At 46.9% G+C, this 72,089-nt stretch overlaps 1 protein-coding gene and 1 pseudogene across 10 annotated transcripts; both read right to left on the bottom strand.

The window, feature by feature from the left end:
• LOC139077983 (olfactory receptor 2L8-like) overlaps positions 1-974 on the bottom strand; it is a 31,631-nt pseudogene extending 30,657 nt beyond the window's left edge.
• Positions 975-30,436: 29,462 nt separating this feature from the next.
• LOC103545773 (cytochrome P450 4F3) lies at positions 30,437-47,017 on the bottom strand. Of its 10 annotated transcripts, none has more exons than XM_070586368.1 (13): positions 46,887-47,017; positions 46,228-46,426; positions 43,934-44,078; positions 41,019-41,072; positions 40,801-40,928; positions 38,850-38,971; positions 37,793-38,063; positions 36,728-36,794; positions 36,430-36,559; positions 31,539-31,672; positions 31,377-31,441; positions 31,115-31,197; positions 30,437-30,693 (listed from the first exon to the last, which is right to left on the bottom strand). In XM_070586368.1, exons 2-13 carry the CDS (start codon positions 46,423-46,425, stop codon positions 30,516-30,518), a joined length of 1,575 nt encoding a protein of 524 aa, XP_070442469.1. In that variant the 5' UTR covers position 46,426; positions 46,887-47,017; the 3' UTR covers positions 30,437-30,515. The 10 variants fall into 10 exon arrangements, with proteins under 10 accessions (XP_070442469.1, XP_070442468.1, XP_070442467.1 ...); XM_070586367.1 differs by having other exon boundaries at positions 46,228-46,457; positions 46,887-46,990; XM_070586366.1 differs by lacking the exon at positions 43,934-44,078 and adding an exon at positions 42,188-42,332 and having other exon boundaries at positions 31,539-31,684; positions 46,887-46,981.
• Between the last annotated feature and the right edge of the window lie 25,072 nt (positions 47,018-72,089).

Here is a 72,089-nt window from a genome sequence, read left to right as displayed (position 1 = left end):
ACCACGCGTAAAGGCATCGCCTCCAAAGCCACTGACCTGAGTGTCTGGATCTTCCTACCATGGCCTCCTCTTCTTTCCAGCTTCTTTTTCCTTCTTTTTTTACCCTTTGGATCTTGCCGGGGTGTCCAGTCTGCTCTACACCCCAGTCCGACAGTTTCCTTCCAACCCCACTCCCTTGGACACATCCAGCTCTAGCGCTCAGCCTTTGCACATGGACTGAAGTCTCTTGCCCGTTGGGCTTTCCTTCACAGCCTCTTGGAAAACCTTTGCCCTGTCTGAGCTCAACCACCCAAGCTCCAGCCTTTTCCTAGATGATGCTAGAAGGTCACAAAAACAGGACACAGGGGTGACATGTAAACTACCCCCTCCCACCTCCAAGGCACCCTCCTTGCACCCAGACCTCCAGTCCACTCCACTCTGCTGTCTCCTTGTGGACAAACACTAGTCTTCACTTGTTGCCTCCATTTCCCCGTTTGCTCCTCACCTGCTCCAGCCTGGTCCCCCACCTCTTCATGCTCCCCCAGATCATCCTTACACCCAAGGTCCCAAAATCCCATATCCTCATCCACTTCATGGCAGCTCTCTGACCTTGCTGATCACCCTGTCTCTTGGAACCTCCTTTTCCTCTGGGTCCCAGATGCCACCCTCGCCTGGTCTCCCTGTGGCCCCTCTGTCTCCCGTCTTGGCTCCTCCACCCCACCTTTCTATGTAGGGACCCCCTGGATCCTAAGCCCTCGTCTGTCTCCTCTCTCCTGAGGTCCACCTCGTTACCCAGGGCTCCAGCTCCTGAGTGGGACCACCAGTTCCCTCTGTGAGTGAACTCACATTCACATCTCTCCTGAGCCAAAGGCTGCATGTCCAGCCTAATCTCTGTCTTCTCAGGAACCCCACACACCTCATTTCAGCAAATCAGAGTCAGAACTCACGCTCCTCCCTGATCCTGCCCCGTCCTCCGTGTCTCCCGTGCTTCCCATCGCCACTTCCCGCACTTTGGGGTCCCGTCACTTCTCCTTCCTTCACTTGCACATCTGGTCCTTCAGCATGTCCGGCTGTGCTGCCTGCAGGATCTCTCCCTGAGCCGCCCCTCTCTCTCTGCACGCTGCTGCCACCTCGGCTCCGTCCCTTGTCATCTTTCTCCTAGCTTCTCCCAGCCTCCTTCTGGCCTCCTTATCGCCACGCTTGTCCTCTGTTGCCCACTTCTCTTTTACCTGCTGCATTTCCTGAAAATTCAGTTGACACCACACCACCTGTCAGAATGGAGAACCATTCAATGACTGCCTGTTCCTTTCTCAACAAAAGGAGACGAGTCACCTCTGCGGGCCCTGCTGCCCCCGCCACCCACAGCCTGGGCACTCCGAGCCCCTGCTCTCCCCATGAGCCAAGCCCCCCGCCAGAGCCTTTGCTGCTGCTTCTCTGTCTGGAAGTGCTCTCCCTTGGCGGTCACCCGCTCATCTCCCTCAACCTCCCATTTCAGCTCACGTGTAACTGCCTTCTACAACCCTTTCTGGGCCCCTCAAAACTTAACCTCTGACTGGGCCCTGTTCATGCCTAACAGCGACTGTTCATGCTGCTTGATTATTTGTCTCTCCCACTAGACAGTAGCTCTGTGAGCAGACATGACATCTACAGTGCCCAGCCCAGGCAAGCCCTGACATACAGTAGCACGAAAGGCAACGTTGGCTGATGTTGTGGTTGAGGCCATGCCCCAGGCCTGGAAACCTGCCATCACCTCCATTGGTTATCCAGGCCAAAGGGATGAGCGTCCAGCTCCTTCCCACCCCTTCCCCCAGACCAGCTTACTGCAGACAGGATGACCCCTCAGGTTTATCGCGAGGCGTTCCTGAGTTCCCGGGGCTTGGTGTGTCCCCCACCATGCCCCGGGACAGCAGGGATGTTAGACAGTTACTGCAGCCCTCCCTCCCCCTCCAATGGCTCGGCTGTGGAGGCCAGTCTTAGGATCTCCTGCAGTCCCCCTTGCTGTGTGACCTTGGCAGAGGCCTCCCTCTCTTGTCAATTTCTTCACATGCCTTGAATCTTCACCCCAGGTCCTCGGAGAGCAGGGAGAGGGTGACAAGGTGGAATGAACTCAGGGTTTATTTCTGCGTCTAAGCACCTGGGGGTAATGGTGAGGCTTGGATGAAACATCCTGAGGGACTGAGGAAACACCACTGGGAGGTGACCCACCCTCTTCCAGATCCAAGGACAGAGCTGAGTTTGTTCATCTGGAAATGGAACAATTGGTGGGTAGGCTGATAGGTTCAGGAGAGAGAGAGAGATGGGACACACTGGGAGAGAGAGAGAGACAGGACGCATTGTGCAGGCAGACAGAGAGGATGCACTGTGAGAGACAGAGAGACAGACACAGGAGGCACTGTGAAGAGATAGACAAAGAGGACACACTGTGAGAGAGACAGACAGGACGCACTGTGAGAGAGAGAGACAGACAGGACACGGTGTCAGAGATAGATAGATATATGAGATGCACTGTGAGCACAGACAGCAGCGTGCATAGCGGCCAGCCCTCAGAAGGGGCTCACAGGTGGAGCTGCCCTCCTGTTTATGGCTGACAGTTCAGGCCCCTTCTCTGGCATCAGCCTGGGCTGGAGGGTCTTGGGACTGCAGACCCTTCACCATTCAAGTAACCAGAGGCCATGTGGAGTTGAGAATATGTGAGAATGGAGCCCCTGGGCTCAGTCCTGAGTCCACCCTCCTGCCCACAAACCTCCCCCTTGAGCACCTCCCCCTGTGGCCGCCCCGTGGCTGCAATCACTCCCAGGATGAGGGAAATCCAATCCTCTCTGGAGCCAGGTCGGCCTCTGTGTGCAGAGCGGAAACTCTCTCCCTGTGCCCTGGTTGCTCCCTTGGGACTTGGAGAGGCCTCAGGGACCCTCCTGCCCTGAGAGGAAAGGAGCAGCAGGAGCCTGGATTCCCCCATCCCTGCAGAATCTGGACACAGTGTCCACTGCAGAGGCTGCAGGGGGGACATGCCTGGCTGCTTCTGGGGAGTGATGGCCCCTCTCTGCTTCTGCAGTTTCCCCCAGAGGAGGACTTGAGAGTCGGAACCAGCTGGTGGCCAACTACCCCCAGGGATTTGTGACCTCATGGGCCCCTCAGTCTTCTCTGCCATCCAAACATCACCTGTTCTGTCACCATCACCACAGATCCCCCCAGACATGATGGTGGGTACCGTAACACCACTTCAGGCTGCAAGCCCTCCCTGCCAAGCTTCTGTGACCCCTACAGGTTCAAAGGCCCCTCTTGTTCTAGGGTGCCCTTGGCCATCTTTTTCTTTCTTTCTCTTTGATTGGCCACCCCCATTTTGGTGTTCAGACACTGCTTGGTATCTGTGGGGAAATTCAGACCTGGCTCTTCCCTGGAGGAACCCTCAATCTTGAACACACAGAGCTAGACAGAGTCGCCTCCAATCTTGTTGTCAGGATGGGCCTGAGGAAGAGACAGATGCTGGGATGCTCACAGAGGGGAAGACAGACTTCTGCCATTTGAGCAGTCTGGAGGGCTTCTTGGAATAAAGTTGTTGGAAGTGGGTCTCAATGATGATGAATTTTTTAAGAAAAGAAAGAGAATGTGTATTCTATGAGAGGCAAGAGCCCACTCTGTAAGGCCTGGAGGCAACAGCAGCCAGCACCTGCAGTGCAGGTGGGGTGATCTGAGTGAGAGGCAAAGAAAAGTGGAGAGGGGAGCAGAGTGAGCAGGATTTCAAGACCACCCAGGGAGAGGTGATGGGTTCTGAGGGCGAGCCATGGAAGGTAGCGAAGAGGAGAAACAGATGAGGAGCTGGAGAGATGGACAGAGAAACAGGGTCAGGGAAAGAGAGAGATACAGAGAACGAGGGAGGGAAAGAGAGAGAGAGAAGGATGCAGAGACAGATAAACAGTAAAAAGAAGCATGTATGTACAGAGATACAAACACATCTATCTATCAATTTATCCATCCATCCATCATCTAATCATCTCTCCATCTATCATCTAGTTATCTATCTACCCCTTCATCTATCTATCTATCTATCTATCTATCTACCCATCCATCCATCTATCATTCATCCGTCTATCATCAAGTCATCATCTATCCATTATCTGTTTATCTATCCAACAAATAAATCATTCGTCTATTCATCCATCATCTAATCATCTATCCATCCATCCATCATCTATCTTTCTTTCTATATATATCCAGCCATCTATCATTTATCCATCCACAATCTAGTCATCCATCCATCCATACATACATCTATCTTTACATCCATCCATCTGTCCACCATCTATCCATCTAATCTGTATCTATCTATCTGTCTGTCTATCTATCCATCCATCATCCATCCGTCCATAAATCCATACACATGGTCTGTCTATCTATCTATTTATCTGCCTAAAGAAACAGAAAGATGTAGTGAGGGGACAGGAGAGGCATATAGATATATAGACACACAGACAAAAAAAAAACAGAGACGGACAAGATACAGAAGCTGCCTTAGTGAGATGGAGAGAGGTGTAGATCAATAATCCAGGCAGAGAGAGGAGAGGCAGGTGCGTGGGTGTGGTGGGGTAGGGTGGGTGGAGGGCAGTTGTCGTTTCTGAGGCCAGGTCTGCTTCACCCCTATCCCCAGGCGAAGAGCGAGGAGGGCTTGCGGCTGGTGGAGGACCTGGTCATCATTTCTGGATGTCCACCTCTGGTGGATGGGACCCCTGACCACTATTGCGGCTCGTCCACCCAGGCTTCCCTGGCCCCTGCCCCCCTGCTCCAGGCCCCAGGTATCTCTTCCAGGAGCCTCCGACCCAGCCCTTCTCCCTCCCTTTGCTTCAGCCCTCTGACCCCTGGACAGACCAGGCTGAGCAAGGGGAATGGACAGCGTCAACAGAGACCCAGCTATGCCACTAACCTGCTGGGTGATTCTGGGCAGTGTCTCTGCTCTCTCTGGTTGCCAAAATCTCTTTCATTTTTGAAGTGGAGGAAACTCATACTGTTGACTGAAGTAAAAAAGAGACTGAATTGATTGAAAAGCTCAGGGAGTGTTACTTTTAGGACAGCCTGGATCTCAGGTTCAAACAATGCCATTGGGAATCTGTCTTCATCTTTGTAGTTCTGTGTTCCTCTGTGATGGCTTCACTCTCCTGCTGGGTAAGAGATGAGTCCCAAGAGCTCAGCCCCCGTGGCAGCCAGTCATTTCTCTCTCACAGACCCAGGGAAAGTTGCAGGATTCAGCTAAATTGGCCTGGCTTGGGAGACAGTACCAACTCCCATCCAATCACTGTGACTTGGTTGACAAGGCTTAGGGCCATATGTCCAGCTCTGGAGCAGAGGACGGGGTGGCATGGCCACCCTCTAACTACATGGAATGAAGTGGAGAGACTGTGGAGTGCTAGTTCCAGGACATGGACTGGATGCTGGGAGGGCAGATACCACAGATGACCATCCACCGAGCACTCCTTGCTAGGTGGGTATTTCCTGGGTGAGGAAGCTGAGGGTCAGGCACGCATAACTGCCTGCCCTCCAAAGGTCACATAGCATGCTGAAATGTTCCCTCAGTCTATGTGTTCTCAGCTGCCCTGTCTGCCTCTGATGGCAGAGGAGCCTAAGCTGAAAGGTGATTTGGGGCTGGGAAATGGCCAGACTATTGTGAGAGAAGATCACTCAGACCCAGGGTGGTCAGCTGTGTCTCATTGGCCCCTGGGGGCTGGTTAGAGGCTGGAGGGAGCAGTGGCAGCTCTTCATGGTGGTGGGTGGATCTCAGCATTCTATGGGCAGCATGCTCTGGTCTTTTGAAGGACAGAAGGGGAGCCCTCCAACAAGAGCAGTTAACAGCAAATATGGTGTGGAGGAAACAAACGCTGAGGAAGTCTGTGTCATACCTGGGCCATGTCTGCATCAATGGGACTGTAAATCCTGTCTAGGGCCCATCTGTGGCTCACACCTAGGTCATGTCAGATTGTTCAGTCCCATGTTAGAGCATGCTGTGTCATGTCAGGGTGTGTCATACATGTTGTTTCATGTCAGTACGTGTTAGACATGGTGGGGTCATGTCAGATGTCTCAGGAGATATCAGATGGTGCTGACCAGACACGGTGTCCCAGGTCCCTATGAAGGCGTTTTGTAGAGTGCTGGGCTGTGCTCAGGTGTTTAGAACATGTTGGATCATGTAGGAGCCATGTCGAGCCATGCTGCGATGTGTTGTGCCATGTTGGGGTGCCTCTAAGCACTAGGGGGTGCGTCTGTGGGAAGGCCCTGCCTTTGCTCTACTCTGTGCTGCTGCCGTCTGGTCCCCCTTCACCTCACCCCCTCCCAGCTTCCTCTGCCCTTGGCCCCACTCCTTCTATGCTGGGCGTGGGGAGGGGGAGGCAGACCCCTGCCCAGGCTCCACCCCACACTGCTAAAAGTCCCTCCCCTCCCCCTCTCCATGGCCCCTGATGAAGTGACAACCTCTCATGTCAGCTGCCATCGCACCTAAGGATATGTATTTCTACAGTCTCCTGAAGCCCTGCTGTGAGAACTATGGGCAAAGGAGTTGGGGATACCCTTGGGGGTGAGAGGAAGACACTATCCTTCACTACTCCTTGGCTGCTCCTACTAGGGGATGGGTCTGCTGAGTGCTGGTGACAAGTGGAGCCACCACCGCCGCCTGCTGACACCTGCCTTCCACTTCTAAATCTTAACTCCATATAAAGATTTTCTCCAAGAGTGCAGACATCATGCACCTCATAGTTCCTTGAACCCAGGGTCCCAGCTGGAGCCTTGGAAATGGGGAGAGGCCTCAGACACACATCTGCAGTCTGCTCTGCTGGATGGCTTTGGGGTCATTGCTTTTTCTCTTCAAGCCTCATTTCCTATCCTGGAAATGGACAATATCTTCTTAAAGGGTGGCTGAGATGATGTAATGGATTCAATGTCCTGGGCATAGTAATTGATAGGAAGGCTTTAGTTTCTAGCCTGCTCCACCAGTCTTGTATTTTGAGATAGTAACTATGTAGAATCTGATAAGACTTTTTCCCACTACACACCACGGGCTTGAAAGAACTAGTGTCTGTTATTGCTCACAAGATGATGGGTCCATCGAGTCGTCTCATCTCAGCTGGAATCCACTCATCTGTCTGTGGTCATGGATGGGTTTGGTGGGCAGCTCTGCTGATCCAGGCTCAGCTCTAATACGTGTTTGGGGCTTGACTGGCTGTCGTTTGTCGAGGGTGGCTGTGGTAGGACAAATGGATTCCTGGATTGTCTCTCATCTTCCAGACAAGAGGAGTGAGTTAGCTGAGTTGCATGGTGATGGATCTAAGAGAGTGAGCAGAAAAATGCGGGACCTCTTGAAGCCTTGTTTCAGAACTAGCACACCATGATTTCCACCTTTTTCTTATTGGCCGAACACTTATTCTAGGTGGAGAAGAGGTTCTATCTCCTAATGTAAATATGCAAAATAGTAGCAGAGAGAGAAGAAATGTAAAGCAATAGCCAGAGCAGAATGATGTAATATGTTATGATGCTACAGCTAAGACTATTAGTGTTGTCACATACCAGAAATGGTATTCAATGCCATGGCGTATGTTGTTGTAATTTAATTTTCACAAGCGTATGAGGTAGAGATGATTATTATTGCCATATTATAGACGATGAAACTGAAGGTCAGAGAGGTTAGGAAGCTTGCCAGAGTTCACATAGCTAGTAATGAAAATAGCTACTAGTGATGGACCTGGACTTGAACTCTATTTGTCCAACACCAGAGAAGGTTATAATTAACATATTACTGAAGATTTCTAATGGGAGCCCTGAGGAGGAGGTTATTAACTGACCCAATGAACTGAACTTTCTCTGCTTGCACACAGAGCTGGACCTTGAACCCAGGCCACCTGACCCCCAGCTGTGGGGTCTTCATGTCCTCATGGTAGAATCCACCTCCCACCTGCCTGCTTCTCCAGGGGAGGGGTGCGGGGCGTCAGAGAATGGGGGTTTGGGAGCCTGTCCTGGTGTTGGGTTGGGGCGTGGCTCAGGGGTAGGGCCCCATCCCATCCCCGGCTCTGCCCCTTCTCTGTCCAGGCCAAGTGGAAGCGGCCTGGCCTCGGGAGGGCAGTGCCCATCTGAGATGTTGAGCACATCAGCCTCATGACCCTCGACAGCTTGCAGAAATGTGTCTTCAGTTTCACAGCAGCAACTGCCAGGAGCTAAAGTCCTGGCCCAGGGCCTTGGAACATGGGCCATAGATGCAAGGGAACAGACAGAGGGAGGACTGACCAGGGCAATCAGAAGGGCCTTCCTGGAGGAGGAGAAAGGTCCAGCTCGGACACCTAAGCAGGGAAGGGGAAAGAGAGAGAGCAATCCTTTTGGGTAGGTAGAAATGTTTGATACAGGCCAGGAGGCTAGGACGAGCAGAGTGTGTACAACAATGTAGAGCAGACGTGGGAAATAGGATTGGAGGTGTAGGCAGGGGTAGATCTTAGGACATTCAAAAGCCAGGCAAAGGAGATGAACTTGATCCTAAAGGTTTCCAAGGAGCCATGGAAGGTGTTTGAGCAGACTGCTAGGATCATGGTCAAAGCTGAGCTTGCAACATCTGACGATAGAAGACTTGTGTAGACAGGATGAAGGAGAATGATGGAGAGGAGTAGGCCTGAACTTGGTGGAGAAAATGCAGCAGATTTGGAGAAACTGAGGAAGAATGGGCAGGATCAGATATTGTGTAGGGGAGAAGAGGAGAGGCAGTTGCCAGACCCCAGCTTTGCCCTGGTGTCTAGGACATGAGACAGCTCACAGATGGAGGCAGAGAGAAGCATGATGAGGGCCTTCATGGATGGCATGTGGTCCTGGGTTTCTGGCTGGAGGTGCTCCTGAGGGTTTCCATGAGTCCAAGCTGCTCTGATAATGCTTCCTGGCCTGGGCCTCATCCTAGTGAGATTGCTGCCATCTTGGAGCTCAGTGCTCTTGTACGGCACCACCAGATCTTCATGCACATGGACTTCCTGATACCTCACTCCCGACGGGCGGCGCTTCCGTAGGGCCTGTGACCTGGTGCACGACTTCACAGATGCTGTCATCCAGGAGCGGCGCCGCACTCTTTTTAGCCAGGATTCGCATGACCTCCACAAGGTGAAGGTCAGACCAAGACTTTGGACTTCATCGATGTGCTCCTGCTGGCCAAGGTGGGCTTTGGATCTGAATTCAAGAGGTAGGATGGACCTTGATTTCAAATGTCAGAGGAGACTGGAGATTTGATGCAGAGGGGTGCTAGTGAAGGTGTATGAGGAAGGAAGGGACAGTGAACAGAGGTTGAGGCATGACTCCGTAGAAGGCTGCCTGGAAGGAGTAGAGGAGGCAGGAGACCAGGGAGGAGGCTTGTGGGGTGGGCTCTGGAGATGATAAGAGGATTCCATCTTGGATGATGGAGCTTCCAGTATGTTCAGGTTAGACTCAGGCACACTCAGAGCTGGTGTGATTCAGGGTCTTCTTGTCCTTTCTCCAGGATGAAGATGGAAGGAACTGTGAGATGAGGACATCCAACCAAGCTGACACCTTTATGTTTGGGGGGTGAGAGACAGAAAGGGCAGGGGCTTGATTCAGCAGGGACTTGGCTGGTGGTCCCTGGTACAACCTCTTCCCCCCAGCCCCCCATCCTCCCCATTCTCACTGAGGGCCTTAATGTAAGGACGCTGTCCACCTTCTGGTGCTGAAGCCTCCAGAAACCCAAACTTGTCTGGCTGCCTCTCAGGACACTACACCACAGCCAGCTGGCCTTCCTGGGTCCTGCATACCTTCTCAGGCACCCAGAGCACCAGGAGCGCTGCCGGAGGAGGGTGTGATAGTTCTCAGGGTTCCTGAGCCTAAAGAGATTAATGAGTGCAGGTGCATGGTCTGTCCCTGAACCCCGCTGCTACTTCCACTTAGTGGGAATAGAAGCAGAACCCACAAAGGTTTCTTACCCAGCCTGGAGAGCAGGAGAAAGTTTGCAGACTTTTGAGACAGAAAAAATCTCAGTGTCCACACTTATTGCCCCATGAACTTGCTATGTGACTAATAAAATCAGTTCTCTTTCTTCATGTCAGTTCCCTCCTCTGTAAATTGGCAGGGAGGGGTGGGGGAGTCTCTCCCCCACAGAGTCAGCAATGTGTGTAAGACAGATGCCACTCAGAATGGATTCAGTAAATGCACCTCTCCCTTCCTGCTGATGTCTGGATGATTTTTTCCCAAAGAGCCAAGCTGCCCTTAATTTTTATTCTCTTCCCCATCTGCCTAGTAGTCTATTCCAGGGGTTTGCAAGAGGTCTTTGGGAGTAAAACTATCCATCTCCTCATTCAGTAAACATATCCTTTCCCAACTGCCCTTTCCCAACCAGTGTCCAGTTCTGTTCTAGTCCTCCCTGGGCAGGGCTGGGCAGAGGAGGAGTGAGGCTGGGTAGTGGAGGAATGAATAGAAAATCCACCACTAGATGTGGAGTGGGACAGTGCTCCAGGCCTGAAGGGGATGCCTCTGCAAAGACCAGGGACAGAAGCGTGCAGGAGTGAGCCTGGCAGTTTGAGGCAACAGTGGTTGTATCCTTGAACCAATTTTACAGTATGAGGAACAAGAAGGGTCTCTGAAGGCTGGAGCTGGAAACAGAAACCCCTCTTGCAATGCTTTGGAAACCATGTTACGAGTTTCCAGCTGTCAGTTCAAGTCCTTTGAAAAGCCAATACCAGATAAAAATAAGTTGGCAGAGATGCTGCCTTTAGGGAACTTGACATTGGGGAAGGAAGTGGAAGGCAATAGTGGCCACTGGGCTCAGTCTTCGGCTGCTGCCCAGGTAGCTGTGGTGTTGGCGGCAATGCTGCAGCAGGGCCTGGAGAACCTCATAGCTGGAGCTAAAAGCTAAAAGCACTCCTTGTAGCTGTACACACATTCTTTGGAAGGGAGGTCCATGACTAATGCAAGAGGGCAATGGGAGCCATGGGAGATCTTTGAGTATAGGAGGGACTGGGTCCCATATGGGATTTAGAAACATCTTTCTGCAGCTACAGGGGCAAACTGGGGTGGAGGTCGGGGAGAGCCTGGGGTCAGCGGGCCAGGGGAAGATTCTATCCAGGGGCTGAAGGACATGGAGGGTGTTGGACTGGACAAACACTTTGGAGGTAGTGCCCTCAACTTCAAGGCTTTGCTTAGCACAGCAGTCCTGTGAGTTGGAGTAAATGTTTTTGTGCTTCTCCAACTTCAAAAAATTATGCATTTGATAAAAATGTACATAGAAACAAAATGGTTTAGATAGTGACATAAGCCTCCTTCCTTTATTTATTAAGATATAATTGACATATAACATTGTATAAGTTTAAGGTGTGCAACATGATGATTTGGTACACGGATATATTGAAACTGAGTACAGTAGGGGTAGGTCAATGCACCTAATCTCCCTCTTTCTCTTTTTTTTTAGATTTTAAAATTTTTTTCTTCCCAAGCCCCCCGGTACATAGTTGTGTATTTTGTGGGTCCTTCTAGTTGTGGCATGCTGCTGTCAGCGTGGTTTGATCAGCAGTGCCATGTCCCCGCCAGGATTCGAACCAATGAAACACTGGGCCGCCTGCAGCGGAGCGTGCGCATGGGAATGGACCCACCAGCCACGGGGCCAGCCCCCTACACCTCTCTCTTATGCCAGCACCCCAATCCCATGGTCGCCTTTGTCATGTTTTCTTTCTCTGTACTCTTTTAACTGATAACCACGTTTATCTGTTCCACAGCTTTCTTACTCACTCATTCATCTGTCTTGTCGCTCTACAAATGAGAGTATACACAGAGCATTCAGGCATGCTCATCGAAAATATAACTTCAAGATCCTTTTATTTAAATAAAATATAAGTTTCAGAAAATTAATTTTGAGTTGCAAGATCAATATTGAGAAGAAGGGGCCGGCCCCGTGGGTGAATGGTTTTCGCACGCTCCACTTCAGCGGCCCAGGGTTTCCCTGGTTTGGATCCTGGGCACGGACATGGCACCACTCACAGGCCACGCTGAGGAGGCGTCCCATGCCACGACTAGGATCATGAAATATACAACTATGTACTGGGGGGATTTGGGAGAAAAAAGCAGGGAAAAGTAAAAGATCTGGCAACAGTTAGCTCAGGTGCCAATCTTAAGAAAAAAAAAATAATAGGAAGAAGTTCATTTTGTGCACAAATGAAACATCATGGAGAAAAATCATCGATTGTTGCCCCTCCCAAGCCTAGTTCCTTCTCTGTCTCCTAGGGGTCTCTAGAGACATCAGTCTGTCATATGCTGGTTTCATACTTTTCTTTCTCTTGGAATGTCTATGTATGTATATACTGTTGCAGTTTAAGAGAGTTATCCCAGTGCCCATACTTGCCTACTTGTTCTTTCTCACTGAACAGCGGGTCTTAGGGCTCCTTTTTTGAGTGCTCACAGCATTGCAGTTTACTCAGCTCATCCCTCTATGATGGAGGATGTATATGAAAACATTTGGATTATAACATTTGCAAATTGCCTTTCGGCATCTCTGTACTGATTTACCCTGTAGTGTGATAGTACCAGTGATCCCTATTCCCTTTTTGATAGCTGTATCCACCATATGGATGTACCATAATTTATTTAGACATTTCCTTATCAATGGACATTAGTATAGTTTTGTAGTATACTATAGTCTTTTGTGAGGAACATGATGTAGTGAACATCCATGAATGCTGACCTTTGCTTACATATGTGGGTGTCTCTCCAGTAACAGAAAACTCAGTAGTAGTATTGCCACTCAAATACCATTTGAGTTTTGCACATGCTTAATAGCTCCACACAGCAAATCCACTCCTCCAAACAGATTTTGAGAGTGCCAATTATCTTGCATCCTCACCAACAGTGCCCATTATAAAACTTTAATTACTACAGTGTGCATTATGAAACTTTAAAACTGTAGCCAATCTGATAGGTGAAATATATACTTTGTTAATTTTAATGAGCATCACTTTAAGTATGGGTAAAGTTGAGCACTGTTTTCACATGTTGATCAGCAATGCATTTCTTTTTTGTGAAGTTTCAGTTTGCATAATTTGTCCTTTTTACATTGAGCTTTTTTCTAGTTTTTTTCATATTGGTTTATAAGTGTTCTTTAAATAAAAAGAAAATTACTTCTTTGTTGGTTATGCAAAAAATTATCCCCGAGAGTGTCTTTTGACTTTATTTTTGGTTTTGGTTCAGTTTGAGTCACATTTATTAACTTTTTTCTTTTCTTTTCTTTTTTTTTTTTTTGGTGAGGAAGATTGGCCCTGAACTAAGATCTGTTGCCCATCTTTCTCTTTTTGCTCGAGGAAGATTTGCCCTGAGCTAACATCTGTGCCAGTCTTCCTCTACTTTATATGTGGGACACTGCCACACTGTGGCTTGATGAGCGGTGTGTAGGTCTTGCCTGGAATCCGAACCCTGATTCAAATCTGGGCCACCAAGCAGAGTGTGCATACTTAACTACTATGCTACTGGTGCTGGCCCTAACTTTTTTCTTTTATAGCTTCTTGGTTTCTAATAAAAAATCATGCTTGGAAAACACTTTTACACTCTCTTAATACTAAACTGTAAAACTCTTGTTTATTTTCTTCTAATGGGTTTATTTATTTAAAAAAATATTTATTAAAAATTTGATTTGTTTATATAATACTTTTGTTTTTATCTTTTATATTTAATGCTTGTTTCATATGAAATCCATTGAGTATAATGATCAGGAGGCAATCTTTTTTCTCCAAATGGCTAATTGTCTCAAAATAATTTAATGAATATTTTGTATTTGTCTTAAAGTTCAAAACAGAAGCAGCTTCATGAGGAACCTATTAATTATATTTGGGTTTATTTCTGTACTCTACTCTTGTTCCTTATTTATTTATATTCATACATAAGCACCAAGAAATGTTTATTATCATACTTTAAAAACATTCAGATCTATAAGAGTAGTTCCTACGGAGTATGAAGCAACCTCATAAAGTTTGCCCCATCTTATTATTTTTGTTCTTCAGTTTTCTCTTGCATTCTTATTTTTCCATTGAACTCTATAATGCTATTGGGTTGTAGTTCAAATCTTGAGATTATTTTTTAATTAATTAGCTTTTTGGACCTCAGGTGCGAAGGATGGAGTTGACCATGTCCCCCAATTTATGACTAATTGTCATCATTTTTTCATGATATTTTATTCATTCCCATTTATGCCTGAACTCTCCACTTTCAGTTCTCCACCAATATGATTCAGTAGAAAATGTATCCTTTTCATTTGCATAATTTCTTGTTTTGGGTGGATGTATTTTAAAATTCACAAATACTACAGATCTCATGCTGGTTCTCACCTTTTCCAGAAGCATAGCACTACGATTTCATTAGAGTTTCCATTATTCATGGTCTATGTACAGTTTCACATGATTGCTTGGAGCCATCATATAGTACTTCCCTCTCCAATCCCTTACAGCTGAATACTCAGGCTGCTTCCATCTCATCACTGCAGTGAACACTTTGTAAATGTCCATCCACCTGTCTGAGAATCTCTGGAATCTACTGCAGCTGAATCTGCCTGTTCAGCAGACCACACGCTGCCTTTCCCTGACGATACTGAAGCCCTCGAGCATGCAACAGCCCTGGTCCACACCTCCACTATCAGTGCTTGAAGTCCCTCTACCACCTCCCTCATTGCCCACCTTGTTAGCTCTTGCCTTGAATAGGTGTGAAGACAACATCTCATTGCTATACAATTTCCATTTCTCTGAGAACCAATGACTCAGCATCTCTTCAACGTTTTAAATCTCTTGTGTTCTAGTTTGTGAAATCCCAGATCATGTCCTCTGCCTACTTTTCTCTTGAGTCACATCTGTCATCTCTCTTGTTGATTTGCAGGAATTCCTTGTATATTCAAAGATATTGTTCTGAAATTTCTTATAATATTGATTGCAGATTTACAGTGAACTCCCTCATTTGATTTTTTTTTGGTCCGTGGTGTCTTTTATTAAACAGAAATCCTTAATTTCAATGCATATTTATTCATTTTTTTGTCTTCCAGTTTGAGCTTTTGGGGTTTTATTTAGAAATTCCTTCCTACTCCTACGTCACAAAGATGTCGCCTAGGTCATCTTCTTTTAACCTAATTGTCTTACCTTTCACATGTGAATAGGATAGTATCCCTGTACTAAGTAGATGAGGATTGAGTCTTTTTCTGTTTCCCATCACCAAGTTGTCGAATCTTTGACCAGCCATCCATCCGTCCAGTGGTTTGTATGCTCCTACCACATGTGAAAGTTTCCATCAACCACGTGCAGTATCTGAGCTCTGATTTGTTTTGATGAGTTTGTTTTCCTGTTCTTGCAAATACTACACCGTTTTTTTTTTTTTAAATTACTTCACTTTGGTAGATCTTTATAATATCTGGTAGGTTGAGTTTCCTTTCTTTTGACCTTTTATTTTTAAATGTACATAGCTCTTGAGCTTGAGTCCTTTCAAACTGAATAAGATTACCAAGTTCCAAAAAAAAAAAAAAAGAAAAAAAGCCAGCTAGGATTTTATTGGGCACATCCATTTGATGTATTGATTGTTTACAAATAATTGATACCTTTATAATATTAGGTCATCCCAACTTAGAGTGTGGAGGGGATCCTATTCATTCAAATAACTTCAAGCCCATTATAGAGATTACTTTTTTTTTGCTTTTTAATTATATAATTCAAAAAACTTTTTTAAATGCAGAATACATGAACACTTTTGAGGATAACCATGAGTATTGTGTTTTCCTAAAATGTTTCTCTTTTTTTCTAAAGTTTTCTTCTACTAAGTTTCCTGTATTAATTTTCTCATGCTTCAATCCTTGGTCCATGTGGAAAGTCATCCTGTTAATAGGAGTGAGGGTCAGAGGAAGGTGGGAGAGAGGGTCTAACGGGGCAGGAGGAGGGCTGAGGGGTCTCTGTCTTGGCTCTCTGGATAATTGTTCGGGGGTTCCTCAGGCAATGAGCCTGGCCCAGTTGCCCTTCCTGACCATGTGCATCTAGGAGAGTCTGCGGTTGCATCCCCCAGTCGCGGCCATTTCCCGCCTTGCCACCCAGGACGTTGTGCTCCCGGATTGTCCGGGCCACTCCCAAAGGTGCCCTCAACGTCAAGGGGAGGAGGGTATTGGTCCCATGAGGGGAGACCAGGTCCCGACGACCCTCTCTTCCCCCATAGGGAACATGTGTGTCATCAGCATCTTCGGGATACATCACAACCCGCTCAGTTTGGCAGGACCCTGAGGTGCTGCCGCTTCTCCATGCCCAGGGACCTGGTGAGGGGGCGGGGTCCTGACCGGGAAACCACAGGCTTCGCCTTCTCTGCATGCACACCTGTCTTTTGGCCTGCCGGGTGTTGGAGAACCCACCCCAGCAGCCCCTGCTGTGGCCCAGGCTCACTGACCCATTTCCTTCACCCGTAAACCCCCAGAAGAGATCACCCCGCTGGCTTTTATTCCCTTCTCTGCGGGGGCCCAGGTGAAGGGCAGGGGGTGTCTGAGGCGAGGATGGGATGAGGCGGGCAGGGGGCATTCAAAGGATGTGCAAGCCCTCTGGGGCTCAGGCCTCCACCCTCCCTGCGGTGTGGGGATGGGGGGTCCCAGGACAGGTTCCCACGCGACGGTGAGGATGGGGGTCCCGGGACAGGTTCCGGCGCGATGGTCAGATGGGGGTCCCGGGAGGTCGCGCGATGGTGCGGGGATGAGGGTCCCGGGCGGCGCCGAGCCCCCACTCCCGCCGGAGGAACTGCATCGGGCAGACGTCTGCCATGAGACCGGAGATGAAGGTGGTCCTGGCCGGCCACGCTGCTGTGCGCTTCCGCGTCCTGCCGGCCGGGGAGGAGCCGCGCCGGAGAAGCCGGAGCTGATCCTGCGCGCCGAGGCGCAGCGCGCTGCTGCGGGTGAAGCCCAGCGCGGGCCCCCAGTGGCCGCCGCGCCTCTCCTTTACCTGGAAAGGACCCCGACCCCACACCTCACTGTGCAGATTCCCAGGAAGTACTGGTGCTGTCACCTCTGCCCCAGCCTATCGGGAGCCAGCAGGGGGCGGTGTTGGCTGCGGGGGATGGGAGGGGACGGGCGCGTGGGTGGAGGCGGGCGGGGGGGTCTGAGGCCGATGCCCTGCCTGCCTCTCCCTGACCACAGGGACCCACGCCGCTCAAGGGTTCTTCTAGAAACCAACGAGGGACTTCATCCTGTGGGCAGTAGGGAGCTGTGGGAGGTGTCTGAGCAGGAGGGGGCCAGGGTGGAGGACGGACGTAAGGGGCACTTTTGAGGCTCTGAGTTACGGAGGTAGAGCTGTGCTCTGAGCACTCTGACCCCGGCTCCATCTCCAACATACCCAACCTTCTCCCTTGACCTCAGAACCCTTCGCTGTGTATCTGTGGTTACTGTGTTACTGTCTTGACTTGAACATGACAAGCCGGATGCTTGACAGCGTGTTGTGTTGTCTGTCCCTGTTGCAGTGTCTGCTGTTTTTGCTGGTTTTCACTCTGAGGGTCAGTGTTCTTGTGTGCCTGGTTACCACTGCCGGGGTAGTGGCTGCCATATTTGAGATATTGTTGAATTTGAAGGAGGCAGCTTTCTGTAAGAGGAATCCTAGGAGCCGTGCTGGGTGAGGATGAAGTTAAATGAAATTCAAGGCTCATGGTGCCCAAGGCCACCAGGAAGATTAAAGTCAAGCCGCAGTGACACTGCAGGCTCCTCCTCTTCCATTTGCTGTCATGCTGAGGGTGGAGCTTTGTGAGGTCTCCACCAACATGAGGACTCTCCCCGCCTGTCCCTGGGCTCTGCCTTTTCTCTCCCCACCACGAGGACATCCAAACAGGGATTCACATTTTCTTGGCTGGGACAAATGCCTCCAGGGAGGTATCCAGCTTTGAGAGTTGTTTTTAGAAACCTGAAAGTTTAATCCAAGAGCCTGGGTTTTCCATTCATGGGAAAACAGAAGTCTCAATTGGGATTTTAGTGGTCCCGTCCAGTTATGACTCCACTCTTGCATGTAGTAGGAATGGTGGTTGCCTTTAAGCGTATAGATTTCCAGGCTATAAGAGCCCGCAGCAGGTTAAGGGGAGGCCTGCACATCACCCAGACTCTGGACTCTGGGCTGAACGGAGGCAGCAGGTGGACTTTGGGTTTGACTCCCTTGGGGATGTTGCTAGTGTGTTCCTTGTATAGGAACACAGGGTACACACGGATGTTTTGGTAGTCAACAGGACGGCCTGTTCGGGGACTGCTAATTGTGTATCAGGATACGCATTTTGCTCTCTTAGAATCCTTAGTTTTTTAGGTATGTGCATGGCTGGCTGTATACTCATACCTGAAGGCTTTTCTTGAAGGTAGACGGGTTAAAGAACTGTACCTGTTTGATATGGAGAAGTCAAAGACTACATGGTAATTCCGGAACCTTCTTGAAGAGACAGCTGAGATGCTCTCCCTGTCCAGTCTTCCCCTCTCCTCCTTCCTGTTGCGTGGACCATTGAGGTGGTGACTGGAGCTCCATCTTGGGTCACAAGGACAAGACTACTCTTTGAAGCAGGTGGAAGCAGAACACCCTCCGATGTCATCAGGGTCAAATGACCCTGGATCAACCACACCCTGGAGTTGTACTACCAACGTCACAATCTCAGTCTGCTCTTTAGCAGCTGTGTGGCTTGTGGAGAATTGTTTCTCTCTCTGAGCCTCAGTTCTTTTCCTGTGAAGTGTAGGCACTTTACCACACTGCTGTGGAGACTGAATAAGCAGGCATACACAGCATGACTGGGTTAATATCTGGTGGGCATCAGCACTCAGTGAGGGTTACTTTCCTCCCTTTCGACCCTCTTTTTGAATCCCATCTAAAATTTAAAATGTTTTAAAAAACGTGAAGTCTACATTTAAGTTTTGAGGAATGTGGCACCCAGATGTTGAAGAGACGTATGATTGGAAGATTCAGTGAGTCCAAAATATCCATAGTTATGTCTGAGAAATTACAAGTGCGTTCGATGTGAAAGTGGCCTGAAGCTAGGAAGTGAAAATGGTTTTTTCGCTGAGAAGCATGACCCGGACTTCATTTACTTGGACATTCCAGGAAGCGGGGTTCACGCTGGTTGCAGAGGAGAAGGAATGTGGAGGGGATGGAAATGAGGCTGTTTCCTTCAGCACCTGGCACAGCGGCCTTCTCCTCAGACCTTGGCCTCCTGTCATGCTGTAGCGGGTCCTGGGGTACAGGTAGAAATCAGAGCCTGTCAGGAGCCCACCATAGTTGATACCACTTCACAACCACTATGGCAAGAAAATAAAAAGGAAAAATAAGAAGTGTGGATGAAGGATGTGGTAGTGATTGGTACTCCCTCTCAGACACTGCTGGTGTGAATGTAAAATGGTGCAGCCATGAGGGAAAACCGTTTGTTGGTTCTCTATAAATTATGGAATTACCATATGACCACTGCCCTGTACATTCCCCAAAGAATTGAAACAGGTGTTCAAACCAAAATTGCACACTGACAAGTTCACAGTGACACTATTCACAACTGCCAAAAGTTTGATTTTTGGGTATAATTCAAATATTCATTACAGATGAATGGGTAAGCAAATGTGTCATTCCACGGAGGTATACTGTTTTTGGTTATAAGAGGAGTCTATATTACATTTACTGCATCACATTTGAAAGGCATGTGACCCAAGTGAAAGGGAGCCATACACAAGGTTATATTTTACATTTCATTGACTGTGAAATGTCCAGAATAGGCAAATCCATGGAGCAAGCAGATTAAGTTTTAGGGGCTTGGGGTGGGGATGCGGGATGGTTGCCAGAGGGACTGAGGCTGGAATTGGTGATGACAGGTCCCTCAGTTGAATAGAGAGGTGGTTGCACAACATTGTGATGTCTGAATGATGGACTTGCTTCACAGGGTGAAAAAATGTGGATTCTACTATGTGAATTTTACCTCAAACCATGTGATTTTATATCTATTTTGTTAATCTGGTTGATTAGTATATATTGTGTAAATTCTTTCATGTATTATGATCTTTGAACATATATCATCTTGGGGGATTTAGACTCTTGGATCTGTGAAGTGTTCAAGCTACTTTTATTTGATGGAATTTATGTTAGAAAATAACTTAAAAAATTGTTTGCGAAGTAATTAAGTATTACTTGAGAGTTGATACCCTTGTGAATTTCAGCGTGCAGGCAGGTATTCTAGTGAGTTAGAGACTGGTAGATATCACCTCACCCTCTTTGCTTCCCACCACCTCCCTTCCCTGGGTACCAAAATTCTACTAATTTGTCTAGACTAACTTTCACTTATGAGTGAAGTTATAAGAGAGTTCCTTTTCTCCGTGTTTGCTTGATTCACTTAACATAATACCTTCAGGTCCATCCATGTTGTTGTAAATGGGACGATTTTGTCTTTTTTATGGCTGAAGTACATTCTATTGTGTATATATATATATATATATATATATATACACACCATCTTGATCCAATCATCAGTTGCTGGGCACTTAGTTTGGTTCCACGTCTTGGCTATTGTAAATAACGATGTGATGAACATAGGGGTGCATGGGACCTTTGGAATTGCTGATTTCAAGTTACTTTGTTTATTTGAGTCTTCTCTCTTTTTTCTCCCCTTAGGTGTGAGTTGGCTGAGGGTTGTTCAATTTTGTTTATCTTCTCAAAGAACCAGACTCTTAGTTTGTCTTCCTTCACGTCTTTTACTGTTTTGTTGGCCTCTAGTTCATTTATTTCTGTCTTCAATTTCATTATTTCTCTCCTCCACTCAGTTCACATTGTTTTTTCTTCTTTTTCTAGTCCTTTTAGGTAGAGCTAGGATTACTTATTTGATATTTCTTGTTTGTGTGAGGTGCTGGGTATTGTGATGATTTTACCTCTTATGACCACTTTTGCTATTCCTATGAGAGTTGGTATGTTGTTTGCATTTTCATTTGTCTCCAGCTATTTTTTATTTCTCCTTTGATTTCTTCACTTATCAATGGTTGTTTGTAGTATGCTGTTCAGTTTCACATCTGTGACTTTCCCAGCTTTTTTCTTGTAGTTTATTTCTAGTTTCATAGCATTGTTGCCAGAAGAGATGCTTCATATACCAGCTTGGCATTCTTCTTAAATTTATTGAGACTTGCTTTGTTTCCCAACATATGGTCTATCTGTGAGAATGTTCCATGTGCATATGAGAAGCAATGTATATTCTGCTGGTTTTGGATAGAATGTTAATACCGTATATAACAATATGTGTCAGGCTCCCTATCTTACTATTCTGTGAATGACTGTCAATTTCCTCCTTTATGTCTGTTAATAGCTGCTTTATATACTTTGGTGCTCCTGTGTTAGGTGCATATACATTAATAAGTGCTATGTCTCTTTGGTTCGATGTCCCTTTTATCATTAATACTGCACCTCTTTTATTTCTCTTTTTATTTTTCTCCCCAAATCCCCACAAGCCCAGCTCCAGATTCTCTTTAGTTGTGGGTCCTCTCAGTTGTGGCATGTGGGTGACATGACTTCAACGTGGCCCTGGGCCAGTGGTGCCATGCCCACACCCAGGACCCAAACCTGCAAAACCCCTGCTGCCAAAGCGGAGCATGCAACCTAGCACCACTTAGTCATGGGGCCAGACCCCCCATTATCTTTTTACCTGGAAGTCTGCTTTTGTTCATATAGGTATAGCTACATCTGCTTTCTTTTTCTTGCTCATTGTCTCAGAGTACCATCTTCCATCCCTTCACTCTGAGTGTATGTTTGTCTTTAGAGCTGAGAGTGTCTTTCCTGGAGGAACACATTGTTTCTTGGGTTCTGTTTTTTATTATTCTCAGCCACTCTGTGTCTTTTGATTAGAGATCTTAGTCCATTTTACATTTAGAGTGTTATTTATATATGAGGGCTTAATACTGCCTTTTTATCTTTTATTTTGCAGTCGTTCTATATTTCCATTGTTGCTTTTCCCAAGTATTTCTGACTGCCATTTCAGTTTGGTGGTTTCCTGTGATGGTTTTCTCAGTTTTCTCTTTATTCATGATTTGTGACTCTACTCCGATTTTTCGTATTGCTTGGCCACCATGTAGGTTTGTTGTGATCTCATAAGGGCTGGCCCAGTGGTGTAGCGGTTAAGTGCACACATTCTGCTTTGGGTGGCCCGGAGTTCACCGGTTCAGATCCAGGTGCAGACATGGCACCACTTGGCAAGCCATGCTATGGTAGGCTTCCCACATATAAACTAGAGGAAGATGCGCATGGATGTTAGCTCAGGGCCAGTCTTCCTCAGCAAAAAGAGGGGGATTGGCAGATAGATGTTAGCTCAGGACTAATCTTCCTCAAGAAAAAATTTTTAAAGATCTTGTAGATGAGATAGTCCATTTTCTGATAGTCTCTTATCTCCTCATCAGTCTCTGGCAGGTTCCATTCATTTCCTCTTCTCCTTCTATGTTTTTGTTGTGACAAATTATTCTTTTTTGTGTTGGGAGTTTTTTACTAAATTGGAGTGTTTATAATCATTTTTTATGTTTTTCTTCCCTTTATCTTTTATGTTATAATTAAATGTTTGCTAACCTATTCTGATAGAGAGCTGCAATTTTCTGACTTTGTCTGTCTCCTTATCTCCTTCCTCAAAGCTTTGTAAACCTTTGCCTTTTTGTTTCAGGTAGGAGGGTTCCCTTCACCATTTCTTGTAGGGGAGGTCTAGTGGTGATGAACTCACTTAGCTTTTGTTTATCTGGGAAAGACTTTATTTCTCCATTGTATCTGAAGGATAGTTTTGCTGGATAGAGTATTCTTGGCTGACAGTTTCTGTCTTTCAGTACTTTGAATATATCATTCCATTCTCTCCTACTTCTTAAGGTTTCTGCTGAGAAATCCACTGAAAGCCTGATGGGGGTTCCTTTGTAGGTTATTTTCTTCTCTCTTGCTGCCCTTAATATTTTTTCTTTGTCATTCATTTTTGATAGTTTTAATATTATATGCCTTGGAGAAGGTGCTTTTGCATTGATGTAATTAGGAATTCTATTGCCTTCATGTACTTGTAAGTTGAGTTTCTTTCACAGGTTTGGGAAGTTCTCAGTATTATTTCTTTGAACAAGCTCTCTGCTCCTTTTCACTTTCTTCTCCCTGTGGGATACCTATAATCCTTATGTTGCTTTTCCTAATTGAGTTAGATATTTCTCCAAAGAATTTCTTCATTTCTTTGGAAAACTTGGTTTTTCTCTCCTCCTCCACCTGAACCATTTCCAGGTTTCTATCTTCAAGGTCACTAACTCTCTCTTCCATAAGGTCTGCTGTATTTTTTATGTTTTCTATATTATTTTTTATCTCACTATTTGTATTCCTCATATCCAGAATTTCTGTTTGGCTTTTTTTAGAACTTCAATCTCTTTGGTAAAGTACTCCTGTTTGTTAATTTTATTCCTGTGCTTATTGAATTGTCTTTCTGAGCTTTCTTGTAACTCATTGAGGTTCTTTAGGACAAGCCTGTTTTGAATTCTCTGTCAGTCAGATTGTAACCTTTTGTGACTTCAGGTTTGGTTTCTGGAGAGTTGTCATTTTCCTTCTGTTTTGCATGTTACTGAAGTTCTTCATGGTGCTTGATGAATTGATCCTCTGCTGGCATGTTTCTGGTAGTAACCATATTTCTTTATTTGGTACAGCTTTGGTTACTCGGTTCTGATCACCTGGGTCTCAGGTTCCTCCGCTGGCTCTCCACAGGCTCGGATGCTGCAGTCCCAGGCACCACCTGTGCTGCTGTTCCAGGGATGTCTTGGGGTGCTGGTTGCACCCTTGCCAGGGGTGCTGGGTTCACAGAAGCCATTGTCACTGGGGCCAGGGGACCTGGGGACTTGTTTACAGCCTCTGCTGATGGTGGAGCTGGAGTCGGGGTTGCCAGCACTGGGGGGCTGTGTCACTGGTTCTGCTGTGATTCATGTTGCTTCTGGTCACAGATACCCGCTGCCACAACTGGGGAGGAGGGCAGGTGCTGTTTTTTATTATCTTGCTCTGTCTGCTTGTGGTTATGCCAGCAAGCAGCTCTGCACTTACAGAGTTGAGGTCATGACCACTCAGCAGGATGTCTTCACTCAGGCCAGGCCACCACACTCGGCAGGTGGGCCACACTCACACAGGTGGGGCACCTTCACATGGGCTGAGCTGCCACCACTCAACAGAGAGCATTTTCAGGCCAGGCTGCCCCAGCAGGGTGGGCACTTCTGTGAGCCAGGCTACCCCGCCTCCACTCACAGTCGCACTGGCCATTGTGTGAGGATCCACAACATGGATTGCTGCCACCAGGGAATGGGGACTGCTCCCCTAATTCCACAGCTGCCCAGGGTCCAGTCCACACACCTTCAGAGGTGCAGCTGCATGGATCTCTCAGGCATCCTGCTGTGCTGTGTAGGGAGTCCTCTGTTGGTTAACAGATGCCCATTTAGTTGTAAGTTAGAGGGGAGAGACAAAGGGGACAACTCACTCCACTGCTGACATCACTCCAAGACTGTCCTTTCAATAAATGATACTGAAACAATTGAGCGTCCACATGCAAAACAAAAAATTCAACTCATACCTCGCACCTTATTCAAAATTTAACTTAGTATGCAACATAAGACTAAATGATGTAAAGTCTGAAACTTTTAGAGGAAAAAGTAGGAGAGAATCTTTGTGACCTTGGTTTAGACAAAGAGTTCTTATATATAACACCATAACCTTATCCATAGAAAGAAAAAGTTCATAAATTGTACTTTAAAACAACTTGAAATTTTTGCTCTGCGAAAGAAACTTAAGATAATATAAAGACCAGCCTCAGACTAGGAATAAAGACTTGCAAATCACACATCTGACAAGAGACTTGTATGCAAAATACATAAAGAACTCTCCAAACCCAAAGATAAGAAGGCAAACAACACAAGGAAAATAAATGGGCAAAAGATTTGAACAGGCAGTTCACCAAATAAGATATATGGATGGCAAATAAGCCATGAACAGATGTTCAACATCGTTTGTCATAAGGAAATGCAAACTAAAATGACAGTGAAACATCATTGCACACTCATAAGGATAAGATGGCTGGGGGAAAAATGACACCACCAAGTGACAACGAGTATATGGACCAACTAGAACTCTCATACGTCACTGACAGGAATAGAAAATGATACAGACACCTATGGGAAAAAGTATGGATGTTCGTTAAAAAATTAAAAACAGAACTGCCATGTGATCCACTTTTGGGTATATATCCAAAGGAAGTGAAATCAGGATCTTGTAGAGATATCTTCATTCCCATGTACATGGTAGCATTATTCACAGTAGACAAGATATAGAAACAAGCCAAGTGTGCATCAATGGATAAAGAAGATGTGGGATATATATATATATATATATATATACACTGGATATTATTCAGCCACGAGAAAGAAGAAAAACCCACCATTTGCAACAATTTGGATGGAGCTTGAGGGCATTATGCTAAGTGAGATAAGTCAGATAGAGCAAAACAAATACGCTATCATCTCAATTATATGTGGGCTCTAAGAAAGACAAATCAGAGAAACAGTAGAGTGGTGATTACTAAGGGTTGAGGGGTGGGGGAAATGGGGAGATATTGGTCAAAGGGAGCAAACTTCCAGTTATACAATTAACAAGTTTGCAGATCTAATGGACAGAATGGTGATTATAGCTAATAATACTGTATCATATACTTGAATGCTGGTAAGAAAGTAGATCTTAAATGTTCTGACCATAAAAAAGAAATGATATTTATGTAACTGAATGGAGGTGGTAGCCAATACTATGGTGAAAATCATTTTGCAATTTATAAATGCATCAAATTAACACATTGTGCACCTTAAACTTACACAATGGTATGTGTCAATTATATATCAATGAAGCTGGAAAAATTGACTACATTTCATTTTTTAAAATGACACAGACACTTTGGACACAGTTTGGCCATTTCTTCTAACGTTAAACATACACATACAATATGACCCAGCCATCCCATTCCATGAGCAATGAACACTTATACACAATATTCACAGTAGTTTTATTCATAATAGCCACAAACGGAAAACAATCCACATGTCCACCAACTCATGATAAAAAGAGTAGCCCGTCCATACAATGGAATATTACTTAGCAATAAAAAGAAACAAAGTATTGGCATATGCAACAGGGGTGAATCGCAAATGCATTACATTAAGTGAAAGAAGCCAGAATATAGGGATGCAGAATTGAGCAGTAGTTGCGGGGGACTGGGGATGAGAGGAGGCTTTTGACTCTCAAGGGTGACTGCAGGAGAGATGGTGATATGACTCTAGGCGTTTCTCTAAGCTCAGAACTGCACACCAAGTAGAGCAAATTTTACATTTGCAAATTTACATACCATGTTGAGATGAGGCCGGGTGTAACTAAGCACATATGTTATTTGCAGAAATATACTATGAAATGATATACAGAAAGAAAAGTGTTTACCAAAAGAAGAAGAAACTTGGCAAACAAAGGACATACGGACAACCAATATTTTTCACTGTGCATTTTATTTTTTTATGTGAGTGAATGTATTGCATGTCAAAACTATTATATTCAAGAATTTAGACACCATTGTCAGAGTCTCATCTAGGAATCCTGGAGTGGTTCCCAGGTGATCTGATGCACCTAGGGCTGACACACACCTTAAAGATCACTTGCTTTGCAGGTTAGGGCATACCTCTGATGCCAAGCTGATCAAATTCACCCCTACTCCACCACTCACTGGGTGACCTTGAGCAAGTGAGTTAATCTCTGATTCATAAGATGGCTGTGAGGATGAAATCAGCATTTAGGTGGGGGAGCTGAGTATCATCACTTTTTCCCTTCTCAGTGGTCTACCTCTGTTGATAGGACCAAAAATGTCGCTGTCTGCAAAGTCACCAGGCCATATATGTTCTATGAAAGGTGTTTAAGCACACCCACCTCTTACATGAATATATGTATATCTATTGCTATAACAATGAAATTTCTCCACCAAAAGTTATTTGACTAAGAGTAACTCAGTTTATGATCAATATAATCAATAGCAATATCTCAAGCCATCAATGTGAATAACGAGAATTCTTGCAAAGCGAGACAAACTTTTAAGTTATTTTCTAACATAATTCCATTAAAAAAAATAAAGAGTGGCTTGAACACTTCACAATTAACGATCTTCAAGTCCCCAAGATGAGGATTGTATGTGTTGGAAAGATAAGGTAAAGTCATGGAAAGAGGTTCACAATATATTATTAAGTTAAAAAACCAGATTAACAAATAGATATATGATAAAATAGCAGGGTGTTGGTTGAGGTAAAATTCGCATAACATGAAATTCACCATTTTAGCCCCTGTAAAGCACACAATTCCGTGCATTTAGGACATTCACAATGTTGTGCAACCACCTCTTCTATCGAGCTCCAAGACATGTTCATCACCAAAACCCAGGCCTCATCCCTATTAGCAGTCAGTCCGCATTCCCCCACCCCCAAGCCCCTGACGAACACCAATCTGCTTGCTCTCTCCATGGATTTGCCTATTCTGGACATTTCACATAAATGGAATTGTACAATATGTGACCTTTTGTGTCTGGCTCCTTTCACTTAACATCATGCTTTCCATGTTCATCCCAGTTGTAGGATGTGTCGGTGCTTCATTCCTTTTTATGACCAAACAATATTCCTTCGTGTGGATGAACCACATTTTGCTTACCATTCATCTGTTAATGAATATTTGGATTATTTCCCAAAAATCAAACTTTTGGCAGTTGTGAATAGTGTCACTGTGGACTTTCATGTACAAATTTTGGTTTGAACACCTGTTTTCAATTCTTTGGGGAATATACCTGGGCGTGGGTCATATGGTAATTCTAGGTTAAATTTATAGAGGAACCAACAAACGGTTTTCCCTCATGGCTGCACCATTTTACATTCACACCAGCAGTGTCTGAGGGTCCCAATCACTCCACATCCTCATCCACACTTGTTATTTTCCCTTTTTTATTTTCTTGCCATCCTAGTGGTTGTGAAGTGGTATCAATTGTGGCATTGATTGGCATTTCCCTAGTGGCTGTGATGCTGAGTAACTTTTCATGTGCTTCTTACCCAACCAGTCCAGGCCCTCGATCTGTGGGCTCCTGACAGGCTCTGAGACTTGTACCCTGTACCCCCGGACCCGCTACAGCCTGACAGGAGCCAGTCCAGGGACGGCCACTGTGCCAGGTGCTGAAGGAAACAGCCTCATTCCCATCCCCTCCACATTCCTCTCCCTATTGCAGACCAGCGTGAACCCCGCTTCCTGGAATGTCCAGACTAAAATGAAGTCCGGGTCATGCTTCTCTGAGCGAAAAAACCATTTTCACTTCCTAGCTTCAGGCCAGCTTCACATCGAACGCCCTTGTAATTTCTCAGACATAACTATGGATATTTTGGACTCACTGAATCTTCCAATCATACGTCTCTTCAACATCTGGGTGCCACATTCCTCAAAACTTAAATGTAAGCTTCACGACTTTAAAACATTTTAAATTTTAGGATTGGATACAAAAAGAGGGTCGAAAGGGAGGAAAGTAACCCTCACTGAGTGCTGATGCCCACCAGATATTGACCCAGTCATGCTGTGTATGCCTGCTTATTCAGTCTCCACAGCAGTGCGGTAAAGTGCCTACACTTCACAGGAAAGGAACTGAGGCTCAGAGAGAGAAACAATTCTCCACAAGCCACACAGCTGGTAAAGAGCAGACTGAGATTGTGACATTGGTAGTACAACTCCAGGGTGTGGTTGATCCAGGGTCATTTGACCCTGATGGCATCGAGGTGTCTGCTCCACCTGCTCCAAAGAGTAGTCTTGTCCTTGTGACCCAAGATGGAGCTCCAGTCACCACCTCAATGGTCCACGCAACAGGAAGGAGGAGAGGGGAAGACTGGACAGGGAGAGCATCTCAGCTGTCTCTTCAAGAAGGTTCCCGGAATTACCATGTAGTCTTTGACTTCTCCATATGGGACACGGTACAGTTCTTTAACCAGTCTACCTTCAAGAAAAGCCTTCAGGTATGATTTGTGTTACAGCCAGCCATGCACATACCTAAAAACTAAGGATTCTAAGAGAGCAAAATGCGTATCCTGATACACAATTAGCAGTCCCCGAACAGGCCGTCCTGTTGACTACCAAAACATCCCGTGTGTACCCTGCTTCCTATACAAGGAACACACTCACAACATCCCAAGGGAGTCAAACCCAAAGTCCACCTGCTGCCTCCGTTCAGCCCAGAGTCCAGAGTCTGGGTGATGTGCAGGACTCCCCCTAACCTGCTGTGGGCTCATATGGCCTGGAAATCTATACGCTTAAAGGCAACCACCATTCCTACTACATGCAAGAGTGGAGTCATAACTGGACCACGACCACTTAAAATCCCAATTGAGACTTCTGTTTTCCATGAATGGAAAGCCAGGCTACTCGGATTAAACTTTCAGGTTTCTAAAAACAACTCTCAAAGCTGGATACCTTCCCAGTTTCTTAAATGAATAACGACCTGAAAAGACAGTAAAGAATTAGGAAGACACTACTCAAATGAAAACAGAAACCCAGAGATAAAATGAACATCATGTTCATTTTATTACCCTGGAGGCATTTCTCCAGCCAAGAAAATGTGAATCCCTGTTTGGATGTCCTCGTGGTGGGGAGAGAAAAGGCAGAGCCCAGGGAGAGGCCAGGAGGGGAGCGCTCCTCACGTTGGTGGAGACCTCACAAAGCTCCACCCTCAGCATGACAGCAAATGGAAGAGGAGGAGCCTGCAAGTGTCACTGCGGCTTGACTTTAATCTTCCTGGTGGCCTTGGGCACCATGAGCCTTGAACTTCATTTAACTTCATCCTCACCCAGCACGGCTCCTAGGATTCCTCTTACAGAAAGCTGCCTCCTTCAAATTCGACGGATATTATTTCAAATATGGCAGCCACTACCCCGGCAGTGGTAACCAGGCACACAAGAACACTGACCCTAGGAGTGAAAACCAGCAAAAACAGCAGACACTGCAACAGGGACAGACAACACAACACACTATAAAGCATCCGGCTTGTCATGTTCAAGTCAAGACAGTAACACAGTAACCACAGATACACAGCGAAGGGTTCTGAGGTGAGGAAAGATTGGGTATATTAGGAGATGGAACCGAGGTCAGAGTGCTCAGAGCACAGGTTCTCCTACCCGGCTCAGAGCCTCAAAAGTGCCCCTTACGTCCGTCCTCCACCCTGGCCCCCTCCTGCTCAGACACCTCCCACAGCTCCCTACTGCCCACAGGATGAAGTCCCTCGTTGGTTTCTAGAAGAACCCTTGAGCGGCGTGGGGCCAAGTGGTCAGCGGGAGAAGCAGGCAGGGTGTCTGACTCAGAGACACCGGCCCTGCCTCCACCCACCACGTCCCCTCCCCGTCCTCCACAGCCAACACCGCCCCCTGCTGGCTCCCGATAGGCTGGGGCAGAGGTGACAGCACAGATTTATTCCTGGGAATCTGCACAGTGAGGTGTGGGGTCGGGGTGGATCCCGGGTCGGGAGGCCGCGGGTCACTGGGGGCCCGCGCTCAGCGGCTCCACCCGCAGCCACAGTCCGCCCTCGGCGCGCAGGATCAGCTCCGGCTTCCGGCGCGGCTCCTCCCCGGCCGGCAGGACGCGGAAGCGCAGCAGCGTGAGCGCCAGGACCACCTTCATCTCCGTCATGGCGAACGTCTGCCCGATGCAGTTCCTGCGGCGGGAGTGGGGGCTCGACGGCGCCCGGGACCCTCATCCCCGCGCCATCGCGCCGGAACCTGTCCCGGGACCCCCATGCCCGAACCATCGCGCCTGGAACCTGTCCAGAGACCTCCATCCCTGCCCGCAGGCAGAGAGAAGCCTGGGCCTCCGCCAGGGCTTGCACATCCCCTGAGCCTGGCCCAGCCTGCAGCCCGAGCTCAGACCAGCAGACAGGGGGCAGGGGCTCTGAGCACACCGAGGACCCCAGGCCCCAGACCATTACCCATAACCTCCGGGGCAGGGGGGAAGGAGAGCTGGAACTCTGCCCATCTTCACTTTTCCCCTTTTCCCGCCCTCACGGTCATGTTGGGATCTCAATCCCAGACCCCCGCCCCCATCACCACATCCCCACCTCAGATGCCTGCCGTCCTCACCTGGGCCCCGCTGAGAAGGGAATAAAGGCCAGAGGTGACCTCTCCTTGGTGTTTTCTGGGTCGAAGCGAAAGGGATCATAAACCTGGGGGCGAGGCCAAGACAGGGCTGCTGGGTGGGTTCTCCCAGGACCTCCAGCCTTGGAGAGTCAGACGTGTGTATGATGGGGGGAGGTGATGTCTCATTTGTCAGGTCAGAACCCTGCGCCCTCCCCTGGGTCCCCTTAGGGGAGCAGACAAGGATGAGAGTGGGGGGAGGCAGCACCTCAGGGTCTGGCCACACGGATGGGTTGTGGTGGGTCCCGAAAATGCTGATGAGGCAGATAACACCTGTGGGAGACGAGGGGCCGGTCAGGAAGAGGTCCCCCGCTGGCAGACGGGCCCCTTTTCCTGCCCAGGATGCTCTTCCCCTTGACGTTGAGGGCACCTTTGGGGATGACCCGGCCATCCGGGAGCACAATGTCCTGGGTGCAGCAGCGGGAGACCATTGTCACTGGGGGATGCAACCGCAGACTCTCCTTGATGCACATGGTCAGGAAGGGCAACTGGGTCAGGTCGTCCCTAAGGAAACCCCTGAACAATTATCCAGGGAGCCAAAACAGAGACCCCTCAGCCCTCCTCCTGCCCCGTTAGAGCCTCTCTCCACCTTCCTCTGACCCTCACTCCTATAACAGGATAAATTCCAGATGGATCACACATCTCCAAACTCACTAAGTTGTGTACATTAAATGTGAACAGCTTTTTGTATGTCAGTCACATCTCAATACTGTGGTTTGAAAGAAGAGCAATATTACACAAGTGCCAGACTGAGAACATCAGCTAGATATTTTTTAAAGCTTTTCTGAGCAAAACACAACACCCAAAAGCCAACCATAAAATGGTTTTCAAATTTGCATAAAATAAAATAATTTTTATGGCAAGAAAGTAAAATCAAAAGGCAAAGGAATTATTAAGAAATGAAAGAAACAGCTCCAATGTTTTGCTCTTATTTATCACCGTGCTAGAGATACGAGCTAATGCAATTAGACAAGGGAAAAAAGGAGCGTAGCACAATTCGAAATGTGGGGATAAACATGTCACTTTTGGTAGAGAGTGATTTTACACTTAGAAAACATGAGAGTCCCCCAGAAAAAAAATTATAAGCATCAAAGATCTGGTAACGGGGCTGAATTCTTTTTCTTTCACTCCCTTCTTGTTGTGTGGTGATTTGAATTTTTAATAGCTGATACAGTTAACTGGTTCAAATTAGAAATCTATAAAACACTGTCCCTGTGGCCCAACACCACTCATTTCCCCTCTTTATAGTTTGATTAGATTGTTATTTTTGATGTATCCTTCCAGAGTTATGTTTTTGCATCTTAAAAAAAGTTATAAAATGGCATATTATATACTACAAATACTGCTCTGTATCTTTTTCATTTAATAGCATATCAATCTCTTCTTGTCTATCTCCTGGGACTTGTGACAAAAGTTGGGCCTTCCCCAAGGGAAAACAGGATTGAAACAAAAACACAACCCACCAAATGGGAAAAAAAATACTTGCAAACCAAATATCCAACAAAGGATTAATCTCCATAATATGTAAAGAACTCACACAACTCAACAACAAAAAATCAAACAACCTGATCAAAAAATGGGCAGGAGACATGAACAGACATTTCTCCAAAGAAGATATATGGATGGCCAATAGGCACATGAAAAGACGTTCATCATCGCTGATCATCAGGGAAATGCAAATCAAAACTACACTAAGATATCACCTTACACACGTTAGAATGGCTAAAATAACCAAAACAAAAATAACAAATGTTGGAGAGGTTGTGCGGAAAAAGGAACCCTCATACACTGCTGGTGGGAATGCAAACTGGTGCAGCCACTGTGGAAAACACTATGGAGACTTCCCAAAAAATTAAAAATAGAGATCCCATATGACCCCGCCATCCCACTACTAGGTATCTATCCAAAGAACTTGAAATCAGCAATTCAAAGAGACCCATGCAACCCTATGTTCATTGCAGCATTATTCATAATAGCCAAGACGTGGAAGCAACCGAAGTGCCCATTGACTGATGAGTGGATAAAGAAGATATGGTATATATATACAATGGAATACTATTCAGTCATAAAATAGGATAAAATTGTCCCATTCATGACAACATGGATGGACCTTGAGGTATTATGTTAAATGAAATAAGCCAGATAGAGAAAGACAATCTCTGTATGACTCCACTCACATGCGGAAGTTAAACATGTGGACAAGGAGAACAGATTAGTGGTTACCAGGGGAAAGGGGGACTGGGAGGGTGGGCACAAAGGGTGAAGGGGTGCACCTACAATATGGCTGGCAAATAATAATGTACAACTGAAATTTCACAATGTTGTAAACTATCATAATCTTGATAAAAAGTAAAATAGAATACAGTTTAAAAAATAGGGCCTTCCCTACCCTGGAACTATAAAACAATTTTTCCAGGGTTTTTAGACTAGAACTAGAGTTTTAAGACTCCTTTATTTTTTATTTTAAATCTTTGATTCATCTAGATGTTGTATTCTTATAATACATAAACACAGTTTGAATTAACTGTTTTCCAGGTAGCTTCCCAGTTGTTCCAAGATCTTTAATTAAACGATCTTCATTTTTCCTATTTACATGAGACTCCCTCTTTGGTATTTACTATATTCATTAGGCACAAAATTTATAGGCACAAATTATTGGTTTTTCTATGTATAAGCAACAACCAATTAGAAAAGACAACAAGAGAGAAGATTATAATAATATTTATATAGAATACCTGGATTAAAATTGGCAAAAATCTGAAATCTGCATGTTCCTACTGAATTTATAAACTTCTCTCAATCCAAATAGAAGATATGATTCACCATAGCAACAAATATATCTAAGGATTAATTTAACAAAATGTGCATAAAATGTCTATGCAAAAATTTTAGACTCTATTAACAAACTAAAGATTTTTTGAATATCCAGAAACGGATATCCATTCCACACTCTGGGATAGTGTGTGTTAATATTGTGCAATAATCCATTTTCCACAGGCCAATCATACATTCAAGTCAACCAGTAGAATATATGCAATTCAAATGAAAATGTACCTGACATTTTAAAGAACTTGATAAACCTACTCCAAAATTGTTTCTGGGAAAATAAAAGGCGATGAAGAGCTAAGTCAATTTAAAATTGAAAGATTAAAAAGAAGAGGAACTCTACTGTATGTTAAGATTTATCACAAATATGCAGGAGTTAAAAAAACAGTGTAGCACCTCTGCAAGGAGAGGAAAATAGACCCATGGAACAGAATAGAAAGCTGAGAGACAGACACATGAATACGTGAAAACTTAACATCTAGTTAAGGAAACCCACAGAACCCTAGGGTATGGATGGAGGGAATGTCTGCAAAAGAAAATTCTGACAGATCTGACTTCATAAAAATTAGCCCAAAGTAGCCCAAAGAGATGTAAGGTACAACACAGTGAGTTTAATTAACAATACTGTATTATATATTTGAAAGCTGCTAAAAGAGTAGATCTTGAAAGTTCTCATCACAAGAAAGAAAAGTTTGTAACTGTGTGTGGTGATGGACGTTAACCAAACTTACTGTGTCAAGGATAACCCTAGTCTTCTCTGTAATGTCTCATTTAGTGCAATAAGAACTTGTTCTCACCGTGGTTTATGTCATTCAAAACCACTTTTCCAAAACTCATTCTTCAAGAAAAAGTAAAGAGTTCAAAGTTATACTTTTAATGTGCACACCTGAACTCCCACCTGGACAGAGACAGAAAGAGAGGAGTCATATAAATGTGGGTCTAAGGATAGATGTCTTCTAAAAGGAGGCACAGGAATTCATTGACAAGAGTTACCCACAGGGTGCAGATTAAGAAGGAAGTCCATTTTTATTGCAAATTCTTTTGCACTCTTCTTTTTTACTAAGTGCATAATTTTGGTTAAGTCTTGGATTAAAAACAATAAAAGTGTTTCTCCACCTCACAGGACCGCTGTGCTGAGCAAGACTTGGAGTGAACACTTCCTCCAAAACGCCTGTCCAGTCCAACATCTCCTCACCATCCCCCAGCCCCTGGCCTGGCTCAGGCCTCGAATCTCCTCCCTGGGCCCGATCCTACAGCTTGTCCTCTCCAGCAGGCCCCCCAGCCCTAGAAATCTCTCTCTGCTACCCAGATCTCACCTGTCCTCCTGCTGCTCAAACACTTTCCTTGGTTCTCCATTGCCTTTGAGTTAAAGATGGAGCCCTTAACATTTCACTAAAGTCTTCCACAACCGGCCTCTCCTGCCATCTCCCAGCCTCATCATCTCACCATGAGTCACTCTCTCTCTCTCTCATTCTCCCTCCCTTCCTCTCTCCTTCCCTTCCTTTGTCTCTCCATCCCCCACTCTCTTTCTCCCTCTCTTGCTCCCTCCTTCCCTCTCCTTTCTCTCTCTCTCCTTCCCCCTCCTCCATTCCCTCCCTCTCTCCCGCTCTTTGTCTCTCCCTCTCTGCTACCTTCCCTCCCCCTCTCCCTCTTCCTGTGCCCTTCCCCTCCCCATCACTTTTGCCCACACTATCTTCTTGACAGAACCGCACACAACTACACCCAAATGTCTACTGATCAGCATTCAAGGTCTCAGCTGAGAACTCTCTCCACCCTCAGTCTTGCCTATCTGCTCTGAACACAGGTCCTGCCCATGTGGACTGGGAGTGTCCTGACCTGGGACGATCCCCCTCCAGGCTGGGAGCTCCTGGAAGGCACAGGCCAGGTCTGGGTGCTTCCCGGGTCTCCAGGACACAGGATAGGGCTGGGAAGAGTTGGGGACGGCACAGAGTTGGGGATGGGCAGGCAGTATGGCAGTGTTCACTGAATGGGGACTGGGTGGATGAAGGAGCAGGTGTTCATGGACAAGAGTTGAGTGACTTCAATCCTCAGGTGTCCCCTGTGAACACTGGACTGAACAATATGATAGGAGTTAGGAGCCCAGCAAACATCCAGGCGGTGAAGATGTTTGAAAGAATGTGATTTCAGAGAGAAAAGTAAGGGAGCAGAAGGGAGGTTCACTCTCTGAACAGGTTCTAAGGGGCATGATCTGCCCTCACACATTGCACTAATTCTCTTGCCGTCCAGATCTTCTACCCAGAAGGCTGTAACCTGTCCTTAGAGACCCGGGCTGGGTACCTGACCCCACCTCTGGGCTCTGCTCCTATTCCCACTAAGCAAAAATCACAGAATGGACGAAAAGACCTTCCCACTCCCAGCTGGGGCGCAGAGCCAGCAGAGGGTGTCAGGAATAGACCATGTGCACCTGCACTCACCACTCAATCTCTTTAGGCTCGCGGTCCCTCAGGAGCTCTCGCACCTCCTGCCGGCACCGCTCCTGGTGCTCCGGGTGCCTCGCGAGGTTGTACAGGACCCAGGCGAGGCCGCTGGCTGTGGTGTCATGTCCTGAGAGGCAGCCAGACAAGTTTGCGTTTCTGGGAGGCTTCAGCACCAGAAGGTGGACAGCGTCCTTACATTGAGGCCCTCAGGGAGGATGGGGGACTATGGGCTGGTCCAGGGGCCACCAGCCAAGTCCCTGGGATAGAGAAACCCCTGCCCCTTCTGTAATCTCACCCGCAAACATAAAGGTGTCAGCTTCAGCTCGGATGTCCTCATCTGACAGTTCCTTCCCATCTTCATCCTGGAGAGAAAGCAAGACCCCCCACATCACCGGCTCCTAGGGGCCCTGAGACAATCTCTGAAGCTCCATCATCCACCCAGGAACCCAAGCCAACCCTGCACTCCTGGACCTTCCTTGGTCCCTATCCCCAGAGGCCCCACCCCACAGGCCTCCTCCTTGGCATCCTTGCCTCCTCTCTTGTCCCTGGTGGGAGGAATCAATGATCCATGAACATTTCCATGGTTCTACGTGATGAAGGCTTTCTGAGAAAAATATATTGGCAACCCAAGCTGCAGGATGATTGACTGGCAACTTGCCTTGGAAGTTAGACATTGAGCATCGCTCCAGAGCCATTTGCTCACGTTGTTGGATGGTAGATCCAGAGATTCCTTATCTCCCCTGGAGATAACCCTACAGAACCTACAGACTTTGCCTTCTCACTGAAGATCTGCTTATATTCCAGAAGATTCTCCTTCTCCTCCTCTCCTTGTCTCTCTCACCATAAGGAAGAAGGGACAGATGAGTCAGCTGTCCTAAGTTCCAAGGTTCATACTGTGGGTGCACCTCTCTCGTGATGCAAGCATGGCTGCATGCACAGGTAAAAACATCACGCCACCCTCACAGGAACTTGGAAATTGGGAACCAGAGCCACACTTCTGCTCTGGCTACTGTTACTGCTGTGAGCAATAAGTGGGCTGCTCTGAGCCAGGGTTCTGACATAGATATAATATATATATATTAGACTTCATAAGTTAGTCATATGTATATCTGTATATGACTAACTTATTAAGTAGAGTAAAGTCTCAGGCCCTGCCCAGCATCAGTTTCACACTTAACAGCTCCCCAGAGCCTGCATTCCACACAGTCATCTCTAAAACATACCCCTGACCCATCCCTCCCGTCCTCAAGCACCTTCCATGGCTCCCCACTTCCCTCTGGGTCAGGTCCAAGTTCTTCTATCTCGCATTTGAAATCAAGGTGCATTCTACTTCTTGAATTCAGGTCCCAGAGAAGCCCACCTTAGCCAGCAGGAGCACATCGATGAAGTCCAAAGTCTTGACCTTAGCCTTGGCCTTGAGGAGGTCATCAAGACCCTGATCAGGGAGGGTGCGGCGCCGCTCCTGGATGACAGAATCTGTGAAGTCATGCACCAGGCGGCAGGCCCTACGGAAGCGCCGTCCGTCACTGGTGAGGTGGTACAGGAAGTCCATGTGCAGGATGATTTGCTGGTGCCGCTTTGTCACAAGGGCACTGAGCTCCAAGATGGCAGCAATATATTCACTAGGCTTCCTGCAGGATGTGGGCATGAAGGGAGGCAACAACTTAGCTCACCTGAAGCCCAGGAAGCACCTCCCACCAGAAGCCAGGTCCGACAGCCCATGGGGAAACTGAGTCTCCAGGAACAGATGGCCCCACAGATGGATGGTGGGGAGGATCCAGGAGACATGACTCTCCAGTCTTTCTTCTCTCCCTGCTTCCTAGTCTCTGTGAGCTGCCTCCATGTGCCAGGTGCCCAGGGCACAGCTGAGACATCACGCTTCTCTCCTCTCTCTCCTACCAATATCTGCCCCTTCTCCTTCCAAAACCGTCCACACAGCTCAGACCTTGTCCTCTCCCAACTGACAATGGACCTAGCCTCCTCCTGAGTCTCCATGCATCCAGTGTCAACACCACCTGTGTCTACACAAGTCTTCTCTAGAGTCAGACGTCCAAGCTCAGCTTGACCCTCATCTGCTCAAACACCTTCCATGGTTCCCTGGACACCTCAAGCAAGTTGATAGCGCTTTGCCTAGCTTTTCAATGTCATTAAGATCTACCCCCACCTATACCTCCAACCCCATTTCCCAGGTGTCTCCTTACTGTTGCACACACTCTGCTCATCCTAGCCTCCTGTCCTGTATTAAACATTTCTAACTACCTGAAAATATTGCTCTTTCCCTTTTCCATTCCCCCATTCAGTGTCCAGCTTGGACCCTTGTCACCCAGGAAGGCCCTTCTGATTGCCATGGTCAGTCTTCCCCCATCTATTCCCTTGCATCTATAGAGCGTGTTCCCTGGCCCTGGGCAAGGACTCACTCCTGGCAGTTACTGTCGAAACTGAAGACACATTTCTGCAGACTGTCGAGGGTCATGAGGCTGATGTGCTCAAACATGTCCAGATGGGCACTGCCCTCCGAGGCCAGGCGCTTCCACTTGGCCTGGACAGAGAAGCGGCAGAGCCAGGGCTGGGACTGGCCTCCCCTCAGCCCCGCCCCAACCCAACACCAGGATGGGCTCCCCAGACCCGGCCTCTTGAACCCAAGCACCTGTCCTGTGGAGGACCAGGCATGAGTGGGAGTGGACGCTGTTACTGTGAGGACATGAAGACCCCACGGCTGGGAGTCAGGAGACCTGCATTCCAGTCCTGGCTCTGCCTGTTACACTCTGTGCACCCTTGGCCAGCTCATTGCCTTCCTCTGGGCTCCACTTGTCAAATCCTCAGTGACAGGTCAGATGACCTGCTTTTGTGTCAGACAAACCAGGTTGGAATCCCAGCTCCGCTTGTTAGCTCACTTGCCGTCTGTGTGAACTCAAGCAACTCCCTAACCTCTCTCAGCTTCAGTTTCACCATCTGCAATGGGGAAAAAGAATCTCCACCTCACAGGGACATGAAAATTAAATTAGACAGCACACGTCATGGAATTGCCATGTAACTTCTAGCATATAGAATGTGCTCAATAAATGCTAGCTTTCATCATCCTATTGTTATAAATTGGCTAGGATACTGTCCCCTATGTTGGTAGCGGTAGTCTTCCATGGGCCCTGAGCACCCTGCACATTCTTGCTGGGTATGCCAAAAACATGTTTTTTACCTGGGCCATTTCTCAGAGTTGTGTTTGCAGCAAACAACATTGAGGGAAGAGGAAATGTCTCCCCCCGGGCACATATCAGGCTTGCTTCCTATTGCTATGAAACTCACACAGTCCCTAAACCTAGTGCTCCTCCTGTGCATTGCAACATACTGCATGAGCAGGCATCCGTGGAAGCCCACCTGTGTTGTCCTCATGGGATTTGGGGACATGGAGAAAGAATGCAAACCAACAATAGGCACGTGCCGTTTGCTGAGCCATGAGTAATAAATTGTCCTTTGTCTCTGGTTCAGGAGTCTCATGTCTTCTGGCAGGATCCACAAAACAGTAATGAGCTTACTTGTTAGCTCGCAAGTGTGGAAAAGTCCCAGGCGCTTCACAAAACCCCCACGTCCAAGGCTTCACCTCCCTACATCCACCCTTTGCAATGTGCCTGTGAACTTCCATGAGGAGAAGGCACCCATTTCACCACCCTTTCATTCTGGGCTGGCCTTTGGACTTGCTTTGGCCAATGTGGTAAAAATGATGAGTGATCATCCTAAACCTTCAGCTCAAGAGGCATTGCAGCTTCCTCTCAGCCTCTCGGAACCCGGCCTCTGCCGTGTGAACAGCCTGAAATGCCTTCTGGAGGGAGGGAACCACACGAGAGGATTGTCCCAGCTGAGAGCATCCTAGACCAGCCTGCAGCCAACCAGGCCCCAAACACATGAGAGGACTGAGCCCAGAACAGCAAAGTACCTGACCCACAAGTGACCACAGATACATGAGTGACCCCATCCACGTCCAGAAGAAGCAGCTCACTGACTCGTAGACTTGTTAGCAATAATGAAACCTTATATATTGAAAAGTGGCTTGTTACTCCATATTCAGGACTCAACATGCAATATTCATCACTATCGTCAACAGTGTCTCAGGATTCCAAGGCTTCTGAGAGGGAAACATAGAAACTAGCACATGAGCACCTACTATGTGCCAGGGACAGGAGTCCATTACGTCATCTTGATCACCCTGCAAAGTGAGGCTCATTATCCCCAGTTTACAGCTGAGGAAACCGAGGCTCAGAAGGGAGAAGCAATGGCCCCAAAGCTACCCAGAAGAGCCAGAATTCCAGACAAGATGTCTCTGAGCCCCCATTGCCCCCGAGGCTCCAGGTAGGAGCTTGGGTTCAAGAGACTCACATGCATGATGTTCACACTGTCATTGAAAATCCTCACGTAGGACTTCAGGATGTTGAAGTGGAAGGCGGGTGTCAGCATGCGGCGGTGCCTGCTCCACTTGTCCCCACCACTCAGCAGGAGCCCATCCCCTGGTAGGGGCAGCCACAGAGAGTGAGCAAGGGAGGGCCTTCCCCTGGCCCCCAAGGTTGTCCCCAATCCCCTCACACGCAGTTACTCACCCAGCCAGGGCTTCAGGAATCTGTAGAAGACCATGTCCTTAGGCGCGATGGCAGCTGACATGAGAGATAAGCCATCAGGGGCCATGGAGCGGGGGAGGGGAGGGCCTTTTGAGGCAAGATGGGGCCCCAGCCAGACGTGTGCACTCCCCCTCCATGCCCAGCCTAGACGGAGTGGGGCAAGAGCAGAGGAAGCTGGGAGGAGGGGCGAGGTGAAGGGGGAGCACACCAGGCTGCACTGTAGAGTAGAGCAAGGGCAGATGCCACAGACGCACCCCTACGTGCTTAGATGCATCCCAACATGGCACAACGTGCCCCAGCATGGCTCAGCATGGCTCCTACAGGTTCCAAGATGTTCTAAACACCCGAGCACAGCCCAGCACTCTACAAAACACCTTCACAGGGACCTGGGACACTGTGTCTGCCCAACTCTCACATCTCCTGGGACAGCTGACATGGCCTCACCATGCACTAACATGTCCTGACATGAAACAACATGCATGACACACCCTGACATCACACAACGTGCTCTGACATGGACCCGAAGACATGACCTCAGCATGTCCTACAGACAGGACTTAAACGCAGTCCCATTAATGTCACAGACGTGGACCAGTTGTGATCCAGAAATATGCTAAGACCTGCCTCAGACAAGACTCATATAAGGTCTCAGGCATTTCTCTCAGGGACCCGGGTCGCAGAGATCAGACAAACCCCAAACGTAACCCAGACACGACCAGCAGGAGAACCAGACACACTCAGGCGGCATCAGACAAGACCCAGACAGACTCCAACATGCCTCGATGTCCCTGACCACAGCTGAGCCCTAGACATGACTGAGACCATCGCCACTTGATCCAAGGAGTAAACATATAGCAGCTGTAACCAAATATAACATATACCACGTGTAACCAAGTGTAACATATACCAGCTGTAACTAGGACCCAGGTGGAAATGCAAATGTGACCAGACGGGCCATACAGCAGACATCACACAGACACAGCCTCGGCATGAGCAGACACAACCAGCGGTCAGGCAAGTGGGGATCTAGGTAAGACAGAGGCAGTGTGATCTCCACCACGGCCCCTCCTGTCTGCACCAGGTCGCCTGCCCAGCTGAAGGCAGCACAGAGACCTCAGCAGCAGGCAAGCTGTGGCCAGTGGGGTGTCTACCTGGAGCAAAGAGCACCGGCTTGATGCAGGTGGGGTGGAAGATGCGGATGACCGCATGCCAGGGCCCCACCCACCAGCAGCACACGTCCCCATAGGTCCTCGCCAGGTCCTGTGTGTACAGGAGACCTTCCTCCGAGCTCCGAATCTGGAGAGGAACAAAGAGGAACTGAACCACCCTTCCAGGTGGCCAGAGGGAAGGACCTGCAGAGCAGAGACCCAGACCTGAGCCCCGTGAATCCCACCCAGCAGCTCATCCTCCTCCTGGGATCCCTCCCCACACCTTCCATACACGACAATTGAGGTGCCTCAGTTACAGGGACAGAAAGGGTCCTTCCCCATTTGAATCCCGAATCCATGTTCACCTGACTTGTCTCCTATCCCCGTTTTCTGGATAAGGAGACTGAGGCTCTGAACGATATGAAGTCACTTGCCCACAGCCTTCCAGGTCGTAAGTGGTGTGCCTGAGACCTGAGCCCAGGTCTGTCTGAATCCAGGGCCTGAGTTCTTACCCATCGAACTGCCTTGAACCCCAGAACAATAGCTCTGAGAACCCTATGCCTGCCGATCCGGGCAATCGGAGTCACAGTGACTGCATGAGGAACTGGTCCTGTGACCTAAGCAGGCAAACTAAAGCGAGTCCTGCAGCTCTTCCTGGAACTGTTGGGAACGAGCTCGTGTTTCCATGGGAGCTGAGCTTCTGGGACTCATCTTGACCAGCGTGAGAGTGAAGCCATCACAGAGGGACACGGAACTAACAGACGAAGACCGACTCCTGATGACACTGTCTGAGACCTGGATCCAGCCGTGCCTGAAGACAAGATCCCTGACCTGAACAGTCAGTCGATTCCCTTTCTTTGCTTAGACCATACAGGGTAGAGATTCCACCACTCACAGCTGAAAGAGACTGGCAGCCAGAGAGAGCCAGGGACCTGCCTAGAGTCGCCCAGCATTTTGGTGTTGGAGCCAAGGTCCCTGTCAGCTGCTGCCTGTTCCCCTGTTCAGCCTGGCCTGTCTGGAAGTGAGAAAGGCAGGGGGCAGCAGAAGGGAACCTGGCTGGGGTGGGGTCTCCTTGGGGCGATTCCTGGGGCCTGGAGCAGGAGGGCCATGAGCTTGAAGAGGACAAGCCACAGGAGGGAGTGGAAGGAATCAACCCATCAAAGGTGGACATCATGAAAATAGCAGCCCAGATCCTGCACCAGCCTCAAGCCCTCAAGCTCTGGCCTGGGGGTGGACGGGGTTGAGGCCAGGCCTGGCATGGGGCCTCGGATGCTATCTTGCCCACTGCACCCCTCTGCCCTCTGCTTTAGAAAATTTCTGCTCATTGTTTCAGACCCAGTTGCAGAAACTCCTGCTCCAGGAAGCCTTCCAGCCTGGCCCCACAGAGACCTTGCTTCTCCTCTGCGCTGCCTCACTCCTCTCCTTCCAGCCCATTCCTCACCACTCGAGGTCGGGGATCTCTCTGTCTAGACCTGTCTTCTAAGAGTGAGGATCCCCCAGGACAAGAACTTGCACTGAGGCCTCTTGGGGCCCCAGGGGTGCCCAGGACAGCAGGGCAGGGGGCAAACAGCAGTGGAGGGAGGATTGGTGAGATGGGGGTTGGTGAAAACAGGAAGGAAAGAGGAAGACAACTGAGAGGAGAGGGGCAGAGGGCCAGGGTCCTGCAGGGGCTGCACAGAAGCTTGCAGGGAGAAGCTAGGAGCCCTCGGATGCACCACGGTGCCACCACCACAAGCTCTGCGTGGGTACCTGAGGCGCAGAGGACAGTCGGGACCATGTCGGGGTGGCAGAGAGTGACAAGGGGCATGACGGGGCCCACCCAGGTCACAGATCCCTGGGGGTAGTTGGCCACCAGCTGAGTAACAACTCTCATGCCTTGCTCAGTGGGGGTGACCTGCAAGCAAGGAGGGGCCATCACTCCCCAGAAGCAGCCACGGCATGTCCCCCCTGCAGCCTCTGCAGTGGACACTGTGTCCAGATTCCGCACGGATGGGGGAATTCTGGCTTCCTGCTGCTCCTTTCCTCTCAGGGTAGGAGGGTCCCTGAGGCCTCTCCAAGTCCCAAGGGAGCAACCAGGGCACAGGGAGAAGACACGCTCTGCACACAGAGGCCGACCTTGGCTCCAGAAGATGGATTTCCCTCATCCTGGGAGTGATTGCATCCCCGGGGCGGCCACATGGGGAGGCGCTCAAGGGGGAGGTTTGTGGGCAGGAGGGTGGACTCAGGACCTGTCCCTGGGCCAAGTGTCTCTCACCTGCTTTAATATCCTGCTTCTCCAAACAGACTCCACTGCCTCGAGTAGTGATGTTTGCAGACCCAGGACATTTCAGTCCTGGCAGCACCAGCAGACACACAGGAGCTCTGTCCATCACTCAAGAGGGCAGCTCCCACCGATGAACCCCTTATGAAGCTGGCCACTGTGCACACTGCATCCTGTCTGTCTCTCTAGCTCTCACACTGCGTCCTGTCTGTCTCTCTGTCTCTCATAATGCATCCTGTCTCTCTATCTCTTCTGAACCTATGTACACACACATATCTTGAAATTTCCCATGAAAATACTCAGACCTCCAAGAGGAGAAACAGTGGTGTATGGCTCCCAGTAATGTGAATTCCCTAGTCCATCCTGCAATCCAAGCCTGAAAAATAGCCCCAGAGTTTTCAGGTAGTTGAACTTTTCACCTGTGACCCCTCCCTGCTCCCAAGGATGCTGAGACAAACACTCAAAGCACTTCAACGAATTGACCCAGAGAGGAATAGTCACTCAGCCAAGGTAACACAGTGAGGGAGCTGGACGTGGGAAGACTGTCCATGACCAGCCCCCACAGCTCAGCCCTCAGAGGAGGAGGCAGACCTGCAGGAACCACGGCATTCCCGCTGCCCCCAGGGCCCAGAGAACATCCCAAGACCCAGAATCCCAGGAATGCCTCACAATGAGCTTCGGAACATCCCCCTTCTGAACTTTGTCACGGGAACAGTGAAATCACAGGAAGTGCTCCCCTGAGCTGCAGCTCTCGCCCCCCGGGAAGGGAAGGAAAGTTGTACTCATCCCTCAGCTGGTCCAGAGGACAGGAGGAGTAGGCAGTCAGCTCTGTGGCCATGACGGAGACGGGTAAAGGCACGTTCTCCACCCAGGTCCTCAACACTTGCTGTGAGTGCCCGCTGTCCACCCGCCCCTGGGCTGGCCCTGCCATGTCTGCTACCAGAGCTGCCATTGAGGTGGAGAGATAGATAATAAGTACTTGGACAATTAACGTTTAATTAAGCATGAGCAGGATCAAGTGAAAGGTGAAGGCCTGGGTGTGGGCAGGCAGCGGAACAGGCCTCTGAAAGGGAAGTGAGTGGCCTAGTTCCTCCAGGTTGGGCAACGGGGCCCATTGAGACATCTTGGGGGGAAGAGGCAGATGAGAGGAAGGGGTCCCAGGAAGGGGTGGGGAGCTGTGCCCAGTGGGTGGGGGTGGGGAGGCCATAGCTAATTCGTGTGTGGCAACTGCAGCCCAGCATGAGCAGACTCAAGGAAACGGGCCAGGCAGAGCCGACTCTGGACAGTGCCCCCAAGGCCATCTCAAGCTCAGCGGTGCAGACTGGGAATGCCAGGGGGTCACACTCTGTGCAGCCCGCCCTGGGAGCCCCTCAGAGCTGCACTGATGGATCCAGAGCAGGCTCAGGGTGGGGGACAAGGACGTGGGAGACTCTCAGAGCTGCACTGATGGATCCAGAGCAGGTTTGGGGTGGGGACAAGGACGTGGGAGCCCCTCAGAGCTGCACTGATGGATCCAGAGCAGGCTTGGGGTGGGGGACAAGGATGTGGGAGACTCTCAGAGCTGCACTGATGGATCCAGAGCAGGCTTGGGGTGGGGACAAGGACGTGGCAAAGGCGTGGGATGGCAGAGCAGAGGAACTAGTGAGTGAGCAAGGAGGGGCCGCCTGGGCCTCCCTCTCACTTCCGCTCTCCTAGACCACAGCCCAACCCTGAGCCCCATTCCTGACCCCTCAGGAAGTCGATCCACCCTGACTCCCCAGACCCCTCCTGCTGCCACACTAACCAGGCCTAGGTGACCCCAAAACCAGTTCCGTTTGGGGGGCTGCGGGAAGCATCGCAGGCGGCAGCAGTTGTCATAGAAGGTGTAGGTCCAGGCCAGGACGCGGGCCAGGAGCCAGGAGGCCCCGACCAGCAACAGGAGCAGCCACGGGGAGGCTGCCACAGGCCCGAGTCCCAGCCAGGACAGGCTCAGCTGCGGCATCCTGCAGGGCACACAGGGTGGAGGGTGAGCTCCTGGGGCCCAGGAAAAGCCAGGTGTTGGTGAGCTCGAGGCACAGACAGACAGCTCACAAAGAGAGCGAGGACCAAGGGTGTGAGGGGCAGGACAGGGAGGGGCAGGGATGGCGAGGGCTGGGGCCAGGGCAGGGAGGGCTCAGAGAAGGGCGCAGAGAGGGGAGGGAGTCCATGGAAATCCAGAGGGAGAGGAAGAAACAGACAGGCAGGCAGACAGACAGAGACACAGAGACAGACAGAGGAGAAGAGATAAAGAGGAAGAGAGACTAAGGAGGAAAGGCACAAACTGAATCAGTGGCAGGTTGCCAGAGGCGCCAGTTACAGGAAACCACCATCTCAGGCCAACTCACTCCCTGGAGCCACCCCTGCCCTGGGCAGCGCCCTCCCCACCCCAGGCCAGCACCTCCAGCCCTGGACCCCAGCCCGCACCTCCTGTCTGCAGCTGCACACAGCTCCTCTCCCCTGCTCCTGGGAAGTCTCGGCCCCTGGGCCCTGACCTGGGGAGGCTGGCAGGGCCAGGCTGGGCCAGCCAATCCCCACACACCTGCTTACTTCCTCCCCACCTGACCACAGGCCCAGATGGAGGTGGGGGAGGGGAGCCAGTGTTGTCAAGAGAGGCCTATGAACAAGCTCACGGTCACACAGCATGGATGCTGGCTCCTCAGTACTCAGCACCTTCCTCGTGGGGTGGAGGGGGAAATTTGGGGGGCAGGCAAAGATGACTCTGGACCCCAAGTTTACAGCTGCCCCTGCCCTTCCCAGTCCAAGGTGTGGGAGGTGAAAGGTTACAATTGAGAGTTCAGGTGCCAGGTCAGCAAGGCCAGGCCAAACCTTGTCCCCACACATCTCCTGGGCTCTTGTCCACATGAGGGGCCAGGAGGGAGTCATGCACTGTTTCTTGGTGCAGAATCAGGAAGCTCAGACACAGGGAGCCTCTGGCCCCAGGACGGCACAGCCTGGCAGGAAGTCAAGACCTACCCCCAGGTAGCCCAGGGCCTGGGTTGAGACATGAGTGCTGGGAACGGGAACGAAGCCCCCAGCCTCGTGGGGCTCACCCACACCAGACTCTGGGGTAAGGAGCCCCGTCAGGCGAGGGCATGTGGAGGAGTGGGGGGTGAGGCTGCAGGGGGTCATGAGAGCACAGGATACAGACAGCGGAGGGCAGAGCTGAGAGAGCCTGGGTGGAGTCCTGCCCGTCCTCACTCTGACCGTGGGCTGTGCCGGCCCTCTCTGGGCTCAGGGTTCCATCTGGGAAATGGGATGTCAGATGAGGGCCTGAGGGGGGCAGAGGAGGGTTCCACAGGAAGGTGAGAAGGATCGGGAGCCCCAAAAAGACGGTGTGAAGGAAAAGGGCAGGTAACTAGTCCTTGTTCTGCTGTGTGCCAATACTCCACATAAAGTAGACCTACTCTGTGCAGAGGACAGTATGTAAAGGGTGCCTACTATGTGCTGGATACCTCACAAAGCATCCCTACAGCCTGTCAGGAGCTCTACATAAAGCATGCCTGATGGATTGTATTAGTTTTGTTGGTGACATGTTGTAGTCTACACAGAAGTCGACTATAATGATGTACTCCTGAAAGTTATAAAATGTTATAAACCAATGTTACTTTAATAAAAGATGCCTACTGTGTGTCAGGTGTTCTACATAAAGTACATTTACTCTGTACAAAGTACTTTAGATAAAGCATGCCTACTTTGTTCCGAGTACTCTAGAAAAAGTGTACCTACTATGTGCCCAGTACTCAACTTAAATCCTCTCTACTGTATGCCAGGTGTTCTACATAAGGCATTCCTACTGTGTGCTGGATACTCTACACAAAGCATCCCTACTGTGTGCAGGGTACTATATGTGAAATGCTCCTCCCGTGTGTCAGGTGACATACATAAGGTAAACCTACTGTGTGCCAGATGTCCTGTCAGCAGGATAAAGCATCACCCTCCCCTCAATCTCTGGGCCAGCACCCTGGGATCAGGCAGAGAGACCCAGGCAATGCATCTGCTTGAGGGAAGATGCCGACTTAACTCAAGAGTGAACGGAGGCACAGAGGGGGCAAGACTCGAGCCCAAGTTGCAGGGCTGGTCATGCTCCCATGCCCAAGCCTTTCCCTCTGCCATGCTGCTCCACCCCCACTCATAAGGGACAATGCCCTATTAACCCAGGGACATTTGCGATGGTGGAATCAAAGGCAATGCGGTGACCCCAGAGGGGACATCTTGAGACCCTTGTGTCACCCCGCGGATCACCCTCCCACATCCAGGAGCCACCACCCAAAGGATCTAGTGCACCCCTCCTGGGCCTCCCCTGATCCTGTCCAGAAGGGCCCTGTGGGATGGTCTCAGGTGAGGAGCTCAAAGGATGGGGCTCCTGGCAGAGCTACGGAGCAGGATGGTGGGGGAAAGACAGTCCTCCTGACACTGGTGGGATGTTGGGGAGACCCCAAACCTCCCTCTCCCCGTCCCACTGGCTGGGGGATTCAGGTCCTAGAGCCCTCAGTGCCATGGGGTGAGCCATCCCCCCAGAATCTCCTCCAGCGCCCAGAGGTGCTCAGCTCACGGCGGACCTACTGTGTGCCAGGAATATGCAGGCAGCCGAGAACAGGAATGGTGGCCACCACCAGCATTTGGCAACAAGCCACTGAAGCTGTTTTAAGCCCTTTAGACATATTACCCATTTTTTTCATTTTGTGGATGAGTAAACTGAGGACGAAAACTATTTGAGTGACTGTCCTAAGTCACAGAGCTGGTGGAGCCAGGCTGTGCACCAGGCTTCACACTGGGTGCCCTGAGCCACTAAGCTGTGCTCCTTCGTGTCTGTAAATGGGCATTTAGTTAGTGCCATCTCCCCCGATGTGGGAATAATCGAAAGAGACAATGCACGTAAAACACCCAGGGCAGAGGAAGGGCCTAACGAATGCTCCTCATTGTCATTGCTACTGTTGTGTCATGTAATCATCCCACAGCCCTGCAGTATCACTTTCATGAGCCCATTTTACAGAAGAGGAGCTGGAGGCTCAGAGAGATGAAGCAACTTGCTCCAGCCACACAGCAAATTAGGTAAATATGACATCGCAGGTGAAAGCACAACTTGGCACATAGGTGCTCTTTAAATATCCGGGGAAGAAAGAAAGCTTTGCAGTCATGAGCTCTAAGGCTCGGCTCCTCAAAGTGTGGTCCTTGGACCTCCACCATCGTGTCACCTGAGAGCTTGCAGGAAATGCAGAATCTCGTGCCCCTGCCTGGAATGCTGACAGAATTGCATCTAAGTAGATCCAGAGGGGAATTGTGCACACGCCTTCAAGTTTTAAGAAGTGTTGCTTTAAGACCCTTGAGTCCGCGTGCTGCAAGGGATGAGGGAGGGGAGCACCTTCACCCCTCTGATTCTCAGAGTTTTTTTCAGTTATGAAACAAGGAGAAATATCTATACCTCCTGGGGCTGTTCACACATATGGTTATATGTCTACAGAACACCCATTGAGTGCCAGGCCCTGAGGATGCAGCTGTGAGCATGGCAGACACCGTCCCTGCTGCCAAGGAGCTCACGCCCAGTGCGGAGATGGACACCAGTCAAATAAATGACCAAGGACGTATCAAACAGTGATAAGCGATGGGCCTGGGGGAGGGGTCCTACCTTAAGCCAGGGGTCAGGGTGACCAGAGGTCTGAGTGTACAGGGGGAGCTTCCAAAGGCAGGCGTGAGGTGGGACACCCAGGCTGCATGAGAAGGCAAGAGGGGTCTTGTGCCTTTGACACTGGGGCTGAGAGCACTAACACATGAGGACAGCCAGCAAAATGTGGATTTCACCAGCAAAAGCTGGGTGCCCTGACCTGAGGTCTCAGAAAGCAGTGGCAGGTGCCAGTGACCAGAGACTGTGGGGCCAGCAAAAACTCTTGCAGCTTAGCTCCTACTCCTCACCCAGCACTAGCAGGTGGCACCTGAGGTTTCAGGAACCACAGCAGAACATGAGACTCAGCCTCCAGTGGTGGCACCCCCAACACTGGCTCTATCAGCAGCAGGGGCTGCACACAAGAACCTGGCACCCTGACAGCAACAGCACCACCTGTGAACCCAGCAGTCCTGACTGTGGTGCTGCCGTGACCGCAGATAACCCAGGAAGAGCAGTCAGTGCAGGTGGTGCATGGAGCAGCAACACTCAAGCCTGTGGAGAGTCAGCAGAGAATAAGAGGGAACATGAGCCCCAGGAGACCCAGAAGCAGTAGTAGTGCTCACAGCCTGGTGACCTCACCGGCAACACCTGAGACTGCAGTGACATCAAAAGCAGCAAGACACCAGAAACCTCAGAGGCACAAGCAGCACAAGGAGGGCACTGCTGATGCTTCTAGTAGAGAGAGTGGAGGGCGGAAAGTGCAGGCTCTGAAATACAACCAGAACAGCTCAGATCCAAAGCAACCATAGCCATGCTCAAATAAGAAAGATGGTTACTATGACAAATGCACAGGCAGTGGACAGATTCATCAACACCGTGAAGAAACTATGGTAAAACAGCCGAACAGAAGGAGAATGACAACTCTCCAGAAAACAAAATTGAAGTCAAAGAAGATTATAATCTACCCCAAGAGAATTCAAAATAGCTATAATAAAGAAACTCAATGAGTTACAAGAAAAGTCAGATAAACAGTTCAATGAGCTCAGAAATAAAATTAGTGAACAAAAGGAATACTTCACCAAAGAGATTGAAGTTCTAAAAAAGCACCAACCAGAAATTTTTCATATGAAGAACACAGTTAATGACATAAAACAAATGTGGAAAGCATAAAAAACAGAGCAGACTTTATGGAGGAAAGAATCAGTGAGCTTGAAGATAGAAACCTAGAAATGATCCCGGTGGAGGAGAGAGAACTAAGATTTTTTTTTAAATGAAGAAACTCTTCAAGAGATATCCAACTCAATTAGGAAAAGTAACATATGGATTATAGGTATCCTAGAGGAAGAAGGCAAGGAGAAAGGAGCAGAGAATTTAGTCAAAGAAATAACAGCTGAGAACTACCCAAACCTGGGCAAGGTACTGGACATACAAGTACATGAAGCTAATATAACTCCTAATTACATCAATGCAAAAATACCTTCTCCAAGGCATATAGTATTAAAACTGTGAAAAGTCAGACAAAGAAAAAATATTAAGGGCAGCAAGAGAGAAGAAAACAACCTACAAAGGAACCCCCATCAGGCTTTCAGAGGATTTCTCAGCAGAAACATTACAGGCTAGGAGAAAGTGGAGTGATATATTCAAAATACTGAAAGACAAAAGTACCAGCCAAACGGATGTTAGCTCAGGGACCATATTCCTCAAGCAAAAAGATGAAGATTGGCAACAGATGTTAGCTCATAGCCAACCTGCCTCACACACAAAAAAGTATCAGTCAAGAATATTCTGTCTAGTGAAATTGTCCTTCAGATATGACAGAGAAATAAAAGCTTTCCCAGACAAACAAAAGCTGAGGGAGTTCATCACCACTGGACCTACCTTACAAGAAATGATTCAGAGGGCCCTCATACCGGAAAAAAAAAAGGCAAAAGTTTACAAATCTTGGAGCAAGGAGATGAATAGACAGATGAAATCAGAAAATTGCAGCCGTATATCAGTATCCGTTAGCCAACACTAATTATTAATTAATAAATTAATAATTAAAGAAAGCATTAAATAATTAATTAAAGCATCAAAAATGACTATAACCACCTCGATTTGGTCACAAATTCACAACACAAAAAAGGATAATTTATGACAGGAAAAAATAAAAGGAGAAGAGGAAAAGGACAGAACCTGCATAGGTTCATAGAGATAAGATGCTATGAGCAGAAAAAGGACTATCTGATCTCTGAGATCTTTTATACAATCCAGATGATAACTACGGAACAAAAAATCAGGGTGGAGTCACAAATCCAAATAAAAAGGAGACGGAGAAAAACATCACAGAAAACCACCAAACTGAAATGGCAGACAGAAGAACAAGGAAGAAACAATGGAAATATGGAACAACAGAAAACAAAAGATACAATGGCAGTATTAAGCCCTCAAATATCAATAATCTCTCTAAATGTAAACGGATTGACTTCAACAAACAAAAGACACAGAGGAGCTGGATGGATGAAAAAACAAGATCCAACAACATGCTGCCTCCAGGAGACACATCTTAGCTCTACAGACAAATGTAGGCTCAGAGGGAGGGATGGAAGATGATGCTCCAAGCAAATGGCAAGCAAAAGAAAGTGAGTCTTGCCATACTTATATCAGACAAAAAAAAAAGACTTTAAGATAAAAAAGATAGTGAGACAATGATGAGCGTTATATAATGATAAAAGGGACATTCCACCAAGAAGATGTAACACTTATTAATATATATGCACCCGATACATAGCACCAAAGTTGGTAAAGCAGCTGTAACAGAACTAAAGGGAGAAATTGACAGCAACACAGAAGTAGTAGGAGACCTTAACACCTCATTATGTCAAAGGATAGGTCATCTAGACAGAAAGTCAACAAAGAAACAGTGACCTTAAATGAAACACTAGACCAGGTGGAATTAAGAGATTTATTATAAAACATTCCATCCAAAAAACAGCAGAATACACATTTTTTTCAAGTGCACGTGAAATATTCTCAAAGATAGACCATATGTTTGGAAACAAAGCAAGACTCAATAAATTCAAGAACTTTTAAATTATATCAAGCGTCTTTTCCAACCACAATGTTGTGAAACTAGAAATCAACTAGAAGAAGAAAGCTTGAAAAATCACAAATATGTGGAGACTACACAACACATGCTACTGAACAACTCTTGGATCAACGAAGAAATCAGAGGAGAAATCAAAAAATACCTAGAGATAAATGAAAATGAAAACACAACACACCAAGACTTATGGGGTGCGGCAAAAGGTATGAAGAGGGAAATTTATAGCTATAGAGGCCTACCTCAACAAACAGGAAAAATATCAAATAAACAAGCTTACCCCATACCGGAAAGAGCTAGAAAAAGAAGAAAGAGCTAGAAAAAGAAGAACAAAGCTCAAAGGCAGTAGAAGGAAGGAAATAATAAATATCAGAACAGAAATAAAGGAAATAGAAACTAAAAAGCAGTAGAAAGGATCAAGGAAACTAAGAGGTGGTTCATTGAGAAGATAAGCAAAATTGACAAGCCCTTGGCCAAACTCACCAAGATAAAAAGAGGGAAGTTTCGAATCAATAAAATTGGAAACAAAATAGGAGAAATTACAACAGACACCACAGAAATACAAAGAATTATACGAGAACACTGTGAAAAGCTATAACGCCAACAACTGGACAACCTAGAAGAAATGGATATATTCTTTTTTTATTCTTTCTTTTTTTTTTTTGGTGAGGAAGATTGACCCTGAGCTACCATCTTTTGCCAATCTTCCTCTTTTTCTTTTCTCCCTAAAGCCCCAGGACATAGTTGCATATCCTAGTTGTAGGCCATTCTATGTGGGATGCCACCACAGCATGGCTTGACAAGCAGTGTGTAGGTGCATGCCCAGGATCCAAACCTCAGGCCCCTGAAGTGGAGCATGTGAACTTAACCACTCGGCCACAGGGCCAACCCCTGGGGAAATTCTTAGATTCATACAACCTCCCAAAATTGAATCAAGAAGAAATAAAGAATCTGAATAGACCAATCACAAGCAAAGAGATTGAAATGGTAATTAAAAACCTCCCAAAAAACAAAAGTCCAGGACCAGATGGCTTCTCGCTAGACATCTACCAAACATTCAAAGAAGATTTAATACCTATCCTTCTCAAACTATTCTGAAAAATTGAAGAAGATGGGATACTTCCTAACTCATTTTACAAGGCCAACAACACCCTGATACCAAAACCAGATGAGGACAACATACAAAAGGAAAACTACAGGCCAATATCCCTGATGAACATAGATGCAAAAATTCTCAACAAAATACTAGCAAACCAAATACAGCAATACATTAAAAGGATCACACACCATGATCAACTGGGATTTATTCCAGGGATGCGGGAATGGTTCAACATCCACAAATCAATCAATGTGATACATCACATTAACAAAATGAAGAATAAAAATCACATGATCATCTCAATAGATGCAGAGAAAGCATTTGCAAGATCCAACATCCATTTATGATTATGATTAAAAACTCTGAATAAAACGGGAACAGAAGGAAAGTACCTCAACATAGTAAAGCCCATATATGACAAACCCACAACCAGCATCATACATAACATCACTGTGTGCTCATCACGTGACTCTATATATAAACAAAATCCTAAAGAATCCACCAGAAAACTCTCAGAGATAATCAACAACTACAGCAAAGTTGCAGGGTACAAAATCAACTTACAAAAATCCGTTGCATCTCTAACACTAATAATGAACTAGCAGAAAGATAAGTCAAGAACACAATCCCATTTATCATTGCAGCAAAAAGAATAAAATACCTAGGCATAAATTTAATCAAGGAAATGAAGTCCCTATACACTGAAAACTGTCGATGCTGTTGAAAGAAATCAAATAACGAAATGGAAAGATATTCCTTGCTCATGGATTGAAAGAATAAGGATAGTTAAAATGTCCGCATTACCTAAGGCAATCTACAGATTCAATGCAATCCCGATCAGAATCCCAATGTCATTCTTCATGGAAATAGAACAAGAATCCTAAAATTTATATGAGACAACAAAAGACTCTGAATAGCCAAAGCAATCCTGAGGAAAAAGAACAAAGCTGGAGGTATTGTTACCAAAAGTTTGGTCACTGAACTTGGTGCCAATATTCGACCCAAGATGGAGTCCAGCCAACCGAGCAGCAGTCCTCGGCGATCGGCTCCCTGACATTTTCTCCAACCTTCCACTTCTCCAACTGGGGCAGGCACAGAAAGTGATGCAGGAGTAAGCGGTCTCAGTGGGGACCACCCACGGGTCCCATCTGAGTTGCCAAGTTGATACCGAAAGTTCGGTCTCTGAACTCAGAGCCAATCCAAATAATGAGAACAGGGTTTTGGGTGAAAAGGAAAATCAGTTTTTATTTTCTTTACCAGGTTAAAGAGAACTTATAGCCGGCTAGTGCCTTAGGAGCTGCTGCCTCCCTGTTAAGAAGAAGGCAAGAGTTTTAGAAGTTTGCTGCTTGTAGGGAGGGGAGAGCCTGTGACCTTGCTGGTCAGCACTTGCCCACCAGCATGCGTGTGGAGCAGAGATGGGGGACAAGGGAATCCGCAGGTGGCCGTCCTTGGTTGTCTGCCTCTGTGGTGGATGGTGGATTTCAGTGCCAGGAAGCAGAGGAGCTGGGCCTGAGCAGCTCCAGCTTCTTGATACTCTCTGGACATCAGTGTCCCTGTAATAAACTTCAAGGACCCAGGATTAGCCACAGCTTGAGTGGGAGCCCAGCATGAGGCCACCTGGGCTTTAAGAATTTGTAACTTCTACTTGGTTGTAAAGCCCAGGGGGGTCAGAGGTTAAAGAAACAGATATTTCATGTGAATGTAACTAAAGGAGTTGGAAAGGGGATGAGTGCTTTTGGTTTTAACTCCACATATGATAGAGTCAATGTAGGGGAACGGATATCAGGGCTGGTATTAATTAAAAGCCTGTAGCTGCACCACAATCCCTGACTTCAAAATACACTACAAATCTATAGTAATCAAAACAGCATGGTACTGGCAGAAAAACAGACATTCAGATCAATGGAACAGAACTGAAAACCCAGAAATAAAACCACACATCTATGGACAGCTAATCTTTGGCAAAGGAGCCAAGAACATATGATGGAGAAAGGAAATTTTCTTCAATAAATGGTGCTGGAAAAACTGGACAGCCACATGCAAAAGAATGAAAGTAGACCATTATCTTACACCACAAAAATTACAGCACAAAATTAACTCAAAATGGATTAAAGCTGAATGTAAGACCTGAAACAATAAAACTCCTAGAAGAAAAGATAGGCAGTACGCGTCAGTCTTAGCAGCATCCTTTGGATACCACGTCTACTCCGGCAAGGGAAACAAATGAAAAAATAAACAAATGAGGCTACGTCAGACTAAAAAGCTCCTGCAAGGCAAAGGAAACCATGACAAAATGAAAAGACAACCCACCAACTGGGAGAAAATGATTGCAAATCATATATCCGAGAAAGGATTAATCTCCAAAATATATAAAGAACTCACACCACTCAACAAAAAAAATAAACAACCCGATAAAAACATGGGCGGAGGATCTGAACAGATATTTTTCCAAAGAAGATGTACAGATGGCCAACAGGCATATGAAAAGATGTTCAACATCGCTAATAATTAGGGAAATGCAAATCAAAACTACAATGAGATACCACCTCACACCGGTTAGAATGGTTATAATTAACAAGACGACAAATAACAAGTATTGGAGAGGATGTGGAGAAAAGGAAACCCTCATACACTGCTGGTGGGAATGCAAACAGGTGCAGCCACTATGGAAAACAGCATGGAGATTCCTCAAAAAATTAAAAATAGAAATACCATATGACCCAGCTATCCCACTACTGGGTATTTATCCAAAGAACCTGAAATCAACAATTCATAAAGATTTGTGCACCCCTATGTTCGTTGCAGCATTATTCACAACAGCCAAGATGTGGAAGCAACCCAAGTGTCCGTAAACTGATGAATGGACAAAGAAAATGTGGCATATATATACAATTGAATACTACTCAGCCATTAAAAAACAAAATTGTGCCCTTTGCGACAACACAGATGGACCTTGAGGGTATTATGTCAAGCAAAATAAGTCAGATAGAGAAAGACAAACACCATACGATTTCACTCATGTGGAATATAGACAAACACAAGGATAAGGAGAACAGATCAGTGGTTACCACTAGTTGGGGTGGTGCTGGAAGGAGAGTGAAAGGGGTAAAGGGGCATGTAAGTATGGTGACGGATAAAACTAGGCTATTAAAAAGGAACCCTCGTACACTGTTGATGGGAATGCAAACTGGTGCAGACACTCTGGAAAACAGCATGGAGACTCCTCAAAAAATTAAAAATAGAAATACCTTATGACCCAGCCATCCCACTACTGGGTAGTAGTAGCAAAATGACGGAGGGCAGAGAGGCTGGAGCCCTCCTCAGAGGAGCTGGAATGGGGTAAGAGAGAACTTTGCTCCCTCCCCTAAAGACTGTGGTCACTGTCATGGGAGGATCCATGAGAAAAAGTGTGGGGGAGGGTCGTGCATCTGCAGGATCACCCAGGACTCCCTAGTGCCCGTGCAGCCTAGAGGGAAGCCCTCTAACTGGGTGAAAGCTTTTGCATGGGGTGACCTCAGCAAGCCAAGACCCAAGGAGAGCAGATAGGGAGAGCTGATTGGGAAACCGGGTCTGCACACAAAAGAAAATCCCCCCCACCAGTGCTGTGCCGCACCATCTTGGCTGAAGGTGGAGGGTTCAGCCTATGCGGCTCTTGACCCCCCACCCAGTGGCAATAGGCCGTAACTGCAACCGAATAATATCATTATGGGCAAAACCTGTATTTCCAGCATCAAGCAGTTCATCAAAGCTCCAGACCAGAGGGAAAACAATAAGTGCCCAGAATTGTGTCCTGAGGACTCAGAAATAAGCAAACTAAATGACAATGAATTCAGATTAGCTATAGTCAAAAAACTCAATGAGTTAAAAGAGAATATAGAGAAACAATTCAACGAGTTCAGGAGCTACTTCACAAAAGAGATTGAAACTATAAAGAAGAATCAGTCAGAAATACTAGTGATGAAAGACACAATGGAAGAGATAAAACAAAATATAGATTCCCTGAATGCTCGTGTGTACACCATAGAGGAGCAAATCAGCATAATCGAATGTAGACATGTTGAATGGCTCCAGACAGAGGAAGAGAGAGAACTGAGACTAAAAAGAAATGAAGAAAGTCTCCGAGAAATATCCTACTCAATGAGGAAATGCAGCATAAGAATTATAGGTATCCAACAAGATGAAAAGAAGGAGAACGGAGCAGAAAGTGTGCTCAAAGAAATAATAGCAGAGAACTTCCCAAGTCTAGGAAATGAGAGAGAAATGTGTGTGGAGGAAGCTTTAAGGTCTCCTAGATTTGTCAATGTATAAAGACCTACTTCAAGGCGTATAGTAGTAAAACTGGCAAAAATGAATGACAAAGAAAGAATACTCAGGGCTGCAAGGTAGAAGAAAATAACCTACAAAGGAACCCCCATGAGACATTCAGAAGATTTCTCTGCAGAAACCTTACAAGCTAGGAGATAATGGAATGACATACTGAAAACTTTAAAAGATAAAAGTCTTCAGCCAAGAATATCTGTCCAGCAAAAATATCCTTCAGATATGAGGGAGAAATTAAATCTTTCCCAGACAAACAAAAGCTAAGGGACTTCACAGCCACGAGACACCCCCTACAAGAAATCCTCAAGAGGGCCCTCATACCTGAAAAAAGGAAAAAAGGGAGAAAGGGGTCACAAAACACAGAGTAAGGAGACAAATAGATAGAATCAGAATAGGATAACAAATATTCAACTATAGCATACTGATAAAGGGGAGGAAAACACCAAGACAAAGACAATTTAACTGCCAATTTAACTGACAATTTCCTGTCAATTTAACCACAAACTCACAACACAAGTTGACATAAAATATGAAAATAATAACTTAGGAGGGGAGGAGGAAAGGGACTGAATCAGTTTAGACTAAGGAAATAAGAGGCCATCAGAAAACGGACTATGTTATGCACGAGATTCTGAATACAAACTTCAGGGTAGCCACTAAACTAAAAAGCAGAACAGAGACACAAAAAATAAATAAGGAAAAAACTAAGAAACACAGCATAACAAACTGCAGAAAGCAATGGGTCGACCAAAACACACAGGACGAGAGACAAAGGAAATTCAGGAAAACCGGAAAGCAAGTGACAGAATGACAGCATTAAGCCCTCATACATCAATAATCACCCTCAATGTAAACAGATTGAACTCTCCAAGAAAAAGACACAGAGTGGCAAAATGGATTAAAGAACAAGATCCAACAATTAGTTGCCTCCAGGAAACACATCTCAGCTCCAAGGACAAACACAGGCTCAGGGTGAAGGGGTAGAAGATGATACTCCAAGCTAATGGCAAACAAAATAAAGTGGTTGTCACAATTCTTATATCAGACAAAGTAGACTTCAAGATAAGGCAGGTAAAGAGAGACAAAGAGGGGCAATATATAATGATCAAAGGGACACTGCATCAAGAAGAAATAACACTTATAAATATCTAAGCATCCAACACAGAAACCCCAAAGTTGATAAAGCAACTATTAACAAACCTAAAAGAAGATACAAAAAATAACACAATAATAGTAGGGGACCTCAACAGCCCACTCACATCATTGGACAGATCACCCAGACAAAAAATAAACAAGGAAACAGTGGAATTAAACAAAAAGCTAAAACAGTTGGACTTAATAGACATATATGGCAACTTCATCCAAAAACAGCAGAATACACGTTCTTCTCAAGTGCGCATGGAACATTCTCAAGGATAGACCATATGTTAGGAAACAAGGCAAGCCTCTATAAATTTAAAAAAATTGAAATAATAACAAGCATCTTCTCTGATCACAATGCTATAATGCTAGAAATTAATTACAAGAAAAAAGCTGAGAAAGGCACGAGGATGTGGAGACTAAACAATATGCTGTTGAACAAGCAATGGATCATTGAAGAAATTAAAGAAGAAATAAAAAAATATCTGGAGACAAATGAAAATGATAACATGCCATACCAGCTCATATGGGATACAGCAAAAGTTGTTTTAAGAGGGAAATTCATCGCAATACAGGCAAACCTTAAAATACAAGAAAAATTCCAAATAAGCAATCTTAAATTACACCTAACTGAATTAGAAAAAGAAGAACAAACAAAGCCCAAAGTCAGCAGAATGAGAGAAATAATAAAAATCAGAGCAGAAATAAATGTTATTGAAACAAAAAAGGCAGTAGAAAGGATCAATGAAACAAAGAGCTGGTTCTTTGAGAAGATAAATAAAATTGACAAACCCTTAGCCAAACTTACAAAGGAAAAAAGAGAGAAGGTTCAAATAAACAAAATCAAATAGAAAGAGGAGATATAACAACAGACTCCACAAAAACACAACGGATTATAAGAGAATACTATGAAAAACTATATGCCAACAAAATGGGTAACCTAGAGGAAATGAATGGATAAACTGTTAGACTCCTACAACCTCCCAAAGCTAAGTCAAGAAGAAGCAGACAATATGAACAGACCAATCACAAGGAAAGACATTGAAACAACAATCAAAAGCATCTCAAAGAATAAAACCCCAGGACCAGATGGCTTTCCTGGGGAATTTTACCAAACTTTCAGAGGATTTAATACCTACACTTTTCAAGCTATTCCAAAAAATTAGGGAGGATGGAACACTTCCTAACACATTCTACGAGGTCAACATCATTCTGAAACCAAAGCCCGACAAGGACAGCACAAAAAAGGAGAACTACAGGCCAATATCACTGATGAACATCGATGCAAAAATTCTCAACAAAACTTTGGCAACTCTAATTCAGCAATATATCAAAAGGATCAATCATCACCATCAAGTGGGATTCATATCAGGGACACAGGGATGGTTCAACATCCGCAAATCAATCAACGTGACACACCACATCAACAAATTGAGGAATAAAAATCACATGATCAACTCAATAGATGCAGAGAAAGCATTCGACAAGATCCAACCGCTATTTATGATAAAAACTCTTAACAAAATGGGGATAGAAGGAAATTACCTCAACATAATAAAGGCCGTATATGACAAACCCACAGCCGACATCACAGACAGCAGGGAAAAACTGAATGCCATCCCTCTGTGAAGAGGAAGAAGATCAGGTTTGCCCACTCTTGCCATTCTTATTCAACATAGTGCTTGAGGTTTTGGCCACAGAAATTAGGCAGGAAAAAGAAATAAAAGGGATCCGAACTGGAAAGGAAGAAGTGAAACTGTATCTGCAGATGACATGATTCTATATGTAGAAAACCCTAAAGAATCTGCCAGAAAACTATTAGAAATAATTAACAACTATAGGAAAGTTTCAGGGTACAGAATCAACTTTAAAAAGTCAGTTTTATTTCTATAGACTAATAACAAACCAGGAGAAAGAGAAGTCAAGAATATCATCCCATTTACAACTGCAACAAAAAGAATAAAATACCTAGGAATAAATTTAACCAAGGAGGTGAAAGACCTATACATGGGAAACTACAAGACATTACCGAAAGAATTTGAAGAAGACTTGAAGAAATGGAAAGATATTCCTTGCTCATGGGTTGGAAGAGTAAACAGTTAAAATATCCATATTACCTAAAGCAACCTACAGATTCAATCAATCTCAATGAGAATCCCAATCGCATTCTTCAGGGAAATAGAACAAGAATCCTAAAATTTGTATGGAACAACAAAAGACCCCAAATACTGAAAGCAATCCTGAGAAAAAAGAACAAAGCTGGAGGTGTCACAATTCCTGGCTTCAAACGTATTACAAAGCTGTGTAATCAAAACACCATGGTACTGGCACAAAAACAGACAGCCAGATCAATGGAACAGAATTGAGAGCCCAGAAATAAAACCACACATCTATGGACAGCTAATCTTAGACAAAGGAGGCAAGAACATACAACGGAGAAAGGAAAGTCTCTTCAATAAATGGTGTTGGCAAAACTGGACAGACAGATGCAAAAGAATGAAAGTAGACCATTATCTTACACCATACACAAACATTAACTCAAAATGGATTAAAGACTTGAAGGTAAGACCTAAAACCATAGGACTCCTAGAAGAAAACATAGGCAGTACGCTCTTTCCCATCAGTCTTAGCAGTACCTTTTCAAATACCATGTCTACTCAGGCAAGGGAAAAGGGAAAAAATAAACAAATGGGACTACATCAGACTAAAAAGCTTCTGCAAGGCAAAGGAAACCATCAACAAAATGAAAAGACAGCCAAACAACTGGGAAAATATTTGCAAATCATTTATGTGACAAGGGATTAATCTCCAAAGTATATAAAGAACACATACAACTCAACAAGAAAAAAACAAACAACCCAATCAAAAAATGGACAGAGGATCTGAACAGACATTTTTCCAAAGAAGATACATAGATGGCCAACAGGCACATGAAAAGATGTTCAACATCACGAATCATTAGGGAAATGCAAATGAAAACGACAATGAGATATCACCTTATACCTGTCAGAATGGCTTTAATCACCAAGACGAAAAATAAGAAGTGTTAGAGAGGGTGTGGAGAGAAGGGAACCCTCAGACAGTGCTGGTGGGAATGCAAACTGGTCCAGTCACTATGGAAAACAGTATGGGATTTCTCAAAAAATTAAAAATAGAAATAGCAAATGATCCAGCTATCCCACTACTGGGTATTTATAAAAGAATGTTATATCAACAATTCAAAGATACTTATGCATCCTTATGCTCATTGCAGCGTTATTCACAATAGCCAAGACGTGGAAGAACCCATGTGTCCATCAATGGATGAATAGATAATGAAGATGTTTTACGTATACACAATGGAATACTGGTCAGCCATAAAAAAGACAAAGTCGTGCCATTTGCAACAACATGGATGGACCTTGTGGGTACTATGTTAAGTGACATAAGGCAGACAGATAAAGACAAATACCACATGATTTCCCTCATGTGTGGAAGATAAACACAGGGATAAGGAAAACGATCAGTGGTTAACAGAGGTGAGGGGGCTGGAAGGAGAGTGAAAGGGGTAAAGGGTCACAGAAGTATGGTGATGGGTAAAAACTAGACTATGGGTGGTGAACATGATGCAGTCTATACAGAAACTGACACATAATGATGTACATCTGAAATTTATACAGTGTTATAAGCCAATATGACCTCAATAAAATAATTAAAAATAACAAAAAGAAAGCCAGTCCTTCATGCTTTGACGTCCTTGCATGTTTTTAAAAAAGTCGATTGACCAAGTTTATGTGGGTCCGTTTCTGGACTCTCTTTTCCGTTCCATTGATTTATGTGTCTAATCTTTGACCAATACCTCCCTGTCGTGATTACTGTTGTTTTATAGTATGCCTTGAAAGGGTAATGTGAAGTCTTTGACTACATTTTTCTTTTTCAGAAAATGTTTGGCTTTGAGTTTTCATGTAAGTTTTATAATCAGTATATCTATTTCCAGAAAAAAATCCTGCCGGGATTGTGATTGTGATTTCTTTGAATCTATAGATCGATTTGAGGAGACTTCACATCTTGACAACATTGAGTCTTCCAATCATGAGCATTGTGCCTGTCTCCGTTTATCTGGGTCTCCTTGGATTTCGTTCATCAGTGGCTCCGAGTTTCCGTCCGAAAGATCCTGCGCTTGTTTTGTTAGATTGATCCCTGGGTATTTCACTTTTTCTGGTGTACGATACTTTTTGAATGGTGCTTCAGAACAGTTATTTTCCAGCTGTTCATTGCTGCTAAGCAGCAGGCTTGGCATGCCTTTTCTGTAAACGTCCACGTAGCCAACATTTTAGGCCTTGCACGCCTTATCCCGTTTCTGCTCCTCCTCCTTTTACAATCTTTTTAAAATACAAACACACTTCTTAGCTTATAAACCACATGGAAACAGGCCCAAAGCCAGATTTGGTCCACAGAACACAGTTCCCTGGAATATAGAAATGGAACTGATTTTGTGTATTGACCGTGGATCCTGGCCTCTGTCGGGTCCTGCCCGGTGCGATACAAATGCACTGTCGCTCCCTGTCCTCGAGTAGCCCTTCCCGTGACCGCTCCCTCTGCTACGCCTGGAGTCTGATGCCTGCTCCGGCTGTCCCACCCCGATGGTCCATGGAGGGCCAGGATGGAGCACAAGCAAGAGGGGAACGTGACCACCCCTCCTGCACCTCGAGTCGCCCCTGCCATGCAGGTTTTACAGGATTGTCATGCTTGCAATGCCCATTGAGCGTCTGCAGAGGGCCTGGACAGAGAAGCAGTGAGGGTGGCCCAGCGTGGCTGCCAGCTGTGGCGCTCCCTGGTCTCCTGGGGGTCAGGGGCTCCCTCTGTTGCATGGTTTCGGGACAACAGGCTCTAAGGGTCCCATCCCCATCTGTTCAAGGCTTGCGTGTGCCGGTGACTGTGTGTGGGTATGGGATCGTTTCTGTTCGGTGAGTATGTATGCATGCATGTGAGTGTGAATGTGACCCTGTGCACACATATGACTGTGTGCATGCATGTGTGTGTGCCCATGTGTGATGTGTATGCATGCACCTGTGTGTGCTTGTGTCTGTATGTGCACATGCCTGAGTGTGACCGTGTGCATGCATATGACTGTGTGAATGTGTGCATGTGTACCAGTGTATGCCGTGTGTGCATGCACCCCTGTGTGCATGTGTCTGTGACTATGTGTGCATGCATGTGAGTGTGAATGTGACCGTGTGCATGCGTATGACTGTGTACATGTATGTGTGTGTGCCCGTATATGATGTGTGTGCAGGCACCTGTGTGTGATTGTGTCTGTGAGTATGTGCGCATGCTTGAGTGTGACCGTGTGCACGCGTATGTCTGTGTGCATGTAAGTGTGTGTGCCCGTGTGTGCTGTGTGTGCATGCACCTGTGTGTGCATGTCTGTGAGTATGTGTGCATGTGAATGTAATTGTGTGCATGCATATGACTGTGTGCATGTATGTGTGTGTGCCCGTGTGTGCATGCACCTGTTTGTGCGTGTCTGTGAGTATGTGTGCATGCGTGTGAGCGTGAATGCAATCATGTGCATGTGTATGACTGTGTGCATGCACCCGTGTGTGCATGTGTCTGTGAGTGTACACGTCTGTGTGGTTGTGTGGATGGGTGTGTTGGGAGGGGAGGAGGGAGAACTCCACTTGCTGAATGACTGCTGGTCCACATCGTGCTGTTCTGTGCAGCAGAGTCTCTGTCCAGACCCCTCCTCCTGCAGTGCAGGCTGGACTCTGGAGAAACAGCCCTCGGAAGTGGCCTGACCCATGATTGGCGGGTGCATGTCCTCTGCTGTCTCCCAGAGGTCCCCAGAGGGACTGGTCCCCACGTGCTCACCGTGGGGACTGCCTTGCAAGAGCACCTTTTACCCCCTACCTTCCCTTCCCTGCCTCACTCCCCCACGGCCCTTCTGCCATCTCCGGGATCACCTCCCAAGAAACAAGTGGCAGTGAATTCTTGTCCCAGAGTCACCTCCAAATGAAGTATTTGCACTTGAATCCTTGCATCAGAGTCTACTTCCAGGGCACCCAAAGGAAGACACACATGTAGGCTTGCTCTTCCAGTCCCCACAGGCCTGTTATTATGCCCTTTGTACTGAGAAGGAACATGGAGCCCAGAGAAGGCAAGACACTTGCTCCAGATCACAGAGCTAGAGAGTGGCAAAGCTGAGCTTTGACCAGGGGCTGTCTGACCCCAAGCCCAGTGCTTGCTCTCCTCCTGGAGACTCCTCCTTGCTCAGGGCAGAGGGAAGGAATGGGGTCACTCACAGTCAGCCAGGTCCCTGACGTGTGTGCCAGAGGAACCCAGGGTCACAGCTGGTCCAGTGTCCTCACTCTGTCACAAAACTAAGGGAAACAGTGGCAGACACATGCTTGGTGCTGACTGTGTGTCAGATAGTGCTGTTCTGGGCACCTTGCTCACTTTACCTCATCTGATTTTCACAACCACCTTGTTATTACCCCCAGTTTTCAGGAGGGGAAACTGAGGCAGGGTGGTAAAGAGACCTGCCTGAGTTCACACTGGTCCTGATTTGAACCCTGGCCCCTGGAGTCCTTGTTCTCAACCTGAGGTCATCCCGCCTCTCATGGTTCTCATGTATTGAGCCCGCTATCGCTGGGCACTGTGCTAAGCAGTTTCCTTTAAAAATATAATTTGTAATGATGTAGATTAGTAATTGGAATTAAAACTGCCGTGCAGGCCATGTATAGGAAAAGGAAACAATTGGTAAGTGTAGACATTTCAAGGATCAACTCTTCCTTCCACTGCCCCTGCCATGTCAGGTGTTTGGTGTAACTTTTCAGAATTTTTGTATCTAGATGAACACCGACACCCACGTACCTGGTTTGCTGAGGAGTCCCATCCCTTTGGAGAATGTCACAGTTGGGGCCTGGCAGGGACCTCAGGGGGTAAATGAGGGTGTGATACCGACCCTGACATCAGTTTCGCCACATTAAACCCAGAATATATGTGGTTAAAACCAGAACACTCATTCCCTGCTTACTCTCTGGCTTCCTGGCTCCAGAATCCACTATCCTTCATGGAGACAGACACAGCCAGGGACAAGCACCTGGACTATCTCCTCCTGCAAAGAGATACGGGCTGGTGGGAAAGCTGCTGACCAGCAAGGTCATGAGCTCCCTCCTCTCTGCAAGTGTCTCAAGGCCAAAGACAGGCTGGTGGGAAAGCTCTGACAAGCAAGGCCATATGCTCCCCCTCCCCTACCTAAAACCCCAAATAAAAACCCTTCCTTTTAGCTTTTCGGGGAGTCTGGGACTTCAGCGTTAGCTGCCCTCTCTCCTTCCCAGCGCTGTGCAAAAATAAAGTTCCTACTTTCTTCCACCACACCTGGTGTCAGAGATTGGCTTGCTGCGCAACGGGTGAGCAAACTCACTTCAGGTTCGGTAACAGGTGGGTGTAAGAAGGGGCCATTGACAAGGTGTGTGCAGGCCCAGGAAGACCAGGAGGGCAGCGCAGCGCCCTGGGGACAAGCATCAGCTGGGAGCTGCCCTGCCCCAGGCTGAAGGGCCGGACCCCAGTGTTCCTGGAACCCAGAGGGAGCAGCTGCAGCTGAGGGCGGAGGTGCCTTTGGCAGAGGACGGACGTCAGTCCCCTGATCCCCTCGGGCTGCCTGCAGGTGCCTCCCCCTGACCAGACCCTCATCTCTCTGTCTGACCCAGAGAGGCTGCAGGTAGGCGGCCAAGGACTCCAGCTGTACCCGTCGTCTGGACCTGGGTTGTGTCAGCTCTACATGCCCCGCAGACGGGGCCTTGCTCAGCTCCTCTGCCCCCAGGAGGGCCCCTTGTCTGCTGGCGAGGCAGATGCCCAGATGCGGCTGGTCCTGCCTCTTCCCTCCAGCACCTCTGCTCTCTTCGAGGGAAGTTCTGGGGTCCCTCTGTTGGTTTCTGGATGAGAATCACCCTTTCTCTCCACAGGGGTGTTCTCTGCGGATCCCCTGAGAGCCCCTTTCGTGGGTGATGAGGGTGGTCAGGCTACTTTTCAGAACTGGCACCAACTGGAAAATGCTATCCAGGGGAAGCTGACGCCAACTATGGTGGGTCCTCAGGACTCTCCTGAATTTTCCTCTCATCTTATTTATTGAAAACTAGCTCGCCTGTTCTCCTGGTACCTCTGCCGAGAAGCTGGCAGCTTCTGCCTCTGGCTCTTGCCTTGCCCCAGGGTTAGTTTTCCTGGGCTTTATTGTGGTAAGTGAAATGCAGCAGCCACTTCCAGCTTGAACGTGGGGCCAGATTCCCAGCTTCATCCTCCCCATGCTCTCCAGCAGGGCTGGCTCCTGATCCCCTGACAGACGCTGAGTGAGATTGCCTCACTGTCTCTGTCTATTTCAGGCCTTGTGAGGAAGGAAGCAAGAATGACACCTTCTTAGGCTTTTTGATTGCCCCACCCTGTGCTGGGTCCTTACAGTCCTGGGTGGCTTCAGGAGTGGGGGGTGGTCCTTATTCACAGCCCACTCAGGTTTCTGTTCACAGGTCACCTCCTCAGGGAGGCCCTCCCTAATTGCCCCACCCAGAACAGCCCCCTTGGCCACGTTCTAGTGCATCCCACTCTGTTAATCTCCTTTATCACTGCCAGCATTGGCGGACTTGGTCTCATTTCCTGTTGGCTTCCCCATTGCACATCAGCACCGCTATGCAGAGACCTCATCTTGTCTTGTTCAACGCGGGTCCTGGGTCCTAGCACCGTGCCTGGTACAGAGCAGGTGCTGAAGTACAGTTTGTTCTTGAGGAGTGGATTACGTGGGAGGATGCATCCACCTCTCTATTTTACTGAGGAGGACATGAGGCTCAGAGAGGGCAAGTGACTTGCTCAGGGTCACACAGCCAGTGAGTAGCAGAGCTGGGATTTGAACTCGCTTCTGGCTGAATCCAGAACTTGTTCCTTCCCAATGGCCGAGCAAGAAAAGGTGAAACTCCAGCCAGCAGGCAGCCTGTGTGCTCGTTCCTGCAGACCCCAGGCCCGTTCCCGGGAGGTGTGTCTCCATGGTGACACAAAGTAAGAGCCGCTCACGTTTTGTGTGCCAGCCGTGTGCCTTCCTCTGTGCCAAGTCCTTGTTTATTTTAAAAGTACGTTTTAGTGGTAAAAGTTACAGCAGCTCAGTGAGGGGGCGGATTAGAGACACATACCAAGTTGAAAGGACGAAGACTCCAGTTCTGCTTCCTGCAGTGGCAGCTGTGAGGGTGGGTCCTGGCGTCTTGAGTGCAGGTGCAGACGTTGCCCATGCAGAGGCCCACACACACTCAGAAGTCAGTGTGTGGATGGGACCCCGACTTGCACGTCACTTTTTTTTTTCCAGCTTTTTCTCCCCAAATACCCCCAGTACATAGTTGTGTATTTTCAGTTGTGGGTCCTTCTAGGGGTGGCATGTGGGACGCCGCCTCAGCATGGCCTGATGAGTGGTGCCATGTCTGCACCCATGATCCGAACCAGCAAAACCCTGGGCTCCTGAAGCGGAGCACGAGAAGTTAACCACTCGGCCACGGGGCTGGCCCCAACACACATCACTTTTTAATTGAGATGTAACCAACATATAACATTATATTAATTTTAGGTGTACAGTGCAATGATTCAGTATTTGTATATATTGCAAAATGGTCACCACAATGTCTAGTTAATATCCATCACCACTCATCGTTACACATTTTTTTTCTTGTGATGAGAACTTATAAGATCTACTCTCTTCGCAACTTTCAAATATGTAATACAGTGTTATTAACTACAGTCCCCATGCCAGACGTTACGTGCCCAGGACTCATTTGTTTCACAGCTAGGAGTTTGTACATTTGACCCTCTTTCCCCACCCCTTGCCTCTGGCAACCACCAATCCATTCTGTTCTCTGTGCCTGTGAGTTAGTTTTTTGTTTCTTTGTGTCACTGAGATCATACGGTTTTTGTCTTTCTCTGTCTCACTTATGTCACTTAGCATGGTGCCCTCAAGGCCGCCTGTCCATCTGTATGGCAAGATTTCCCTCACACAACACTTTGAAGTGTGCTTTCCCTCCCCTTTCTGCCTTTGTCTGATAGAACACTCGCAACACTGAGGTTTTTCTCTTTTCCTTTTTAAATTTTATTGAGGTCATATTGGCTTTTAACATTGTGTAAATTTCAGATGTACATTATTACATATCAGTTTCTGTATAGATTGCATCATGTTCACCACCAATTGTCTAGTGTTTTTTAACTTTTTATTAAGATTATGATAGTTTATACCCTTGTGAAATTTCAGTTGTACGTTATTGTTAGTCATGTTGTGGGTACACCACTTCACCCTTTGTGCCCTCCCACCACCCCCCCTTTCCCCTGGTAACCACCGATCAGTTCTCCTTGTCTATATGTTAACTTCCACCTATGAGTGGAGTCATACAGAGTTCGTCTTTCTCTGTCTGGCTTATTTCACTTAACATAATACCTTCAAGGTCCATCCATGTTGTTGTAAATGGGACGATTTTGTCTTTTTTTATGGCTGAGTAGTATTCCATTGTATATATATATCTATATATATATATACACACCATATCTTCTTTATCCAATCATCAGTTGCTGGGCACTTAGTTTGGTTCCACGTCTTGGCTATTGTAAATAATGATGCGATGAACATAGGGGTGCATGGGACCTTTGGAATTGCTGATTTCAAGTTCTTTGGATAGATACCCAGTAGTGGGATGGCTGGGTCATAAGGTATTTCTATTTTTAATTTTTTGAGGAGTCTCCATGCTGTTTTCCAGAGTGTCTGCACCAGTTTGCATTCCCATCAACAGTGTACGAGGGTTCCTTTTTAATAGCCTAGTTTTATCCGTCACCATACTTACATGCCCCTTTACCCCTTTCACTCTCCTTCCAGCACCACCCCAACTAGTGGTAACCACTGATCTGTTCTCCTTATCCTTGTGTTTGTCTATATTCCACATGAGTGAAATCGTATGGTGTTTGTCTTTCTCTATCTGACTTATTTTGCTTGACATAATACCCTCAAGGTCCATCTGTGTTGTCGCAAAGGGCACAATTTTGTTTTTTAATGGCTGAGTAGTATTCAATTGTATATATATGCCACATTTTCTTTGTCCATTCATCAGTTTACGGACACTTGGGTTGCTTCCACATCTTGGCTGTTGTGAATAATGCTGCAACGAACATAGGGGTGCACAAATCTTTATGAATTGTTGATTTCAGGTTCTTTGGATAAATACCCAGTAGTGGGATAGCTGGGTCATATGGTATTTCTATTTTTAATTTTTTGAGGAATCTCCATGCTGTTTTCCATAGTGGCTGCACCTGTTTGCATTCCCACCAGCAGTGTATGAGGGTTTCCTTTTCTCCACATCCTCTCCAATACTTGTTATTTGTCGTCTTGTTAATTATAACCATTCTAACCGGTGTGAGGTGGTATCTCATTGTAGTTTTGATTTGCATTTCCCTAATTATTAGCGATGTTGAACATCTTTTCATATGCCTGTTGGCCATCTGTACATCTTCTTTGGAAAAATATCTGTTCAGATCCTCCGCCCATGTTTTTATCGGGTTGTTTATTTTTTTTGTTGAGTGGTGTGAGTTCTTTATATATTTTGGAGATTAATCCTTTCTCGGATATATGATTTGCAATCATTTTCTCCCAGTTGGTGGGTTGTCTTTTCATTTTGTCATGGTTTCCTTTGCCTTGCAGGAGCTTTTTAGTCTGACGTAGCCTCATTTGTTTATTTTTTCATTTGTTTCCCTTGCCGGAGTAGACGTGGTATCCAAAGGATGCTGCTAAGACTGACGCGTACTGCCTATCTTTTCTTCTAGGAGTTTTATTGTTTCAGGTCTTACATTCAGCTTTAATCCATTTTGAGTTAATTTTGTGCTGTAATTTTTGTGGTGTAAGATAATGGTCTACTTTCATTCTTTTGCATGTGGCTGTCCAGTTTTTCCAGCACCATTTATTGAAGAAAATTTCCTTTCTCCATCATATGTTCTTGGCTCCTTTGCCAAAGATTAGCTGTCCATAGATGTGTGGTTTTATTTCTGGGTTTTCAGTTCTGTTCCATTGATCTGAATGTCTGTTTTTCTGCCAGTACCATGCTGTTTTGATTACTATAGATTTGTAGTGTATTTTGAAGTCAGGGATTGTGGTGCAGCTACAGGCTTTTAATTAATACCAGCCCTGATATCCGTTCCCCTACATTGACTCTATCATATGTGGAGTTAAAACCAAAAGCACTCATCCCCTTTCCAACTCCTTTAGTTACATTCACATGAAATATCTGTTTCTTTAACCTCTGACCCCCCTGGGCTTTACAACCAAGTAGAAGTTACAAATTCTTAAAGCCCAGGTGGCCTCATGCTGGGCTCCCACTCAAGCTGTGGCTAATCCTGGGT

The sequence above is a fragment of the Equus przewalskii genome, chromosome 20 (assembly GCF_037783145.1).
Source record: "Equus przewalskii isolate Varuska chromosome 20, EquPr2, whole genome shotgun sequence".
Lineage (NCBI taxonomy): Eukaryota > Metazoa > Chordata > Mammalia > Perissodactyla > Equidae > Equus > Equus przewalskii.
This window is presented reverse-complemented; position numbering and strand designations above follow the sequence as displayed.

Excerpts from the sequence above, each read along its gene's own strand:
- LOC103545773 (XM_070586366.1), bottom strand. The coding sequence starts at position 46,425 with ATGCCGCAGCTGAGCCTGTCCTGGCTGGGACTCGGGCCTGTGGCAGCC. Across the intron at positions 40,929-41,018 it reads ATTCCTGAAGCCCTGGCTGG|GGGATGGGCTCCTGCTGAGT; the intron begins GTGAGTAACTGC and ends TGCCCCTACCAG. Across the intron at positions 38,972-40,800 it reads ACAGTGTGAACATCATGCAT|GCCAAGTGGAAGCGCCTGGC; the intron begins GTGAGTCTCTTG and ends TTCTCTGTCCAG.